Here is a 72,089-nt window from a genome sequence, read left to right on the forward strand (position 1 = left end):
CTTACCAGTACTCGTAGTAGCTCCTGGGTATTTGATACCGGTGCGGTTGCTCATATTTGTAACTCAAAACAGGAACTGTGGAATAAACGGAGACTGGCGAAGGACGAGGTGACGATGCGCGTCGGGAATGGTTCCAAGGTCGATGTGATCGCCGTCGGCACACTACCTCTACATTTACCTACGGGATTAGTTTTAAACCTCAATAATTGTTATTTAGTGCCAGCTTTGAGCATGAACATTGTATCTGGATCTCGTTTAATGCGAGATGGCTACTCATTTAAATCCGAGAATAATGGTTGTTCTATTTATATGAGAGATATGTTTTATGGTCATGCCCCGCTGGTCAATGGTTTATTCTTGATGAATCTCGAACGTGATGTTACACATATTCATAGTGTGAATACCAAAAGATGTAAAGTTGATAACGATAGTCCCACATACTTGTGGCATTGCCGCCTTGGTCACATTGGTGTCAAGCGCATGAAGAAGCTCCATGCTGATGGACTTTTGGAGTCTCTTGATTACGAATCATTTGACACGTGCGAACCATGCCTCATGGGTAAGATGACCAAGACTCTGTTCTCCGGAACAATGGAGCGAGCAACCAACTTATTGGAAATCATACATACCGATGTGTGCGGTCCAATGAGTGTTGAGGCTCCCGGAGGATGTCGTTATGTTCTCACTCTCACTGATGACTTAAGTAGATATGGGTATGTCTACCTAATGAAACACAAGTCTGAAACCTTTGAAAAGTTCAAGGAATTTCAGAGTGAGGTTGAGAATCAACATGACAGAAAAATAAAATTCTTACGATCAGATCGTGGTGGAGAATATTTAAGTCACGAATTTGGTACGCACTTAAGGAAATGTGGAATCGTTTCACAACTCACGCCGCCTGGAACACCTCAGCGAAACGGTGTGTCCGAACATCGTAATCGCACTCTATTGGATATGGTGCGATCTATGATGTCTCTTACCGATTTACCGCTCTCATTTTGGGGCTATGCTTTAGAGACTGCCGCATTCAATTTAAATAGGGCTCCGTCGAAATCCGTTGAAACGACACCGTATGAATTATGGTTTGGGAAGAAACCTAAGCTGTCGTTTCTAAAAGTTTGGGGATGCGATGCTTATGTCAAGAAACTTCAACCTGAAAAGCTCGAACCCAAGTCGGAGAAATGCATCTTCATAGGATACCCTAAGGAAACTATTGGGTATACCTTCTATCTCAGATCCGAAGGCAAGATCTTCGTTGCCAAGAACGGGTCCTTTCTGGAGAAAGAGTTTCTCTCGAAAGAAATAAGTGGGAGGAAAGTGGAACTTGATGAGGTGATAGTCACCCCTTCCGAACCGGAAAGTAGCGCAGCGCGGGAACATGTTCCTGTGGTGCCTACACCGACTGGTGAGGAAGTTAATGATGATGATCATGAAGCTTTGGATCAAGTTACTGCTGAACTTCGAAGGTCCACAAGGACACGTTCCGCACCAGAGTGGTACGGCAACCCTGTCCTGGAAATCATGTTGTTAGACAACGGTGAACCTTCGAACTATGAAGAAGCGATGGCGGGCTCGGATTCCGACAAATGGCTAGAAGCCATGAAATCCGAGATAGGATCCATGTATGAAAACGAAGTATGGACTTTGACTGACTTGCCCGATGATCGGCGAGCCATAGAAAATAAATGGATCTTTAAGAAGAAGACATACGCGGATGGTAATGTGACCATCTATAAGGCTCGACTTGTCGCTAAGGGTTATCGACAAGTTCAAGGGGTTGACTACGATGAGACTTTCTCACCCGTAGCGAAGCTGAAGTCCGTCCGAATCATGTTAGCAATTGCCGCATTCTATGATTATGAGATATGGCAAATGGACGTCAAAACGGCATTCCTTAACGGCTTCCTTAAGGAAGAATTGTATATGATGCAGCCGGAAGGTTTTGTCGATCCTAAGAATGCTAACAAAGTGTGCAAGCTCCAGCGCTCAATCTATGGGCTGGTGCAAGCATCTCGGAGTTGGAACATTTGCTTTGATGAGATGATCAAAGCGTTTGGGTTTACACAGACTTATGGAGAAGCCTGTGTTTACAAGAAAGTGAGTGGGAGCTCTGTAGCATTTCTCATATTATATGTGGATGACATACTATTGATGGGAAATGATATAGAATTCTTGGAAAGTATAAAGGCCTACTTGAATAAGTGTTTTTCAATGAAGGACCTTGGAGAAGCTGCTTATATATTAGGCATCAAGATCTATAGAGATAGATCAAGACGCCTCATTGGTCTTTCACAGAGTACGTACCTTGACAAGATATTGAAGAAGTTCAATATGGATCAGTCCAAGAAGGGGTTCTTGTCTGTATTGCAAGGTGTGCAATTGAGCACGGCTCAATGCCCGACCACGGCAGAAGATAGAGAAAAGATGAGTGTCATCCCCTATGCTTCGGCCATAGGGTCTATTATGTATGCCATGCTGTGTACCAGACCTGATGTAAACCTTGCCGTAAGTTTGGTAGGAAGGTACCAAAGTAATCCCGGCATGAAACACTGGACAGCGGTCAAGAATATCCTGAAGTACCTGAAAAGGACTAAGGACATGTTTCTCGTATATGGAGGTGACGAAGAGCTCGTCGTAAAGGGTTACGTCGACGCTAGCTTCGACACAGATCTGGATGACTCGAAGTCACAAACCGGATACGTGTATATTTTGAATGGAGGAGCAGTAAGCTGGTGCAGTTGCAAGCAAAGCGTCGTGGCGGGATCTACATATGAAGCGGAGTACATGGCGGCCTCAGAGGCAGCACAGGAAGCAGTCTGGATAAAGGAGTTCATTACCGACCTAGGGGTGATTCCCAATGCGTTGGGCCCGATGACTCTCTTCTGTGACAACACTGGAGCTATTGCCCTTGCGAAGGAGCCCAGGTTTCACAGGAAGACCAGGCATATCAAGCGTCGCTTCAACTCCATTCGTGAAAGTGTTCAAAATGGAGACATAGAAATTTGTAAAGTACATACGGACCTGAATGTAGCAGATCCGTTGACTAAACCTCTCCCTAGAGCAAAACATGATCAACACCAGGACGCAATGGTGTTCGATTCATCACAATGTAACTAGATTATTGACTCTAATGCAAGTGGGAGACTGTTGGAAATATGCCCTAGAGGCAATAATAAATGGTTATTATTATATTTCTTTGTTCATGGTAATTGTCTATTGTTCATGCTATAATTGTGTTATCCGGAAATCTAATACATGTGTGAATACATAGACCACAACGTGTCCCTAGTAAGCCTCTAGTTGACTAGATCGTTGATCAACAGATAATCATGGTTTCCTGACTATGGACATTGGATGTCATTGATAACGGGATCACATCATTAGGAGAATGATGTGATGGACAAGACCCAATCCTAAGCATAGCTCAAAGATCGTGTAGTTCGTTTGCTAGAGCTTTTCCAATGTCAAGTATCTTTTCCTTAGACCATGAGATCGTGTAACTCCCGGATACCGTAGGAGTGCTTTGGGTGTGCCAAACGTCACAACGTAACTGGGTGACTATAAAGGTACACTACGGGTATCTCTGAAAGTATCTGTTGGGTTGGCACGGATCGAGACTGGGATTTGTCACTCCGTGTGACGGAGAGGTATCTCTGGGCCCACTCGGTAATGCATCATCATAATGAGCTCAATGTGACTAAGGAGTTAGTCACGGGATCATGCATTACGGTACGAGTAAAGAGACTTGCCGGTAACGAGATTGAACAAGGTATTGGGATACCGACGATCGAATCTCGGGCAAGTAACATACCGATTGACAAAGGGAATTGTATACGGGATTGATTGAATCCTCGACATCGTGGTTCATCCGATGAGATCATCGTGGAACATGTGGGAGCCAACATGGGTATCCAGATCCCGCTATTGGTTATTGACCGAAGAGGCGTCTCGATCATGTCTACATGTCTCCCGAACCCGTAGGGTCTACACACTTAAGGTTCGGTGACGCTAGGGTTGTAGAGATATGAGTATGCGGAAACCCGAAAGTTGTTCAGAGTCCCGGATGAGATCCCGGACGTCACGAGGAGTTCCGGAATGGTCCGGAGGTGAAGAATTATATATAGGAAGTCCAGTTTCGGCTACCGGGAAAGTTTCGGGGGTTATCGGTATTGTACCGGGACCACCGGAAGGGTCCCGGGGGTCCACCGGGTGGGGCCACCTATCCCGAAGGGCCCCATGGGCTGAAGTGGGAAGGGAACCAGCCCTTAGTGGGCTGGGGCGCCCCCCTTGGGCCTCCCCCTGCGCCTAGGGTTGGAAACCCTAGGGGTGGGGGGCGCCCCACTTGGCTTGGGGGGGGGGAAGCCACCCCCCTTTCCCCTTGGACGCCGGCCCCCCCATGTAGATGGGTTCCAGGCCGGCGCCCCCCTCCCAGGGGGCCTATATATAGTGGGGGGGAGGGAGGGCAGCAACACAACAGCCCCTGGCGCCTCCCTCTCCCCCTGCAACACCTCTCCCTCTCGCAGAAGCTTGGTGAAGCCCTGCCGAGATCCCGCTACATCCACCACCACGCCGTCGTGCTGCTGGATCTCCATCAACCTCTCCTTCCCCCTTGCTGGATCAAGAAGGAGGAGACGTCGCTGCTCCGTACGTGTGTTGAACGCGGAGGTGCCGTCCGTTCGGCACCTCAGTCATCGGTGATTTGGATCACGGCGAGTACGACTCCATCAACCCCGTTCATTGGAACGCTTCCACTCGCGATCTACAAGGGTATGTAGATGCACTCCTTTCCCCTCGTTGCTAGTATACTCCATAGATGGATCTTGGTGATGCGTAGGAAATTTTAAAATTCTGCTACGATCCCCAACAGTCCCTCCCTGTTATTCTAGGTTTGTTTCGTTAGAAAATTCATTTGTCTACAAAAAGTGAGCATCACACATAGTTGTCCTATGGAAGTTCCCATGTTTTGCTTAGCAAAGATAGGATTTATAATATGTCGGAATCTATTTACGGTACATTGCTTTTCCCCATGAAATATTTACAGTACCGAGGTAGGGCTTTACAGTTTTGTTAGATCGATCACATGACAAACCTTTTGTTTACTCTTTGAGACTTCCAATAGCCAGTGTATGAATTGTGTTATGCTCTAAAGAGATTCTCAACAAAAGACTGGAAATTTCCGCAGCAACACGTGGGGTATCTACTAGTCATAAAAAATCTCTACTCTTATGAAAGACCTGGTGGTGTGTCTGTCATCCGTCATTTCTGACCATCCTGTCTGCATCTAACGCATGTGACGCAAGCTGTCATATTATTTGTGAAATGACCCCTACCACTCTGCTCTACATTTGCAGAAAACCACTTAGTCTCTCCAGACATCCCCGTCCCTCCCCCATCTCATCCAAACATATATGAGGAATACATTTTGGGCGAAACCTAACATACTTTTAGAGATATATATACCAAAAAATAGAGTGATTTTCTTTCAAGTTCGTGACACATGCATTAGTTTATTTTGGATGCGTTGCAACGCAATGGGTACTTTGCTAGTGAATTTTAGAAGGCACATTGGTGTGTACGAACTTACTCTTTCACTTTTTTGCTTTGTGCGTTCACGCATGTGGTTATTCGTCTAGCCTCTCGTATATATGAGTCTCGTACATATCCACACCCGTGACATGTTCCGCTGGAAGAACCTCGTCACCGGTGTTGAATGTGGTTGTCGACGCCATCTTGAGACGGCGGATCACCTCGTCTTTGGGTACTCTATCACCCGTTTGAGTGGGGAGGACCTTACTGCAATGGTTAGGGACATCCCTGCTTTTCATTATGTCATCGTCGGTTCATGTCCATGATGTTGCCGCCCTTAGAAACCTATGAACGATGTTGTCAACTCGGCAGTGGCATTGTTGATCTACATGGAGAAGCTTTGCCTAGATGACATGACTCTGTGGTAATCATGCCTGCATCATGTCATTTGCCCAACGCAAATGCTTGGCCCGCATGCTTGTCCTCCCGCCAGCAACGACCTCCCGTTCAATTGTCTTTTTTTCTGAGAGAAAGCCATCCGGCTAGCTTTATTGATTGGTAAAAACAGATACATCTTTCAACAAAGAAGGGCAAAAGAAAGCTAAGGTGTTCATTGACTCAGCAAACATAATCTACAGGATTTTAAGGATACCTAGCTATCTTAGAGCATGGCTAATAGAGTCGTCCGCTGCTGGCTCTATACGTGTGCCTTGTCAGCAATAGCTGCTGTAAAAGACGTCTTGTGTAATAAGGCTGGCTCTACATGAGCTGCTGGCTGACTAGAGTAATTAATGTGTACATGCAAGAAGAGAAAGGGAAAAGCAGTTGATTGGATGGTGAGGTACAGGGAATCGGGAGCAGCGGCCCTAGCGCTGGCTTCAGGCTGCATGCGGGCGGAACTCCCTCGCGTCTTGTGCTACAGCCGGGCGCTTTGTCAAGCGCTCGCTCCCTTCTCTCTCCTGCCTTTACTTCCCTCCAGCTCAGATATTTGCTGACGTGGAATCGCTTATAGCCGGCTGAGTAGGACTATTATACTTGCTCTTATGCGCCACCGTATTGGCTTCCCTTGGACAGAAAAACAAAACTAACCTCATCAAAACCGCAAGCAATCAATGCACATTCATGAAATATTGAGGAGCTAGTTGTTGACGAGAAACCACCAGCTAGTAGAGCTTCAGTAACTTTGGATACAGTCAGATTGTAATACAGTTTTATGGTGTCCCATCTGTTGAGCCAGCAAAAAACAATCTCTATCAGCATCATTTGATGTACTAAGATTGGTGGCCGCCTTTTATCACTGTCCGCAAACACATCCGAATGTATAAACATTGGACATCGATAAGTACCGTACGTTCGGTCTGGGGGTCTCCCAGACCGAACGAGTCGTTCGTACTGGATGGTCCATCGATCGAACAAATTTGTTCGGCCCAAAAATCCTCCATCCCGAACGTTCCACCCTCACGTTACCTAGACCTTCTGTTAGGCCTGCTAGCCCAAATAATTCCCTTTGCAAAAAGAAATTAAACAAAAGTGACAAAAAACCAGTCAGAACCTATTATGTACATAAAAATATAAATCAACAAATGATATTGCAGTAAAAACACAAAAAACTAAAGAAAAACCAGCTGAAAATTTGAGAAAAAAGTACAATAAAAATGCCAAAAAATCTAGAAATTGCCATCAATTGCTATAATTGTTAAAACTACCACACACTACCTATAGAAAAAAGTAAAATTAGATGACAACTAGCAAAAATTTCATGCTTTACAAAAAATAAAAAATTGACGTGGTGCAACGAAAATATAAAATTGCCGTGCTACATAAATTAAAAATTAAATGCCATGGTTTGTACACTAAAAATGCCGTGATGCATAAAGACAAATTTGCCATGACCATAAAACTAAATTTTCCATGGGCGCATAAAAAGTAAATTTGACAAGTTGCACAAAGAAGCAAAAAAAATGCCATGCTCATAAAAAAGCACGCATTATGGCAAAACAAAGATGACAAAGGTTGGCAATGGTGGCCAAAAGTGATGTAAAGTTGTTGTTGTTTTAATTTTACTGTGATGCACATTACCCCATGCATTAACATGTTTTTTTAAAAAGCAGATATTATTATGAGTGAATAATTCCGGCATTAGTCATGATACATGGAACGAAAATTTGCCATGATGTATAAACTCAAAATTGCCATGGTCAATTACGAAATTTAGCATCAATTTTATTTTTTTGCCATGGTTAAGTAATGAAATTTTCCATGAAATCATAAACTTAATTTGCCATGGTCATTTACTAAAATTTGCCATGATCTATGAACAAAATTTGCCATGGCCAGTTATTAATTTTGCCATGATCAATGGAATAAATTTGCCATGGTGAGTTAATGAAAATATAAAATTTGCGTCGTCTATGAACTAAATTTGCCATCGTCAATTACTAAAAACTACCATGATCTATGAAAATAAAATTGCCATGATTCGTTAACCAAACTTGCCATGATTCTTCAACTAAACTTGCCATGGTTATTTGCTAAGAATTGCCATCGTCTTAGGAAAAAAGGTAAATTTGCCATGAAAAACTAGAAGAGTAAAAAATTGCCATGAATCGTAAACTTAATATGCCATGGCCATTTACTAAAAAAATTCCATCGGCATTTACTAAAAACTTGCATGGTCATTTACTAAATAATGCCATTCTCATTTACTAAAAAAATGTTGTAATGCAAATACATGAAACTAAAATTTGGCATGATCTGCAAAGTAAATTTGCCATGGTTAATTTTTAAACTTACCAAGATCAAATGAAAAATAAATTTGTCATGGTCAATTACTAAATTTTCCATGGTTAATTTCTAAACTTGCCAAGATCAAATGAAAAATAATTTTTCCATGGTCAATTTGTGAGAAACTCAAACTAATTTGTAATGGCCATGACAAACATTCTTTGGATGGACATGACAAAAAGACACAACGAATCATGGAAAAGAATGCATTTAGTTGCCATGAAAAAAAACAGCTGTAAACAAAAATATTGATTTTAGTTGCCATGGTAAGTTTGCCATGTTTTTGAGCATATTAGGTTGCCATGTTTTTTAGCACCTTTAGTTGCCATGGCAAGTTTGCCGTTGACCATCTTAGTTAAAGAAGTTTGCCATGTTTTTGTACAAACTTAATTAAAAAAAGATTGTCACGTTTTCGCACATCTTTAGTTTGTCGTGGCAGGTTTCAAATGGTTTTGAGCATTTTAAAAATGACATGGCAAGTTTGCCATGTTTTAGAACACCTGAAACTTTGCCATATTTTTGAACATCTTAAGTTGCCATGGCAAGTTAGCCATGTTTTTGAACATCTATAACTTTGCCATGGAAAATTTGCATGTTTTTGAACATGTTAATTAAAAAAGTTTGCCATGTTTTTGCACATCGTAAAGTTTGACATGTTTTTGAACGTCTTAAATTGCTATGGCAAGTTTGCCATGTTTTTAAACATCTATAAGTTTGCCATGTTTTTTAGCATCTTAAGTTGCCATGGCAACTTTTTTGATAACTAATTAGAATTATTTTCTCTGTACAATTTGCCACGACAACTTTTTGATAAAAACTTAGAATTTTTTTCACTCTAAAAATTTCCCATGGCAACTTTTCTGGTAACAAATTGTCATTTACTAAAAATTGTCATCATCCTGGAAATTTAAAAAAATGTTGCCATGCATACCTGCCATCTTTATTTACTAAATGTGAATCTAAAACTGCAACCTATGCCAGCCGAAGCTATGTAGTAGTAACTGAGCTAAAGAAATGACACTAATTGAAGTGGCACTATTCTGAGTCCACAAGGGCATATTGATCGGAAAAAGGTAGTGTTGTTTTAACCGATTACTGAAATGCAAAAAGAATACGAGTAACATTCAGTACCATGAAGATCTACCAACCAGTCGATCTGAACCAGTACCATCAACGAAAGCAATGCAGTGTAGATGTCATCGTCACCTGCATGTTTTGACAGATTGTGCGTCCCGAGTGCCTCCCATTTACCGAACTGCTCAGTGCACCGCGGGAGCCCTTGCCGCCGGTCTTGGCGGAGTCCACCTCGCAGGACCCCGGCGTCCCGTGGACATGCTGGCCGTGGCGGCGCCATCCCTCGCCCCCATCACTAGCCACTCCCTCCCTCATGTCCCGCGTCAGCCTCCATAGCTACAGGCTACGTAGCCGCCGGATGCAGCCCTCTCGCATCCTCGCCGCCGTACTCGCGCGACCCGGCAAGCGATGCCGCGAACGGGTCCTCGCCGACGGCGCTGTCGGCGACTGGCAAGCGCCAGGATGTGGGTGGCCGGCGCGACCGGGAGCGCCACGCTACCTCGCCGCCTCCTCCCGCGGGCCGCATCCTCGCAGCCGCACTCGCCGTTGCCCCCTCCCCGCGGGTCGCAACCTCGCCGCCTCCTCCCGCGGGCCGCATCCTCGCAGCCGCACTCGCCGTTGCCCCCTCCCCGCGGGTCGCAACCTCGCCGCCTCCTCCCGCGGGCCATCCTCGCCGCCGCCTCCTCCCGCAGGTTCACAACGTGGTGCCCGCATACGGCGCCCTCCCGCAGCACTCGTGCCCCGCACGCCGCTGCTCCAACCGCCGAAAGGCCTCGCCGCTGTAATCGCCGGAATGATAAGGTGAGGGGATACTCGGGGGAGTGGGTGAGCCGGTGATTGTCGGGGAAAGGATAAGGTACGCTAGTAAAAAAACGTTCGGGGGAATTTGCCTTCAACCCGAACGCGTCCCTGGGATGACGTGGCAATGGGATACCATCAAAATTCGTGCAACGGCTACACGCACGTTCGGCTGCAGGTTCAAAAAATCCGAATGTTCGGCAGTTATCGTTCCCGTAAACATTTGATGCCGTTCGTTTGATGAACTGCATTGGAGTCCATGTCAAAGAAAAAAAAACGGACTGCAAGGAAAACTAAATCGAGTCCGGCAAGGTACCAACCGATGAACCGAGTGGAACCGTGTAACCGATTACTACCCGTAAACGGCAAACTGGCAAGCAACAAACACAAAACAGAAGTGCACGTCTGCGCCGCAAAGGAACGCCAGTCCGAACTCACCCACAGCCCGCCCCGCGAGGCAGATCCCAGACGGAGATCACGCCCCGTCCGATCCACCCGCGACCTTTCCCCCCATTCCCTCCGCCCTGCCCGTCGGCGGCTGTCTGTGCCGCCGCCCGCCGCCCGCCGCGGCGTCGCTTCCCGAGTCCAGCAACCTCCCGATTCGGCCGCGCGGTTGCAATTCCCCACTGACGTCTCCCGAATACCCAAATCATCGCGCCCCCGGCGGCCGCGGGGATGAACCGGATCCCGTCCGTCTCGCTGCGGGGCGACGCGGCCGAGGCGGGCGCGGCGGCGGCGCCCGACCCCGCGGCGCTGGCGCGGTGGGCGCGGGCCTTCTGCATCATCCGCTTCGACCTGGAGCGCGGGCAGCTGGTGGAGGCCTGCTTCCCGCCCGACGCGCTCGCCCACGGCGGCCTCGACCGCCTCGTCGCCTTCTCCTCCTTCCCGGACTCCATGTCCCACCACCTCCCGCGCCACCGCTCCTCCGTCCACGACTCGCTCTTCTCCTTCCGTCTCCCGGACCCCTCCCCGTCCGCGGCGGGCTCCCGCCGCGGCTTCCTCTACGGCTTCGTCTTCAACCGCCAGCGCCAGGACGAGCGCCTCCCCCGCGGCGGCGAGCAGAAGTCCGTTGTCATACTTTCACACGCGCCCTACTCTTCGCTGTTCCGCCTGCTGCTGCAGATCCTTGGCCCCCTCTGCTTCGACATAGGCCACACTGCGCTGACAATGGTGGCGTCGCACGTTGCCGCCTGGCCGGCGCCGTCACCAGGGTGCCCCATGGAGCTCCCCATTGGCAGCGCCGCTCTGCGGGTGCACCTTCCGCCCGCGGCCAACGACCCTGGGCCGCCGCCTGCGCTGTTGCCGGCGAACCCCTCGGTGCCGTATGGGCTCTTCCACGATGCTGATCTATTTGCTGCGTTTCGTGGCTTGCTCCTCCACCTGTGGACTCTTTGGGAACTCATGGTTGTTGGTGAACCCATACTGGTTGTGGCGCCATCACCACCTCAGTGCTCCGAGGCTGTGGCTGGGCTTGTTAGCCTTGTTGCTCCAATCTTGTATAGTGTGGACTTCAGGCCGTACTTCACTATTCATGATCCGGACTTCGCTCGCCTTAATGCGCTTGCAGAAGGCGAGGTGTTCCCACCGATGGTGCTCGGGGTGACGAACTTGTTTTTCCTGAGGAGTCTTAAGAGTGTTCCAAATGTGGTGTCCGTGGGAAGCCCGAATCCAAATTCTACTAGGGTGCTCCCAGCAGGTGGGCAATCACCAGCATCAGCAAATGGATCCAATGGGACACCTGTGAGGCTCAAACTCGACAAACTTGCAATCAGTAAGTTTTCGCCCACTGGTCTATTGAATTCAATCAAGTTGAGGAGAGAAGGCCCTCTTTCCCTCATGACAGAGCATAAAGAGGCGCTATGGAGCACATATGTGCCAACTACAAAGCCCGACACCTCTGTTCTAAATAGACTCATTGATGCCGGTGTGTCGCCTAGAATTGAGGAGTCCATGTCAGTCGTCAACAATGAGATATTGAGGCGGCATTTCTTGGAGCTAACGACCAACTTCCTTGCGCCTTTCGGGCCATATCTGAGAACTACAACACCACTGGAAGGGAGTTCTCCATTCGTTGATCCACCATTACTTCCACCATTTCACGCAGATGAGTTTGTCAATGGTTTGGCTTCTAGAGGTCCAGGGAAATTTTTGTCGAAAAGGATGAAGTCCAATTGGTTGGATTTATATAGGTAAGCCAGAACCACATTTTTTTTGGCAAAATATTTTATGAATTTTTAGTTTGAATTACTTCGCAAAACAGGGATTCACAAGCTAACATTTTCATTTTTGTTTCACCACTGATCTTTATCAGAAAATTCTTGGAAGGCCCTAACTTCATGCCTTGGTTCCGACAAAGACGTTCTGCTGCAGAGCAAGATCAGCTAAGGTTATGGAGGCAAGCTCGCATGAATGTTGATATCGAGAAGTTAATGTCAAAGATGTCCGAGTTGGAGAGGATTGATTCTTTTAATGTTATTGAGCGGTATCTTCTCAAAGAGATGGAGGTAATATTTGTTCTGATGCTTTCTTAAGTTATAACTGTCACTTGCAAAAATAAATAGATCATTAATAGTTATGGAGATTTAAGTAAGAAATCCTTAATAGTAGTCGTTTTCTGTTAGGACAAACTACGAAGATAAGCTCACAAACAACTCACATTATCGATAATTCAGTATATGTGCATAACTAAGACTGATGGATCTAAATCATAACCTTTTTCTTTTGACAAGGACTGCCTACACCTGCTATAGGCTTTAGGCCAGCACGAACCAAGCAGGATGAATGCCTCAGTTCGACGGGCACATAAAGGAAGTTAAGGGAAATAGGATAGCCATTTTGGAGATGACACTTTAGGAAGTTATGATAATATCTTTAAAGTAGTTCTAAGTTCCAAGAAGAGGTCTTTCCGTATAGGACACTAGCAGCCTGCCAGGTCACCACGATAGAGATCGAAAAGAGAGTTTGAGTTTGTTTGGTTAAGGAAGATTTTGAGTTTGTTAGTCAATGCATAGGTCTCCAATTAAGCTAATTCCAGTTTGGTTAGTCATGGTCTCATGGAGTCTAGTACTGGTCAAGGCTGTGCTATACAAGCAAACTGATGTATCTTTTGATCGATCAAAACAAAGAATCAATAGTGTAAGTCTAAATAGCCTCAGAACCTCACTGCCACGGTAGGGATTAGGCCCTGCAGTGATTAAATTAGGGTGAGTGCCCTACCCTCGATCTTTGTCCTTCGGACCCTTATCCTACCAAAATCCATATCAAAATAAGAATTAACTCGAGGTCCTATTGGTGGATAGGATGCAACCTAACATGTATGTTATGCCTTTTACTTATGTCTACTTCCTTGGTTTGACTGAATTATCCTTTCTTCTTATGATACATTGAACTTTAGGAACTAAACTTTGGAAGTTTGGTAATGATATGTTATAATGATTATTTGAGTGATTCCATAGTTTACTTCTCTGTAGGGCTAAATGTCGTAATACTCAGCAGCTCTCCTAAAAAATGATTCACATCACTGAGACTTGCCACATATATACTAAAAGGAACATGACTGGTTTTCTTGCATTTAATCAGATGTACCCTTAATACTTCATGCAATACATGTAATTTCCTGCAATAAAATCCAACGAGGCTCCTACTTTGTAGCGCACACCAATCTGTACTCTATTACGAGTTTGCCATTTAATTAGCTTACAGGAATGTTGCACCAGAAAACATTAATCAGTCTATGGTGAACTACAGATTAACTAGGATTTGATCATTTTGAGTATGAACTATTCTGGCATATGAATATGGTTTTAGTTGAACGAACCACATGTTTTGTGTGACTGGTTTTGTTGATATTTTCTTGCAAGAAATCAAACCAAGTGGCAATGGAATAGAGTTAAATGTTAAAGTCATGAAGTTTAGAGTAACATGACTGCACTGGGATTTCGTTCTGTCTTTACCTGCGAATAACCGCCTTCGGTAGTCGGTGGTAACGCCATTGGATTTTGATGTAATGAACAATAAAGCATTAGGCCAACTCCAACCGGCGATCCCAAATCGGACGTCCGTTTTGTCCGGATTTTTTCCGTTTGGGTTGGCAAAACGGACACGCACGTCCGCTAGCGGTCGTCCGGTCGGTGGTGCACCCAACCGGCCGCCGCATCCCAAATATTGTCCGCTTTTGGACTTGCAAATTTGACCCAAATCTAACGCAAATAATTTAAAAACATTACTATAATACATAAACGTCCACAAAGTCCAGTCCAGCACATTTTAACTAAACTTAAATTAAAAGGACATTTAAAAAAATTAGATAAGGGTCGTCGCCGCCGCGACCGTCGTCGTTGTCGTCATCCTTGTCGCCCGTGAGGTCGATGTAGGGCGGTGGCGTCCATAGGTGGCTGGCGGTCCCTGCCAGGTGCAGTTGGCTGCGAGAGGCGCCCGCACAACCTCTAGCCGTGGCGGCGACGGTGACCACGTGTTGGCGACCACCCACACGGGTGGCACGGACACGTACTCCGGCGTGCACGACACCGTCTCCGTCCACAAGCAGGACTGGCCGACCAAGGCCGGGTTCCATGCCGCGGGCTCCTCCAGCACCTCCTCCTGCACGTCCTCCATGGCCTCCTCCTTTACCACGGCGTCGAGCTCCGGGATGGCGACGTCGCTGGCCGCGGAGAGGGCCATCATCTCTTCGAGTCCCTCCCATTGGGCTTCGTCGTGGGTGCGGACGGAGTCCTCCATCACCCACCTCATGAGCTTCACCTCCTCCTTGGCGGTCATCGGAGGGGGTGGTGGCGGGGACGCGAGGGGGAAGGCGTGGGCGTCAGGCCGTGAACCAGCGCACGCCCGCGCGTCTGGGACGGGCTGAGAGCGCGCGCACGGCTGGCAGAGCGCGCCTGTGACAGGCTTTGAGCACGACCGGCAAAGTAGGACTGCCGCCATAGGTCGTTCTCATCCGGGAACCACGTGCCCCAGAGCGGCGAATCGACGGTGTACCTGCGGTCGTTGATGAGGTCGGCCGGCAGGCGGGCGCAGCGGTGATAGATCCCCTCTCGGCGAGCGTGGTCGCTCAACGGGATCGGAGGCACGGGCACGCGGTCGGCCGAGAGGTGCGAGTTGTTTGGGAGGTATACGTCGCTCCACAGCAGCGGCATGCCCGTCTCCCAATACCTCTGGTAGATCTCGGCCTTCACGTACGGACGCTGCCGAGGCGGGGCGGCCGGCGGGGAGATGCGAATGCCGGAGGAGGTGGAGGAAGTGTGGAGTGGCTGCGGTTGCAGCGGCCGGAGGAGGACCCGGCCTCGTGGCCGTGCTTCCCCCTGCCGGGGATCCACTTCCAGACCATTACCGTCGGCGAGGAGGTGGTGGAGAGGAGGTGGAAGAGCGGCGGCCGAGGGGCTAGGGTTTGCTCGTGTCAGGGCTCAAGGAGGCACGCAGCTCTGGAAGTGGAAGTCTGTGGACTGGCCGGTCCACGGCTTCCACATTAAAAAAGACGACCGGGTGGATGCGTGACTGGCAAGTGGGTCCGCCCACTCGTGCGTCGTAAATGTGGGCGGTGGGAGGTAGGTGGGCGGTCGACAGGCGGGCCCGAGGCAGACGAGGAGTGGGCGCGTGGGCGTCCGTTCATTTTGTCCGTCTGGACGCAAACCCTGCGCAAGTTTGCGCTGAAAATGGGTCGAGCCGCACGCCAAACGGACAAATTTTGCGGATGGGGTCGCGCGTTGGGCCGTCGCTTCTGTCCGTTTGGGCCAGAACGGACATGGCCGGACAGAATGTGGTCTAGCATTGGAGTTGGCCTTACAAGCGTATAACTTTTTGCTGAATAGTGATGTGACACTTCAATAATATCCTTCGGTAATTAGGGCTGTTTGATACTAGTCTACCATTCTCCTGTATTTGATAGACTGGAGGAATGCATGCACATGAACAGTTGAAGATTTCCACCTTATATTATTAGTTTTGACAGCCTAACCTCAAGAATTTCGATTTACTGTGACAGCCCCCATGATATAGTTCATTACAACAAGAGGGGCCTTGCCATTGTTTAGTGATATATATTTAAAAATTGCATGTTAAAATGTTTCAGCATATAATCCAAAGGAAATATCTTGGACAGTAGCTTAGCTTGTCAACATACCTATTCTGCCCTCAATAATTTGTTGAAAATATCCTGATGTTTATTTTCCAATTTCTGCCATCCAGAATTCTCGGACAGCTACTGCTGAATCAATAGCAGCATGCCAGAAACTGAAGGCAGACCTCCAAGCAGCATTCAGTGTCCTCCCAAAGGACATGCAGCAGCTGCTGCTTTCCAACCCTAAACGAGCCGTGCTTCTTCAAGCCAGCCAAGAAAAGGTCTCAGGACTTGGGGACGTTGTCTCCCAGACAAGTTTGTAGCAGTTCTTTTTCTTTGTAATATTAATATTGCGATTCTTTTATACACAGAGTAAAAAAATTCACACGATTTTTTTATACATGGGTGCTGGCCTGCTGGGTTTGACTCACTTTTATCCACAAAGTCTAAAATTTACACGCCTTTTTTATTTATACATGGCTGCCAGATTTGACTCAACATGTTCATATTTACCTTTGTGTGTCTCACTCTATGATTCCACTAAAACAAGTACCATTGAAGAAATAGTAACATAACTAAATGATTTATTGTCTTGGTTCCTTTTTCATCTGCAGAAACTATACAGCTTAAGAAATCATATTTTACATTATGTAACAGCCCTCAGCATCCTCCATTAAAAACAAGGTTATTCAGATTGAGGATCTAAAGGAGTGATGTTAATGGTTGGTCTTATAGCTGGATGCCCATCAAATTACTGGTAGCTTGCTATTTTGCCCTTCCAATATAGTGATGAATCCATACATCCTCAGTGGGATCAATTGCTGAGTGGCAAAAAAGATTTCCCTTTCATCCTTTAGCGAACTTTTTTTCTGGCTCATTCATGTTGATGTATGAAATGCTGACATGGTATTCTCAGCTAGAAAGCAATGATGCTAAGCTGCAGGTCCATCAGGATTAAGGGCATGTTTGTTCGCCGACCACACATTGCAATGCCAGACCTTATTTGCAGCATGTTTTCTTCAATGGAAATAGATAAATTTTGCGAGCTGGTGTTACCGATCCTTTTTTTTTCTTTTTGCATATTGTACAAGTTTGTTGGAGTATTAGAAATTCAGAACCAACTAAAAAAGACTGATGAAGATTTTCTACGAAGCCTGTATCTGAATGTAGGTTTACCTTTTATTCGTTGTTGACGATGCTACTTATGTTACAGTTGTGTGCATTAGCGTTTTACTATCAGTACCAGGTAAGTGGTAAACTGTCAGTTTGGACGGTTAGCTTCTCCGACCCTTTTAACATGAAAGTTGCATGGCCCGGTGTATTTGCGCCTGTTTCTACATCCTCCCAAGAACAGAAGACTTCGTGACACATGAGAAGTAAAAAAGAAACTCAGGAGTAATGTTCACATGCACCAGTGATCTGTAACTGTTGAAGAGTTGGAGATGCAGAGCCCAGAATCTAAGCACGGTTTTTGAGTTAAACTGGTAGATCAAGACTACATTCGGAAAAGAGAGAGGGAGAGAGAGACCTGGAGTTATTATGCAAAGGCTCGTAAGCTCCAACCTTGTGTTAAGAAGAAGAACTTCGTTGGAGGAACTAGAATCAGAAAATTGGGCAGCAAAAGAAGCTAGTGCCAAGATCAATACAGAAGCTAGTCCTAAGAAAACCATTATGATTTGATTAAAGGGACGGCACATCCATGCAGCAGCACAAAGCATACACCAAACAAATCGAAACAAAGATATAACGAACAGCAGCACATAGCGCAAGTGCTGTTCATTCCAGCCGGAACAGTCAAGCTGTCATCCATGGATGATGCTATAGATCCTGAACATACATCAAAGATCCCTCTATTTGTCCAGCCACAAGAGTAAACCTACCATATTAATTTGCATTCTTATATGGCTTAAAGATGTACAACTACACCGTTTTAAAGCTAGCACGAACTTGACTGATAACCACTACAAACCAAACATTGCACGCAGACACAAATCAATCAGGCTGTAACCCTACGCTGCAGAAATTCATTTGGAACAAGCAGAGAAAAAATAGCTAATGAGTAACTAACCAGGCTAGAACATCCAACATTCCTACTTCGTAAAAAAGATATCATTGCCCGATCAATGATCTGACATAACAAGCAGCACAAAGGGCACGAAAGACCAACATCAGCAGGTGATTCAAGACCGAAAACAACAAGAACAGCACATAGATAAACTAGATAAGCACTCCCTCCAGCCAAAAGAGCTAAGCTGTCATATTACAATCATGTCACGAGCATGCACCGGAACCATAAACCAAGTTTTCAACATCCAGCAAGAACATTACATCAAGATACTTAGAACTCTGACAGTTCTGGCAAGCTTAAACAGGTAGTCAACCGATTCAACTGATCATTCATGGCACTTCAGCAGTACCTACACTTCTTCTTTGACCGCAACTGAAAAAAAATGGTTGGAGAAGCAATGCATTAGATCAACGGTATGGTAAAAGACCAATGTGGGAACAAAACTTAACATATACTACAACATTCGAACATGTGAACAAAACTTAATAGTAGTATATTTCTTTCAGCTGTCGGTATATGAAATATCTCCCAAGTGAACATGTGAAGACATATAATGCATATCAGTACAACACACACTAACGATCTACCAAATCAGGCATAGCATAAAACCAGTACGTAGTAGATTTGAGAAGCCCATAAGATGATAATAACTAATACTAGCTCATATTGGACTATCTTGGCAAACATAAATCATGTTGGGTTATCGTCACTCCGGAGAACACATGGATGATGGCATGATGCTACCCCAGATATGGGGTAAAACAATTTGATTATTCAATCACAAGAGAAAGTCACACCTGGTTGCTGTGGCCACACTTCTTCTTGCGGCAGCTCTTGGCCCTGGGAGGCAGGCGTGAATAGCACCTACAAAACAAAATGGTGAAAAAGGTCAGCTACATCACAAGCACAAATATTTCCTGTTAACAACTTATCTTGTAAGCAAAGGTACAATACAGATCATGCATGATCAACTAAGCACTTCAGCTACCAGATAGCAGTAATCGTAAACAGTTACATGACACATCGTTCACAAAGAATCAGCACACCTATTGCAGGAAACAGTGACTCAAATCAGCAGTTTATACTGTAAGCGTGGGTTTTTCACGTATTGTGACTGGTCTAATTAACTTATCATTCCTGCAAGCGCAAGGCAATCAACCATCAAACCACTCAATCAGCTTGAGAAGATGAAGAGACAACAAGCTAATATAACACAAGTACATGGACGATTAACAGTGCAGAAATCACGTGCCACCAGTGGGAACTGATGAACAAAGAAACATGGCAGATGACATTAAAGATGCTTCTTTTAAAATTGCACATCATAATAGTCACATAAATAAGTATTGCATTCCAGTGATTCTATCAATAACATTCCTTGGCACTGACCCACAAACAATTCAGATATACTGCATACAGCAAGAGGCCCAAACAAATTAATTACAGACATGCAAACCATGCCCTTCTATGACTAGTGGCTACACCAGCAAAGCAGAAATTTTTATCAAACGGGAGACTGCCGCACATCCAGCATACATGCAAATCATAACCTTGTACGACTACTAAACACACAAAGCAGCAATATTTATGCGAAAATGTGTGACGGCACCCGGGTGTCCCGACCCCCTGCTATCTGTCCGTTCAGGCTTGCCAAGATTCGTGCAGTGGGCAGTCCAGCAGCAGACCATTTGCAGAAGATGTGTGCTTATCCAGTGAATTTGATGGTGACCGATGCATGCAACAGGTCCTAGCTGTAGGCTGCAGGTCTAGACGTAGTCTGTAGGCTGACATGCATGCACAATAGTATCTCTCACGCTTCCTCTCTCACATGCGGACTCTCACTAGCGCTCTCTCTCTCCTGACACTCTTTGTCCCACTTGCACAAACTTCTCTCATTTCATTAGAAAAAGCGCTCCCCTCTTTCACTTCCCTAGAACGGTGGTACATACTAGGCTCATCGTAGTAGTAGGGCTCTCTCTCTCTTCAATTTTAATTGAATCAAACGAAACGTTTTAGGTTGTGTATATGAAGCGGCTGTGTGTGTCAGAGAAATTGACTGGGATGCATGAAGGGCCCCAATATCTTTCTCTCAATAGAGGTAGCGCTGACAGATGCGGGGGATGTGCCTACGATGAACAGTACCCAACGAAAGGCCCATCTCGTTTTCAATTTTTCTACTCCCCGTCTTACTGTTCACTAGCCCTGCTAATGCAACTGGCAGTAGAAGACTTGGCACAGATCTTGATGAGTCAAAACTTGCATGGGCGATCAGGATAAGAGGGTGCCTGGACACCCGGGTTCTGAAAATCCATTCTCATATTTATGGAATGAGAGACTGTCGCACATCCAGGTATATATACCAACAAAAGCTAGCTAATTTGTTCGAGAAACATGGCAGGGGTTTATGCATTACTTGCGGCAGATGAGCTTGCCCTGGTTGTACTTCTGAGCGAGGGCCTTGAGGTTGGGCTCGATCATGCAGCCGCCGCCGCGGAGGCGAAGCACAAGGTGGAGCGTGGACTCCTTCTGGATGTTGTAGTCGGCGAGGGTGCGGCCGTCGTCCAGCTGCTTCCCCGTGAAGATGAGGCGCTGCTGGTCCGGAGGGATGCCTGCGATCGATTCAGACCACACAGCAAAGCAGATCAACCAAAGCCAAAATCCAAGAAACGGTGGATTCAACCTCGATGCTCGAGGAAATGGAGGGCGACGGGGCGGGAAGAACGGCACGTACCTTCCTTGTCCTGGATCTTTGCCTTGACGGCGTCGATGGTGTCGCTGCTCTCCACCTCGAGGGTGATGGTCTTCCCCGTCAGCGTCTTCACGAAGATCTGCATCTCGTCGGTCCTCCGCTCCCGCCGCTTCGCCTGCCCCTGCTTCCTCCTTCCCGAGCTCTCCGGACTGAAGTGGGGAGGGAGACGGTGGTGGGTGGTCTGCACTCTGAACTCTGGAGGCGGCGGTGGGGAGGGGAGGGTGGAGCCGTCCTTATATAGCCGGCGGCCGCGCCCACCCGCTGCGTTAGCGAAACCCTACCTGCCGGAGTTGCAGTCCGGCGCTCTAATGGTGGCGCGCCAATCGCAAATTTCGTGCTGCGTGTGAGACCTTTACTAGTGCTAACTGTCCCGTTTACCGAGACGGTAATCGCTCGCCGTCTAGTGTGACGGCGACGTCTGCTTCGGCCCATATGGATGGCCCAGCCCATACAACTGTTCTGCAGCCAACTGGCAGTACGTCATGTCTCTTTGACCAATGTTGAGGAGGAGCGGAGAGGCTTCTAGAGACAGACCAATCGAATGGGTAGGGTGGAGCTGCTGGTAGATCAACGGTGCTTGATGCGTGGAAAGTAGAACGCTCTAGAGGCTTCTAGAGCTTAATCAAATCAGATATCACTTTTCTATGGTTTTCAGGGCATTTGTAGCACATCCCAATTTGAGGGCAAATTTTCGCTTTGAGGGATTAGGCTTCTTCTAGCAAATCTTCTACATCGTATTTTTTCTAATAATTTGACTTTTTCCCGAAACATAGCCTCTCTTCCTCACTTTTTCTCCAACTAGAGAAAGTCTCACGACAACCGAGCAGCCGCTCGTCTCACGCAGTAATGGTCGAAAGGTCGGCGTCCAATCCGACCACTGCCAGCTATAAATGCCGGTGTCCTGCCTTTAAACCCTAGCCCACACCTCCCCCAACCTATTTTCGCCACCATCGCAACTGATTAAGGCGTCCACCGACATCGATTTGTGTCACCGGCGCTGCTGAGCTCGGATTCATCGCTGCCCTGGAGCCCAGTCGCATCCTGAGCTCCCACGACGCCTCCCTGAGCCACCTCAACCGGATTCATTCGCCATTTTATGTCGTCTTTCCTAGGCTCCAAATTAACAGAGAGATGCGGCGGGGAAAAAGGTTTGGAGGTGAGACGCTCGTCGCCGAGGAGCAGACATACCATGCGCATCGTCGGGCACACATTGGGTGAGCCTCCGAGCTCTGTGGACCTAAGCTCGGAGGAGGCGGAAGAGATGACGATAGACTCTGCTGCCGGATTCGTCGCCACCGGTGTCAACTTCAGCGTATTGGACACGGTGGCCGAAGGCGGGCATCCGCAAAGTATTTGAACTATATTTTGTTTAATTGTGCAATTTGTCAGCATCTCCTGCTCAGATTGGATAGAGTCAAGGATGGTCGCTTTCTCCTCCTCGAACTGCGTCGCCACCTCCGCGGCTTCACTGTATTCGCCCATCGCCTCTTCCATACCAAATGTGTCAGGCTCAAACTCCATGCTCGGCGCCACGTCTTCCTTCGCCCTGTCCTCGCTCGCGTCTTCCTCCTCCATGCTCAACTCCTCCTCCTCCGACACCTCTTCCTCTGCCACCTCCCTCTCCCTAGCCGCAATGTGAGTGGTGCGACGCGCCTCCTCAGCGCATATCTGGGTGTGGCGTTGTTCCTTTGCGACGCGCATCTCGGCGGCGGTCTCTGACCAACGCTTGGGCTTGAGCATCCTGTAGTAGGTTATTTGTCGTCGGGGGAGGAGAAAATGGTGAGTGGTGGCGGCGCGGACGCAAGGGAAAGGATGGAAATGGCGCTGGCTAGGGTCTCTTTTGCCAGCCGACTTAAATAGCCGGGTTTGATGACTCGGGCGGCAAACCTGAGCGATGGCATGAATTGTGTCCTCACCAAATCCAAGGAGGAAGCCAGTTGACCAATGGTTTTTTGTGTGGGCCACACCTGATAGTTCAATGTGGCTGCCACGTACGTGCTATCTGCACCATGTATGGGTTGGATATGAGGGGCGCCGGACAACCCGGCCGTTTGGGTTGGGTATGGAGGGCCCGAGCATTTATACCTGCCGCATCTAGGGTGCTCAACTTTCGACTCACAGGTTGCTCATGGTGTCCACTCGGCGTCTGTTGTAAAGTTTTGGTCCTACCAAGGATATCCTTATAATTTCGGCCGCAAATTTGAGGTGGTTTGCTACCTACGCGATTTCATCCTACTTTCCCCAATAGAATAGAAACTTTGGAGTGATTCTTTGCTGCACTTTGAGGGATTATTATGATGTTTAATAATGTTAATAATGTTGAGAGTTGGCACTAATGAAAGTACGAGCCCTAGGCATTGTTTCCAAGCATTGGGACACCATTTTACTCACTTTTGTTACTTACCTTGTTGTTTTTATCCGTTCAGATTATAAAAAGCCATTTCTACCATCCATATTACACATCTATCATAATTTCTTTGCCGGACTAGTGCACCTATACAACTGACATTTGTATTAGGTGTGTTGGGGACACAAGAGACTACTTGTATTTGATTGCAGGGTTATTTGAGAGAGAACCACCTTCATCCTACACCTCTCGCAGATTGATAAACCTTAGGTCACTCACTTGAGTGAAATTTGCTACTGTTCTACAAAACTCCGCGCTTGGAGGCCCAACAAAGTCTTCAAGAATAAAGTTGCGTACTAGATATCAGGGGTTAGGGTTTACATGGGGATCTAAACGACCTTGGGCCGCTGCCGTTCTTGGCTTGTCCAAGATGATCATAGAGCTGAAGAGCTCTGCCCGGGCCTCCCCTATAAGGCCCTTGGTAGGCCTGTTGTCGTGCTTCCTTTTGGTCAGCCGTCCCCGGTGAACGGCACCGTCATAGGTACCAAGTGCATGGTGAGCGTCCAATACCACATGATAACACCATTTCTTTCCTATGGTGATGAGATCTTAATCCAAGGTCGGATCTTCCCTAGGGGAGGGGGAGAGATGATTTTGAGCATCCCATGGACATCAACATGTCAAGTGCTCCATCATCAAGAGACATGTGCAACATATACTTCATACATATAAAGGTGAATCTTCTCCTTTATGCGTGTTCACTTGGCACTCTCTGTTGGGAAACGTAGCATGCAATTTCAGAAAAATTCCTACGCTCACGCAAGATCTATCTAGGAGATGCATAGCAACGAGAGGGGGAGAGTGTGTCCACGTACCCTCGTAGACCGAAAGCGGAAGCGTTTGACAACACGGTTGATGTAGTCGAACTTCTTCTCGCTCCGACCGATCAAGCACCGAACGTACGACACCTCCGAGATCTGCACACGTTCAGCTCGATGACATCCCTCAAACTCTTGATCCAGCAAAGTGTCGAGGGAGAGTTCCGTCAGCACGACGGCGTGGTGATGGTGATGGTGAAGTGATCTGCGCAGGGCTTCGCCTAAGCACTACGAAGATATGACCGGAGGCGTAAACTGTGGAAGGGGCGCGCCGCACACGGCTAACAATTGTTGGTGTGTGTTCTAGCGGTCCCCCCTCACATATATATAGGTTGGAGGGTAGGAGAGGCAGCCAAGGGTGCGTCCCAAGTAGGAGGATTCGGCCTCCCCCCTTTCCTATTCCTATTCGGAGTAGGAAGGGAAGAGGGGGAAGGGGGAATCCTATTCCCTTTTTCCTTTCCTCCTTCCCCTTTCCTTCTCCAATTTGGCCAGCCCATATGGGGGGCGCACCAGACCCTTTGTGGCTGGTGTGTTTCCCCTCTTGGCCCATAAGGCCCATATCTTTTGCCCGGGGTGCCCGGAACCCCTTCCGGTGACCCGATAAGTACCCGGTGCATCCCGAAACACTTCCAGTGTCCGAATACCATCGTCCTATATATCAATCTTTACCTCTCGACCATATCGAGACTCCTCGTCATGTTCGTGATCTCATCTGGGACTGCGAACAACATTCGGTCACCAAATCACATAACTCATATAATACAAATCGTCATCGAACGTTAAGCGTGCGGACCCTACGGGTTCGAGAACTATGTAGACATGACCGAGACTCCTCTCCGGTCAATAGCCAATAGCGGAACCTGGATGCTCATATTGGCTCCCACATATTCTACGAAGATCTTTGTCGGTCGAACCGTTATGACAACATACGTTATTCCCTTTGTCATCGGTATGTTACTTGCCCGAGATTAGATCGTCGGTATCTTCATACCTAGTTCAATCTCGTTACCGGCAAGTCTCTTTACTCATTCTGTAATACATCATCCCTCAACTAACTCATTAGTCACATTGCTTGCAAGGCTTATTATGATGTGCATTACCGAGAGGGCCCAGAGATACCTCTCCGATACTCGGAGTGACAAATCCTAATCTTGATCTATGCCAACCCAACAAACACCTTCGGAGATACCTGTAGAGCATCTTTATAATCACCCAGTTACGTTGTGACATTTAATAGTACACAAGGTATTCCTCCGGTATCCGGGAGTTGCATAATCTCATGGTCGAAGGAATATGTATTTGACATGAAGAAAGCAATAGCAATAAAACTGAACGATCAATATGCTATGCTAACGGATGGGTCTTGTCCATCACATCATTCTCCTAATGATGTGATCCCGTTCATCAAATGACAACACATGTCTATGGTTAGGAAACTTAACCATCTTTGATTAACGAGCTAGTCTAGTAGAGGCTTACTAGGTACACGATGTTTTGTCTATGTATCCACACATGTATCAAGTTTCCGGTTAATACAATTCTAGCATGAATAATAAACATTTATCATGATATAAGGAAATATAAAATAACAACTTTATTATTGCCTCTAGGGCATATTTCCTTCAGTCTCCCACTTGCACTAGAGTCAATAATCTAGTTCACATCGCCATGTGATTTAACACCAATAGTTCACATCTTTATGTGATTAACCCCATAGTTCACAACGCCATGTGACCAACACCCAAAGGGTTTACTAGAGTCAAAAATCTAGTTCACATCGCTATGTGATTAACACCCAAAGAGTACTAAGGTGTGATCATGTTTTGCTTGTGAGAGAAGTTTAGTCAACGGGTCTGCCACATTCAGATCCGTATGTATTTTGCAAATTTCTATGTCTACAATGCTCTGCATGGAGCTACTCTAGCTAATTGCTCCCACGTTCAATACGTATCTAGATTGAGACTTAGAGTCATCCAGATCAGTGTCAAAGCTTGCATCGACGTAACTCTTTACGACAAACTCTTTATCACCTCCATAACCGAGATATTTCCTTAGTCCTCTAAGGATAATTTTGACCGTTGTCTAGTGATTTACTCCTGGATCACTATTGTACCCCCTTGCCAAATTCATGGCAAGGTACACAACAGGTTTGTTACACAACATGGCATACTTTATAGAACCTATGGCTGAGGCATAGGGAATGACTTTCATTCTCTCTCTATCTTCTGCCGTGGTCGGGTTTTGAGTCTTACTCAACTTCATACCTTACAACTTAGGCAAGAACTCCTTCTTTGACTGATCCATTTTGAACTCCTTCAAAATCTTATCAAGGTATGTACTCATCGAAAGTCTTATCAAGCGTCTTGATCTATCTCTATAGATCTTGATGCCCAATATGTAAGCAGCTTCACCGAGGTCTTTCTTTGAAAAAATCCTTTCAAACACTCCTTTATGCTTTCCAGAAAATTCTACATCATTTCCGATCAACAATATGTCATTCACATATACTTATCAGAAAGGCTGTAGTACTCCCACTCACTTTCTTGTAAATACAGGCTTCATCGCAAGTCTGTATAAAACTACATGCTTTGATCAACTCATCAAAGCGTATATTCCAACTCCGAGATGCTTGCACCAGTCCATAGAAGGATCGCTGGAGTTTGCACATTTTGTTAGCACCTTTAGGATTGACAAAACCTTCTGGTTGCATCATATACAACTCTTCTTTAATAAATCCATTAAGGAATGTAGTTTTGATATCCATTAGCCAGATTTCATAAAATGAGGCAATTGCTAACATGATTTGGACAGACTTAAGCATCGATACGAGTGAGAAAAACTCATCGTAGTCAACACCTTGAACTTGTCGAAAACCTTTTGCGACAATTCGAGCTTTGTAGATAGTAACACTACCATCAGCGTCCGTCTTCCTCTTGAAGATCCATTTATTCTCTATGGCTTGCCGATCATCGGGCAAGTTAACCAAAGTCCATACTTTGTTCTCATACATGGATCCTATCTCAGATTTCATGGCCTCAAGCCATTTTGCGGAATCTGGGCTCATCATCGCTTCCTCATAGTTCGTAGGTTCGTCAAGGTCTAGTAACATGACTTCCAGAACAGGATTACCATACCACTCTCGTGCGGAACGTGCTCTGTTTAACCTACAAGGTTTGGTAGTAACTTGATCTGAAGTTTCATGATCATTATCATTAGCTTCCTCTCTAGTTGGTGTAGGCATCACGGGAACGGTTTTCTGTGATGAGCTACTTTCCAATTCGAGAGAAGGTACAATTACCTCATCAAGTTCTACTTTCCTCCCACTCACTTCTTTCGAGAGAAACTCCTTTTCTAGAAAGGATCCATTCTTAGCAACAAATATCTTGCCTTCGGATCTGTGATAGGAGGTGTACCCAACAATTTCTTTTGGGTATTCTATGAAGACGCACTTCTCCGATTTGGGTTCGAGCTTATCAGGCTGAAGCTTTTTCACATAAGCATCGCAACCCCAAGCTTTAAGAAACGACAGCTTAGGTTTCTTGCCAAACCACAGTTCATACGGTGTCATCTCAACGGATTTAGATGGTGCCCTATTTAACGTGAATGCCGCTGTCTCTAATGCATAACCCCAAAACGATGGTGGTAAATCGGTAAGAGACATCATAGATTGCATCATATATCTAATAAAGTATGGTTACGACGTTCGGACACACCCTTAAGTTGTGGTGTTTCAAGCGGCGTGAGTTGCGAAACTATTCCATGTTGTTTTAAATGAAGGCCAAACTCGTCCATCACATCATTCTCCTAATGATGTGATCCCGTTCATCAAATGACAAAACATTTCTATGGTTAGGAAACTTAACCATCTTTGATTAACGAGCTAGTCTAGTAGAGGCTTACTAGGGACACGGTGTTTTGTCTATGTATCCACACATGTATCAAGTTTCCGGTTAATACAATTCTAGCATGGATAATAAACATTTATCATGATATAAGGAAATATCATATAACAACTTTATTATTGCCTCTAGGGCATATTTCCTTCACTCGCATGGATGGTATACTACTTGACCCTCCCTCTCGTGCACACATAGGTTTGAGCGAAGCATCACATGTACCATGGAGGTGATCATGCATTAGAGCACGACCACCATCCAACAGGGAAGCTTGGAGGAGGTGACAGAAGAAGACAAAGCAATAGAGGGAGTGTAGATTTTGCACTACCGGACAGACCAGTCAGCATCTACATGAAGCCCCAAACCTTATGTTGCCACCAGATTGTCCGGTAAGGGGGAACAGACTGTCTGGTCCTCCCGACCATACTATCTGGTAGTGCTTCCACAAGCAGAGTTGGGGCAAGGCCCGTGTATCTTTCCCCTTTCCCGTTACTTACTGATGCGGCTTGAAGCTACGTCGGTATTTCCCCAAAGAGGAAGGGATGATGCAGCACAGCGACGGTAGGTATTTCCCTCAGTGAAGAAACCAAGGTTATCGAACCAATAGGAGAAGCAAGCAACACAACGTAAACAGCCCCTGCACACAGATAACAAATCCTCACAACCCGACGTGTAAAAGGGGTTGTCAATCCCTTTCGGGTAGCGGCGCTCCAAGATGGGCAAACGGACGTGAGGAAATTGTAGTAGATTGATAGATCGAACGCCAAATAAAATAAATAAGAATAAAACACAGCAAGGTATTTTTGTATTTTTAGTTTAATAAATCTAAAAATAAATGCAAAGGAAAAGTAGATCACAAAGGCAAATATATGAGAAAGAGACCCCGGGGCCGTAGGTTTCACTAGTGGCTTCTCCCTCGAGAAAAATAGCAAAGGGTGGGTGAACAAATTACTGCTGGGCAATTGATAGAACTTCAAATAATCATGACGATATCTAGGCAATGATCATTATATAGGCATCACGTCCAAGATTAGTAGACCGACTCCTGCTTGCATCTACTACTATTACTCCACACATAGACCGCTATCCAGCATGCATCTAGTGTATTAAGTTCATGGAAAAATGGAGTAATGCAATAAGAACGATGACATGATGTAGACAAGATCTATCTATGTAGAGATAGACCCCATCGTTTTATCCTTAGTAGCAATGATACATACGTGTCGGTTCCCCTTCTGTCACTGGGATCAAGCACCATAAGATCGAACCCACTACAAAGCACCTTTTCCCATTGCAAGATAAATAGATCAATTTGGCCAAACAAAACCCAATATCGGAGAAGAAATACGAGGCTATAAGCAATCATGCATAAAAGAGATCAAAGAAACTCAAATACTTTCATGGATATAAAAAGATATAACTGATCATAAACTCAAAGTTCATCAGATCCCAACAAACACACCGCAAAAAGAGTTACATCATATGGATCTCCAAGAGACCATTGTATTGAGAATTCAGCGAGAGAGAGGAAGCCATCTAGCTACTAACTACGGACCCGAAGGTCTACAAAGAACTACTCACGCATCATCGGAGAGGCACCAATGGAGGTGGTGAACCCCATCCGAGATGGTGTCTAGATTGGATCTGGTGGTTCTAGACTCTACAGTAGCTGGATCAATATTTCGCCGACTTCCCTAGGGTTTTTGGAATTTTGGGATATTTATAGAGAGCAAAGAGGCGGTCCGGGGGGCTCCCGAGGTGGGCACAACCCACCAGGGCGCGCCTGGGCCTCCTAGCGCGCCCTGGTGGGTTGTGCTCTCCTCGGAGCACCCCCAGGTGCAGCCAGGGCCCATTACGTGTCTTCTGGTCCATAAAAAATCTCCGTAAAGTTTTGTGGCATTTGGACTCCGTGTGATATTGATTTCCTGCGATGTAAAAAACATGCAGAAAACAGCAACTGGCACTTGGCACTATGTCAATAGGTTAGTACCATAAAATGATTATAAAACATCCAAGATTGATAATATAACAGCATGGAACAATCAAAAATTATAGATACGTTGGAGACGTATCAGCATCCCCAAGCTTAAGTCCTACTCGTCCTCGAGTAGGTAAGTGATAAAAACAGAATTTTTGGTGTGGAATGCTGCCTAACATGTTATATCATATTCTTTTCTTTATAGCATGGACATTTGGACTTTTATGTGATTCAAAGCAATAGTCTAGTTTTGACATGATAATTTAAATACTCAAGCATATCAACAAGCAACCATGTCTTTCAAAATATCAACGCTAAAATAAGTTATCCCTAGCCCATCATGCTCAACCATTGATCCATTCATGAAACACACTCGCATATTAGCCACACCCAATACTTAAGTATGATCATATTTCCTCCTAGTTGGTGCTTTTATAACAGAAGATGGAGACTCAAATTCAAAATAAAAATTGCATAAAGTAAATGAAAGGCCCTTCGCAGAGGGAAGTAGGGATTTGTAGAGGTGCCAGAGCTCAAAGCGAAAAACTTAGAGATAAAAATATTTTGGGAGGTGTATCCATCCCACCAACGAAAGCGACTTAGTTCCCAAAACTTTTCATGCTAGATATATCATAGGCGGTTCCCAAACAGAAAATAAAGTTTATTCCTTTTTCCACCATACTTTCACTTTCCATGGCTAGCCGTATCCACGGTTTCCCTCCATACCAACACTTTCCAAGGAATTTATTATTTGACAACATAAATTAAATTCATTTTTTCATTTCGGGACTGGGCATCCCTAAAACCTTTGCCTTACTCTCGCGCAATGACAAGTGAATAAACACTCATCATGAGAATAACACATCCAGCATGGAAAATATTAGCCACCCCTCACCGCTCCGCGAGCGAAACGAACACACAAAAGAGAAGTTTATTTTGAAAATTAGAGATGACACATGCAAATTTGCTTAGAATGGCAAAATAATACCGCATATAGGTAGATATAGTGGACTCATATGGCAAAACTGGTTTAAGGGATTTTGGATGCACAAGTAGAGATCATACTTAGTGCAAAATGAAGGCCAACAAAAGATTGAGAAGCGACCAACCAAGAAATGAATAATCTCATAAGCAAGCATTAAGCATAATTAATACCGAATAATGCACTACAAGTAGGATATAATTTCATTGCATGACTATTGACTTTCGTGCTTGCTCACAAACCTTAACACCAATATTCTTACCAAAGCATAATTACTCATCAACATAACTCACATATCACATCATCATATCTCAAAACTATTACTAAGAATCAAGTTTATTTTGTCCAATGATCTTCATGAAAGTTTTTATTATATCCTTCTTGGATATCTATCACTTTGGGACTAATTTTCATATGTTGCTTTTCATAAGCTCAAACAAATATAAGTGAAGATCATGAGCATAATTTTTTCTTCCTCTCAAAATAATTTAAGTGAAGCAAGAGAGAATTTCAAAAATTTCACTACTCTCAAATAAATCTAAGTGAAGCAAGAGAGCATTTCTTCAAAAATACTAAAGCACACCGTGCTCAAAAAGATATAAGTGAAGCACTAGAGCAAGTCCATAGCTCATAAAAATTTAAGTGAAGCATAGAGAGCAATTCTAACAAGTCATGACATAATTTTGGATCTCTCAAATAGGTGTGTCCAGCAAGGGATCAACTCTTAAAACACAAAATAAAACAAGCAAAGACTCGTATCATACAAGACGCTCCAAGCAAAACACATAGTATGTGACGAATAAAAATATAGCTTCGAGTAAAATATCGATGGTCGTTAGAAGAAAGAGGGGATGTCACTCGGGGGCATCCCCAAGCTTAGTTGGTTGCTCATTTTGGATAATAGCTTGGGATGCCGGGGCATCCCCAAGCTTAGGCTCCTCTATCCTTCCTTCATCCATCGTAAGGTAACCCAAAACTTGAAGACTTAAATCACACAAAACTCAACAAAACCTTCGTGAGATCCGTTAGTATAAGAAAGCAAACCACTACTATAAGTACTGTATCAAACCAATTCATATTTTATTTTTGCATTATATCTACTGTATTCCAACTTTTCTATGGCAAAAACTCATCAAATAAAACCATAGAGCCATCAAAACAAGCACACAACGCAAAGAAAACAGAATCTGTCAAAACAGAACAGTCTGTAGCAATCCGACTATTTCGAATACTTATGTCACTCCAAAAATTCTGAAAAATTAGGACGACCAGGGTAATTTTTGTATTAATATTCTGCAAAAAGAATTAGGGCAAAAGCACTTTTCTGTGATTTATGAAAATTATTTTCGTGAGTGCATAAGTTTCTGTTTTTCAGCAAGATCAAACAACTATCACCCAAGAAGATCCTAAAGGCTTTACTTGGAACAAACACTAATTAAAACACAAAAAACACAATTATAACAGTAGAATAATTGTGCAGACACTCAAGAACAGAAAGCAAAAAGCAAAAATAAATTTTATTCATTGGGTTGCCTCCCAACAAGCGCTATTGTTTTACGCCCTTAGCTAGGCATAAAGCAAGGATCTAAGTTTTGTCATCCGAAGTTTTGGCAACATTTGTAAGGGTTTTCTCAAACCCAGGAGGCTCTTTACACTTCCCTAAATTCTCCGGGAAAGAAACCATCTTAAGATCCAAAATATCCAATCGCTTGTTGCAAAGAGTAATCAGGGTATTCATGCGATTGATACTACCATTGAGGTGTTTGAGGGGTTCATTATATTTCTGTATTTCAACCATATGTTTATGTAAATCACAAAGTTTGTCCAACATTTGAGCTCCCTCAGGGGTAAAAGAAAACCCCTTATTTTGAGGTGGAATTCCCAAAATTCCTTCTAAAATTTCATAGGCAGCATTGACATCAAGCTCAATAAAATTTCCTTTAGCGGCAAAATCTAGAAGTTGTCTGTGATGCAAAGCCAATCCTATGTAAAAATTACAAAGCAAAACCTTAACATCCCCCTTTAAATTGGAAATACGATACGATGCCATAAGCCTATACCAGGCATATTTCAAATTTTCTCCTTGTCTTTGCTTGAAGTAAAGAACTTCAAAATCTGGTGACAAAGGAGGAGTAGGAACGCAAGCCATCAGGGCTGAAAGCAAGAGAACGGCGAACGGAAAAAGAGAGGCGAACAAAACGGCAAATTTTTGTGAAGTGGGGACAGGAAAACAAGAGGCAAATGGCAAACAATGTAAATTGCGAGGAGATGAGATTTGTGATTAGGAACCTGGTATATGTTGAAGATCCTCCCCGACAACGGCGCCAGAAATTCCTTTTGATGCGGCTTGAAGCTACGTAGGTATTTCCCCAAAGAGGAAGCGACGGTAGATATTTCCCTCAGTGAAGAAACCAAGGTTATCGAACCAGTAGGAGAACCAAGCAACACAACGTAAACAGCCCCTGCACACAGATAACAAATCCTCGCAACCCGACGTGTAAAAGGGGTTGTCAATCCCTTTCAGGTAGCGGCACCCCAAGATGGGCAAACAGACATGAGGAAATTGTAGTAGATTGATAGATCGAACGCCAAATAAAATAAATAAGAATAGAACACAACAAGGTATTTTTGTATTTTTAGTTTAATAGATCTGAAAATAAATGCAAAGGAAAAGTAGATCGCAAAGGCAAATATATGAGAAAGAGACCCCGGGCCGTAGGTTTCACTAGTGGCTTCTCTCGAGAAAAATAGCAAACGGTGGGTGAACAAATTACTGCTGGGCAATTGATAGAACTTCAAATAATCATGACGATATCTAGGCAATGATCATTATATAGGTATCACATCCAAGATTAGTAGACCGACTCCTGCCTGCATCTACTACTATTACTCCACACATCGACCGCTATCCAGCATGCATCTAGTGTAATACAATAAGAACGATGACATGATGTAGACAAGATCTATATATGTAGAGATAGACCCCATCGTTTTATCCTTAGTAGCAACGATACATACGTGTCGGTTCCCCTTCTATCACTGAGATCAAGCACCATAAGATCGAAACCACTACAAAGCACCTCTTCCCATTGCAAGATAAATAGATCAAGTTGGCCAAACAAAACCCAAATATCGGAGAAGAAATACGAGGCTATAAGCAATCATGCATAAAAGAGATCAAAGAAACTCGAATACTTTCGTGGATATAAAAAGATATAACTGATCATAAACTCAAAGTTCATCAGATCCCAACAAACACATCGCAAAAAGAGTTACATCATATGGATCTCCAAGAGACCATTGTATTGAGAATTCAGCGAGAGAGAGGAAGCCATCTAGCTACTAAGTACGGACCCGAAGGTCTACAAAGAACTACTCACGCATCATCGGGGAGGCACCAATGGAGGTGGTGAACCCCATCCGAGATGGTGTCTAGATTGGATCTGGTGGTTCTGGACTCTGCGGCGGCTGGATCAATATTTCGTCGACTCCCCTAGTGTTATTGGGGTATTTATAGAGCAAAGAGGCGGTCTGGGGGGCTCCCGAGGTGGGCACAACCCACCAGGGCACGCCTGGGCCTCCTGGCGCGCCCTGGTGGGTTGTGCTCTCCTCGGAGCACCCCCCAGGCGCAGCCAGGGCCCATTACGTGTCTTCTGGTCCATAAAAAAATCTCTATAAAGTTTCGTGGCATTTGGATTCCGTCTGATATTGATTTCATGCGATGTAAAAAACATGGAGAAAACAACAACTAGCACTTGGCACTATGTCAATAGGTTAGTACCAAAAAATGATATAAAATGATTATAAAACATCCAAGATTGATAATATAACAACATGGAACAATAAAAAATTATAGATACGTTGGAGACGTATCACTTACCCCTTCGTGCCTTGGACCTATATATACCTCTTCCCCTCCTCCATTCTAGGGTAAGCTAAGATAGAACTCAAACAATAGAGCTTAGCTCATGTATTTCCCCTTGTGGGATTACTCCATGGAGTTGGCTCCTCTAGTGGAGACGAGGCATCCTCTTGAGGGAATGACTCCATAGGAGTACCAAGGCGTCCACTTGTGGGGAAGATTCCTCCATGGAATTCAAGTCCTTCTTGAGTTAGGACTTGGGGAAGAACCTTATCTTGTTTCATATTTTTCTTTGGATGATCGAACTAATGATCTATCTATGTGTATCTTGTATTGTATCTTGTGTGTTGATTTGTGTTCATTTCCCTTGTGATTCTCTTGTTTTCCCTTGTGTTCTTCCTTAGACCCACCTCCAATTCGTGAAGATCGGGCCACCCTAGGGGTTTCCCTACATCACACACCTCCATAACAGCCACCAAGAACACATCAAGATCCAATCCGTGAAGAGGGAAGAAGACAACGAAGGTGGAGGAAGGAACACCGCCATCTGCGCTGGCTTGGACCTCTAAGTTGACGCCATCTCCATCAATGCATCAACAATGACGCCCCCACCATGTCCTCCTCCCCCAACGTGTCTCGCACGTTAGTTATAATATCCCCTAGCTCTATGTATTTGTCTATTATGTTTGAATAATCTTTCATCTCTCGGTAGATGGTTATTAACCTGTGTTTGACTGCTTGTGAGTTATTATGCATAGATCGTTTCTATGTACCGGTGTAGGTCGCAAAAGTTTACCAGGTAACACATATATGATTTCTACTAAGTAAACGTCATGGGATTGAATGGTGTGAAATAAGCCACCTCTTTCCTTTATCGTATAACCGAGGAGCAATGAATAATCGTTATCTTTATGTCGCATCCGATGGGAAACCCTTAGTTATCACCTTATACCAGTGGAAGTACAAGTTGAGTGGTAGTGGTGTGAGAGGTATGTGTCTGTGGCAGCATGACATGCCTAGCCTGAGACTTCACCCTGTTACCTCACTAGTTTGTTTCCATGCACCCATAGGCCTTTATTAATCGAGCATCACTTTGACTTGTTAGTTACCTTCAATTGCAGTTTTTACCTTATTGTTCATGTTACATAAATCCTTTATTTACTGTATCCCTAGAAACCGGTAGAATATACTTGTTAGCTACGTAGTGTGACAACACAGTTATGGGGCTCATAGTGACTATCTTTTGGATCTTCTGGATCTGACATATAAACCGAGCGAGTCGAGGCTCTGGCCTTGCCTTGCCATAGCCGCTCCTCGTCTCCAACGGCGCCTCCTCCGAGCTATGATGTTGATTCGTCCGATTTGTGTGGTCATGGTGGTCTTCCTTGGCGGCCGATTGAGGCCTCGCGGTGGACCCTTTGTCGGCACCGCTCCAGTCCTAGAGGCTATGGACCTGCGTTCTCCAGCACCCATGGCCTACCGACGTCCTTTATTGGCGCGGTTTCGTCCCCTGCACTCCATTGTTGAATCCTCTACAGCCTCCGGCTCATCGGCATCCCAGCAGCTGATACGTCTCCAACATATCTATAATTTTTGATTGTTCCATGCTATTATATTATCCATCTAGGATGTTTTATTGCATTTATATGCTATTTTATATGATTTTTGGCACTAACCTATTAACCTAGAGCCCAGTGCCAGTTTCTATTTTTTTTCTTGTTTTTGAGTATTGCAGAAAAGGAAAACCAAACGGAGTCCAATTGACCTAAAAATTGACGGAGATTATTTTTGGACCAGAAGAAGCCCACAGAGCATCGGAGATGGGCCAGAAGAGTCCCGAGGCACCCACGAGGGTGGGGGGCGCACCCTACCCCCTGGGCACGCCCCCTACCTCGTGGCCGCCTCGGAGACCCCCTGACTTGTTCCCGACGCCAAAACCTCTTATATATACAGAAACCCCCAGAACATAACCTAGATCGGGAGTTCCGCCGCCGCAAGCCTCTGTAGCCACCAAAAACCAATCGGGACCCTGTTCCGGCACCCTGCCGGAGGGGGGAATCCCTCTCTGGTGGTCATCTTCATCATCCCGGGGCTCTCCATGACGAGGAGGGATTAGTTCACCCTCGGGGCTGAGGGTATGTACCAGTAGCTTTGTGTTTGATCTCTCTCTCTCTCGTGTTCTTGATTTGGCACGATCTTGATGTATCGCGAGCTTTGTTATTATAGTTGGATCTTATGATGTTTCTCCCCCTCTACTCTCTTGTAATGGATTGAGTTTTCCCTTTGAAGTTATCTTATTGGATTGACTCTTTAAGGATTTGAGAACACTTGATGTATGTCTTGCATGTGCTTATCTGTGGTGAGAATGGGATATTCACGTGATCCACTTGATGTATGTTTTGGTGATCAACTTGCGAGTTCCATAACCTCGTGAACTTATGCATAGGGGTTGGCACACGTTTTCGTCTTGACTCTCCGGTAGAAACTTTGGGGCACTCTTTGAAGTACTTTGTGTTGGTTTGAATAGATGAATCTGAGATTGTGTGATGCATATCGTATAATCATACCCACGGATACTTGAGGTGACATTGGAGTATCTAGGTGACATTAGGGTTTTGGTTGATTTGTGTCTTAAGGTGTTATTCTAGTACGAACTCTAGGATAGATCGAACGGAAAGAATAGCTTCATGTTATTCTACTACGGACTCTTGAATAGATCGATCAGAAAGGATAACTTTGAGGTGGTTTCGTACCCTACCATAATCTCTTCATTTGTTCTCCTCTATTAGTGACTTTGGAGTGACTCTTTGTTGCATGTTGAGGGATAGTTATATGATCCAATTATGTTATTATTGTTGAGAGAACTTGCACTAGTGAAAGTATGAACCCTAGGCCTTGTTTCCTAGCATTGCAATACCGTTTACGCTCACTTTTATCATTAGTTACCTTGATGTTTTTATATTTTCAGATTACAAAAACCTATATCTACCATCCATATTGCACTTGTATCACCATCTCTTCGCCGAACTAGTGCACCTATACAATTTACCATTGTATTGGGTGTGTTGGGGACACAAGAGACTCTTTGTTATTTGGTTGCAGGGTTGCTTGAGGGAGACCATCTTCATTCTACGCCTCCCACGGATTGATAAACCTTAGGTCATCCACTTGAAGGAAATTTGCTACTGTCCTACAAACCTCTGCACTTGGAGGCCCAACAACGTCTACAAGAAGAAGGTTGTGTAGTAGACATCAAGCTAATTTCTGGCGCCGTTGCCGGGGAGGTGAGTGCTTGAAGGTATATCTTTAGATCTTGCAATCGAATCTTTTTGTTTCTTGTTTTATCACTAGTTTACTCTATAAAATAAAACTACAAAAAATTGGAATTAAGGGTACCTCATATGCTTATCTTTTTAATGTCTTTCGTGAAAATGATGGGAAGGAAAATTGTGCCAAAGTGTTAGAAGAAGAATGCATTAGAATATTTGGCACTAAATCTTTGAATGATAAGCATGATTGCAATGTTATTAGTATGAACTCTTTGAATATCCATAGTACTAATGATGATTGCACTAGTCATGATGAAAATGTCTCTTATAAGCATGTTAATTTTTGTGGAGTGCATAGAGTTTGCAAGTACACACCAAATAGGGAAGATAGATTTTGCAAGAGGCATAAGTATTTAGAAACTAAATGGTTGCAAGAGAGGCTAGATGCTTGTGCTGAAAATTTAAAATTTCTTTGCCATCCTTGTGAACTTTGCAATGAACGTGATCATTTAAATCCCAAATGCAAATTGTTTCATGATCGTATCGTGTCCAAAAATTGTGCTGACTTGATTTCCCTTGCACATCATAATGAACTTAGTTTGCTTTTGGGTTATGAAGAAATGAAACGTATAACTAAGGATATGCCAGAATTTGTCCTTGATAAAAATTTTGATTTTGATCTAGAAGAAATTTTTATGTATTGTGCGGTGAATTGCATTGAAAATCCTTATATTGCCAATTACATAAAGAAAAGAAAACAAATAGAAGATGAAGAGAATACTAATGAAAGGGAAGAGATTTCCCAATATCCTCCTATTCTTTCTTATGATGAATCAAGTGACGAGGAGGAGCTTTCTATTCAACCAATCTCATTAATAAGGAGCTCAAAAAGAGGGTTAAACCCACACATGATGTGAAGAAGAAAAAGAAAAGACGGAGAAGCAAAGGTAGAAAGGTATCCCTCCCAAATGATGTTGCTCCTATTACTCATTGTGATGATGATAATTGCTATACTATTGGTGCTATCCATACTATTAATGATGAGAGTGATTATGCTTATGATATGAAAAGACCCAAGCTTGGGGATGCTATGTTTGATGAGAATGACATGTTTGAGAATATATTTGCTACAATTAATGTTTGTCCCAAGCTTGGGGATGCTATATTTAATGAAGATGATATTTTTAGCCTCCCAAGTTTTGATGAGCAAATCTATTATGATGATAGCATGCCTCCTATTTATGATGATTATTGTGATGACACTTATGCTATAAAAAGTAGTGATGATTATATTTATAAAACTTGTCATGATTATGATTACCCTTTTTCTTAACATGACTCTTTTAATGTGGAAACAATTTATAGTATTCGAGTCTCTTATGATACTCCTACTATTCCGAATGAGAAGAATTTTGCTTTTGTGGAGAGTAATAAAATTTCTATGCTTGTAGATCATGAAAAGAATGCTTTATGTGGTAGTTATATTGTTGAATTCATTCATGATGCTACTGAATATTATTATGAGGGAGGAATATATGCTTGTAGCAATTGCAATAATATCAAGTTACCGAAAAAGGCTTTCGCCCCGCTTTATAAATAAAGCAAACCGCCAAGAGCACATACAAGGACTAGTTCAGGACACACACACACACCCAAGTCTCACAACAATAAATCTAGAGGTACTGTTGAGGACACAGCTCAACAAGCCCAAAACACACACGAAATAAGAGACATGCTCAGCCGGGGCCAAGGCCGGAGAGCAAACAGACAACTAATCAGGCTCAGGCGGAGGCGGCGGTGGTGGCGGCAACAGGCGGACGGCCATCGAGCGAAGGTCGGCGATGAAGGCGGAGATGGCATCCCGGTCCCGAGGACGGCTAAGCGGCCGCCAGAGCTGCAAGTAACCAGACAGTTTGAAGAGAGCGTCAGTAGATCGTCGAAGAGGGGAGCGCTGAATCACAAGCTTATTGCGAATAGTCCAGAGCGTCCACGTGAGGGCCCCAATCTCAAGCCACCTAATGTGGCGAGAGAACAGCGGGGAGGCCTGTAGTTCGGCGAAGAGGTCGGGGAAGTTGGAGTGGCACCAATCCCCACCAACCGCCTCTCTAAAGCAGCTCCACACGAACTGAGCAGACACGTAGGAGAAGAATATGTGGTTCGAGTCTTCGGGAGAATCTCAAAGGGGACAGAGGCCAGAGCCCGGGCCATTGCGCGTGCGAACCTCAACTCCAGACAGCAGCCGACCGCGGATCCATTGCCACATGAAGATCCAGATTTTAAGGGGCAGGCGAATGGACCAAACCGCCTGGAGGGGCGGCGGGGCGGAGGATGGGGCGATAGCCGCGTAAAGGGACTTGGTGGAGAATTGACCCGAAGGCTCAAGGCGCCACCGAACCTCATCCGGGCCAGCATCGACAATCGGCTCATGGAGAGCAATACAATCAAGAAGCTCATGCCAGGCGGCCACTTCCGGAGGCCCAAATGGCCTCCGGTACACGAGGCGCCCTAAGTCAATAAGGGCCTGTTGAACTGAGATTGTAGGGACGACAACGATGTAGAAGAGGTCGGGGAAGCGGGCATCGAAGGGAGCGTCACCCGCCCATCGGTCAAACCAGAACAGGGTCGCTGCTCCCGATCCGACCGAGATGGAAGTCCCAATGCGGAGGACGGGGAGCAGTTGGATGACCGACTGCCAGAACTGGGATCCACCCCAACGTTGGCAGAAGGCCAGAGGTTGGCCACACAAGTATTTATTCCGGATGATGTCTAACCACAGACCGCCATGCCCTTGTGAGATGCGCCAGAGCCAGCGGGAGAGGAGGGCAATGTTCATGTGCTTCGAGTACATGATGCCAAGGCCTCCTTGCTCCCGGGGCTTGCAGATGTCGGGCCAACTAACCATATGATACTTCTGCTTGTTATTGTCCCCAGCCCAATAGAAGCAAGATTGGATTTTAGCGATCTCGTGATGGAGGGTCTCATGGAGGCTGTAGAAGCTCATAAGGAATAAGAGCAGACTAGAGAGCGAGGAGTTGATGAGAATCGTCCGGGCCGCCTTCGAGAGCCACCGACCCTGCCAAGGCTCAATGCGTGTTTGCAACTTGGTCACCGCAGGACGAAGATATGCCACAGTGAGCCGAGAGTCACTAATGGGCGTTCCCAGGTAGGTCGTTGGGAAGAAACCCAGGCAGCAATTGAGGCGGTTGGCAATGTCAAGGGCCTCAGCCGGAGAATAGCCCATCACCATCACATCGCTCTTGTCGAAGTTGATCTTAAGACCAGACATTTGTTGGAAGTAGAGGAGGAGGAATTTAAGGCTAGCGATGTCCGTATCCGAGCCTTCAACCATGATGATGGTGTCGTCAGCATACTGGAGCAGGGAGATGCCAACGCCACCGGTCAAGTGGGGGGTGATCCCACGAATATGACCCACGGCCTTAGCCTTGTCCAGAATGGCCGCAAGAGCATTGACCACCATATTAAACATGAATGGGGAGAATGGGTCACCCTGCCTCACCCCGCAGTAAGTGGGGAAGTAGGGGCCGATCTCCCCATTGATGTTGATGGAAGTGCGACCACACAAGACCATCTGCATAACCCGCGTCACCCAATGGTCATCGAAGCCTTTCCGCAGGAGAACTTCCCAAAGGAAGGGCCAGCTAACAGTGTCATAGGCCTTATGGAAATCGATCTTCAGGAAGACCGCCTTGAGGTGTTTGGAGCGGACCTCATGGAGGACTTCGTGAAGGACCAGCACCCCATCCAAAATATAACGGCCTTGGATGAAAGCCGATTGGTTGGGGTGAGTAATCTGGTCCGCGAGCAAGGTCACCCTATTGGCGTACCCTTTAGCCAGAATCCGGAAGATCACGTTAATCACCGTGATTGGGCGGAACTGACGGATGTCAGAAGCACCAGGAACCTTGGGGATGAGCGAGATCGTCCCGTAGTTAAGGTGCCCGAGATCGATGGACCCAACGTAGAACTCGTCGAAGATGGCCATGACCTCCGGCTTGATCACATTCCAGAAGCTTTGGAAGAACTTAACTGGAAGGCCATCCGGGCCAGGGGCCGAGATACGGTTCATGCCCTTGATGGCGGCCCAGACCTCGCCCTCTAAGAAGGGGGCCATAAGAGCCGCGTTCTCAGGCTCGGAAACAAGCTGGCGACCGGACCAGTAGTCAGGGGCCAAAGATAAGCCGCTCCGAGGAGCGGCTGAGAACAGGGACCTATAGAAGCCGTCGACGTGGGACCTAATGTCCCGCGGGGACTGCAGGAGGGTCGAGCCATCCCAAAGGAGAGGAATGGTGTTGCGCCTACTTCGGCCATTAGCAATGGCTTGAAAATATGCCGTATCCGCGTCGACCTTCAAGACCCATTTCTGAGCACCACGCAGACGCCAGTAGGCCTCTTCATCAGTGTAAATGATAGAGAGCTGATCTTCCAAGTCGTAGCGGGAGAGCCACTCCTCGGGAGAGAGGACGGTAGCATCGGCGCGGAGGTCCAAGGCTTGGATCGCAGACAGCAGAGCTTTCTTACGCTCGCGGAGGTCACGCCCCAGGTTGGCGCCCCACCCCTTCATGAACTGTCGGCCTCGCTTGGCGTAGACGTGCCAAGAGTCGACAGCGGAGGGAGGGCGAGAAAGAGACTGCGAGAGGGCGCGAGTCTCCAACCAACGGGCACCGACCGCGTCGACGAAGCCAGCTTGGGACAGCCAAAATGTCTCAAACCGGAATCGGGGGGGGGGGGGCTCGGGGGGCGTTCATCAGCGGAAGACAGAAGGAGGGGGACGTGGTCGGAGCCAATCCGAGTGATGGCCCAGAGGGAAGCAAGGGAGCAGCGGAGGTCCCATTTCGGAGAAACTAGGACCCGGTCCAGGACGGACTGGGTCGGGGCAGCCTGACGGTTGGTCCAGGTGAACCTAGCACCAACCCGGTCAATCTCACGGAGGCCAAGATCAGCAATGCAATGTTGAACATTTGCATAAGAGCAAAGTTGACGTTGGCATTGCTCTTGTCCTCCGCGAACCTAAGGAGATTAAAGTCACCCCCCACAACAACCGGTAGTGACGCAGCCGACACCTTCCGGTGGAGCTCCTCGAGGAAGGAGGCGGATCGGCTGTGGTCGGTGGGGCCGTAGACAATAATGACCTCCCACTTGAAGTTAAGGGAGCGTTCAAAAATCTCCATGCTGACAAAGAACTGACCCCGGTCCATACTGCCCACCTCGAAGGTGGCATCCTTCACACCTAACAGGATGCCACCGGAATGGCCCGCGGTCCCACTAGAAGGGAGCCAATGCCAGGCGAAAAGGTGGGAGCTTAGGCGGTCAAGCTCCGGGAGGGAGAAATCCGTGCGCATGGTACTCGATGAGTTGGCGGCGGCGGCCATCAGGGCCGAAACCGCAGATGTTCCAGAAGAAGGCACGCATCACGCAACCAATGAGGGGCTGCTTGACCCCAGGACACGAGATGCGCTTTGGGTGCGGAGAGCGGCAGTCCGAGAACGGGTACGACCCCGAAGCTCGGTGGCGGTCAGGGGGGGGATTCCACAAATCCTCCGAGGAGGGGGTGGCACAATTTCCGCTGACTCGGACAACGAGCCGGGGGGCAAGAGCAGGGTTGCTCTAGCCGCAGCCAGTCTCAGGTCGAGGATCTCGCGGGCCCTAATGGCCGCGATCTAGGCTAAGGGGGGCTGACCTCCCCTCCTAAAGATGATTGCGGAATCGGCCGCGATCTTCACAAGGTTTCCAAGCGGCACCGACTCGAGAGCAGAGAAGGAACAAGTAGCTGCCGAGGGGGGACTGAAGGGGTACCTGGCTCCAGGTTCCGTGCAGCGGCACGAAGCTCCGCCCGCTCGCGGATGGGCAGCGCCGGGCTACCCTCCGGGCGCGCCGCGTCCAACCGAGCACTCCGGCGCGAAGCAGTCGCCGGAGAGGAGGCCGAACGGGCGCGCCGAGAGAAAGACACGATGCATGGAGGCAGACGCGGGGCAACCAGGGGGTGGTCACCTGGGACTCCCCGTCCAGGCCCGAGACCGCAGCGGGGAGGAGCTGGAGAGCTGTGGTCGGAGTAGAAGACGACGATGGCATCAGTGTCGGGGATGACGGTGGTGGAGCAGAGTCGGAGACGAGAGCTGTCCGGGCCACAGGCGGGGCTGGGGACAGCAGGGGGGTCGCGGCCGGAGATGGTAGGACGGCCGACGTGGTGACGACGGGAGCGGCGCCGGGGGAGGGAGCAGGGATGGCCCCCACGCCCCCAGCGAGCGGCGAGGGCGGGTCCTGGATCACCGACCCTGTAGGGAGGAGAACCAAGTCCAGAACCGGCCCGTCTGGAGCGGTGGAGACAGGGGGGCGTGGAGAGGAGGCGGGGCAGACGACCAAGCCCACGCTGGAGGCGTCGCTAGCGGCAGGGGACTTGGCCACCGGACCGAGGAGGGTCTCGAGGGGGGGGGGCGCGGCCTGGCGCCCATGCCCGCCATTGGCCGGAGGCGAAGGCGAGCGGACGGCGACCGTGAGGGCGAGTCATCTGAAACCTCCCTGTCCTCCGACCGGCGGGAACGGGGGTGGTGGCGACCGTGGTAGTCTCCACCGGTCCCCGAGTTGCCGCCGGGAGGCCCATCGACGGTGAAGCGGGGGCGGCCGACGTGGTTGGGGGGCTCGGGGGCGATGCGGAGGTCGTAGCCCTGGTCATTGAAGAAAACACGGACGGTGACGTGAAGCTTGGAGGAGTCTAAGTACTTGACCTTGACCCGGACCTCCTCCTCCTTGCGGAGGGAGAGCTCGTCCACCACCACCACCTTGCCCAGGATCCTGGACATCTGGCGGATGACGAGCTCAGACCAGGCGATGTCCGGGAGACCACCCACGAGGAGCCAGGCGGTATCTAGCACAGCCACCGCAGGGGCGTCGAGGACCGGCTCGATGATGTCGACGACAAGCTGGTTGAGGGCGAGGGTGATCCGGCCACTATGAGTGGCGTAGCCATAACTGACGGAGTCGGGGAAGACCACGGTGAAGATGTGACCGGCAGTAGGAGTGACCAACCAGTCCCACTGGCGACGGTAGAGGTGGTTGAGCTCGGCCTTAATCATCTCCGGAGAGGCCACCCCGTCGACCACAGTGACGATCGCCTGAAGGGAGGGGGTGGGTGGGGGAAGATCGGGGACCTCGAGGTGGAAGAAGCCCAGCCCCTTAATCCCGTGGCCGTACATCATGAGCTCCGACGTCACAGGGCGAGCAGGACATAGCAGGGCGGGATGGCCAGGGTCCTGGCATATGTAGCAACACTGGGGGTTGACGCAGCTAACTTGCGAGTGCCCCGCCACCCCGCAATTGAAGCACGGGGGGCGAGGCAGGTTGGAGACCGGGCCCGGGGCCGGGGATGAACCCGGAACCACCGGGGGAAGTGTAGCGGGGGCGCCCCGCCCTTGACCGCGGCGCTTCTTCTTCTTGGACGGACCCTGACGGCCGCGGGATGGGCCGGTGCCCGGGGTGGCCGAGGGGGCCGGCACCGAAGGCGAGGCGGCGTGGGGCGGAACATACTTCCGCGGGGCCGGGGCAGAAGGCTGAGCAGGGGGGGCACGACGAGGCGGGCAGCGACGAGCGAGGCGGGGAAGGAGTTCGGCCGCGCCGAGGCGGAGGGGATGCCGAGCGGCGGCGGGGGCGCCAGTCGCCCGAAACAGCCGGACAGGGAGAGCGCAACCGGCCTCTGGGGTCATGACGAGCCGGCGAACGCCGGTCATCGCGCCGGCCATCGCGGAGCTCCCGTACCTCCCGGCGCAGCTCCTCCTCACGACGCAGCGCATCAAGAGAGGGACGGTGGGACTCGCGGCGGTCCTCCGACCGCCGTCTGCCGCGGCTCGCCGTCGTTCCACTCACGCATGGCAGGCTGCTGCGGAGGGAAGGGAGGCGAGGTCGAGCACGCAGCGGGGGACGGCGGGGAGGAGGGCGGGTGGGGAGAGACGCGCGGTCGGAGGAGGGAAACAGTCGTGGCGGCGGGGTGGGGGGGAGAGATGGGGCGACCGGGCACCCCCGGGGGAGCCAAAGCGAGCCGGCCGACTGCGTGGGCCTAGGGCACCGGGGCGGCCCAGCCGGGGCGAGGGGAGCCCAGCAGGCGCGGAAGGCAGATGGGCTGGGCCGCGGCCCAGGATGCCCCGGCCGGCCGGATCGAGGCCCAGCGGGCGATGGGGAGGGGCGAGCCGTAGGGCTTCCCCGCTATCGGCAGGCGGCGCCGCGGCCGTCGGCACCAGCGACCCGCCGCCGGCGAGGGCCGGCGCGGGGCGGCGTAGGGGGAGGAAAACACGGACGCAAAGCGCGGGTGACCTGAACGAAGCAATAAAAGGGAGGAAGGGGGAGACGCGGGCCACCGGAGCCGAGGGGTCCGGGACTGGGCGCGACGGCGGCGACGCCGGAGCAATCGCCAGCCGCGCAGCCGGCGGGCGGCGCCAGGACGCGCGGGCGGAGCCGCGATCAGAGCGGCCGGCCACGCCCCACGAACGGACGCGTCGGCGGCGGCCATCCCCACCCGTCAAGCTCCGGCCTTGTGCTCCTGCGGCCCGAGACGAGCTCGAAGGCAGCGGCGGCGACCGCACCTACCGCGAGCCGGCGGCAGAACCCCTCTCGTGGGGGGCTGAGCCACCGGCCCGGCCGGGCTGGGCGGTGCGACAGGGAGCGACGGGAGGAGAGGGGAACGGCTCCTCGTCCGCAAGGTCAGCCCACCTGACGCGAAGAACGGGCGCGGGGGCGGGCGAGGACACTACTAGGAAAAGGGCTATAGCTGATATGGACAATAATGGCGCACCATGTATGTGGTGCGCCACTGCTATATAGGAGTGGCGCACCAGATACAGGTGCGCCATTAGTGTCCTCATTACTAATGGCGCACCAGACAGACGGTGCGCCATTACTAGCAAATTTTATTTTTTTTATTTTTCCAAAACTATTAATGGCGCACCAGGGCACAATGCGCCATTTCTAGTTTTAACTAGTAATGGCGCACCACAAGCTCTGTGCGCCACTACTAACAATTTTTTTTACTTTTTTTTAAAAACTAGCAATGGCGCACCTGTGTGAAGTGCGCCATTACTAGCTCAAACTAGTAATGGCGCACCACAACCACGGTGCGTCACTACTAACAATTTTTTTGCAAAACTAGTTATGGCGCACCCCTAACTGGTGCGCCATTAGTAACCAGGGTTACTAATGGTGCATTTTTAGGTGGTGCGCCATTAGTAACATGAGACCAGCTAGATATTTTGGACAGCCACCTACCACACTCACTTTCCCCACTTCATTCTCTCCACCTCCTCCTCCAAGCTTGTCTCGGCTGCCTCCTCCTCCTCACCTCATTTGCACCATAGATTCACCCAAATTAAGTGGTTAAATTATCTTTTTTTTGAAGGTAAGTAAGGGGAAAGCTTTCTTTATGTTGTAGATCTACTTTTTTCTCCCTCCAACAACGTGCACATGCACTTTTTATGGCCTAGCTAGATCTACGTATGTTTGTGGTGTTGCATATGTTTGTGGTGTTGCATATATGTTTGTGTTTGCAGATACCGGTATTTGAAATGCGATAGTTGCCAATATTTTGCCGGAATGTTGATTCATTTCCGTTTCGGTGAGAATTTGGCACTATACATTCTTTTTTGTCCTATTTTTAGGCAAAGTCATGCCAAATTTTTTCTTGGTTCTAAAATATCGTTTTGCTCTACCCCGCAGGCGACCATGGTCCGCACGATGACCGAAGGCATCGTGAATAGGTTTTTGAGCTCCGCGAAGGCCGAGATGCTTCAAAAGAACAAGAGGGAGATAAGATGTCCGTGCCGAAGATGCAAGCTGAAGAGCCTTATAGCGGACCCGGATTCCGGGCAGGTGCGGGACCACCTGCTCTTGCGTGGTTTCATGGATGGCTATCAGTGGCAAGGTGATGAAGATGACTATGAAGTCGTCCATGGGGGCCGGGCAAGAAATGAGGAAGGGCAGCAAGACAACCACCGCGGCGAGGGCGGGCGAGAAGACGAAGAATCTCCAGGACATGATCACGACGGTGATGCTGTACACAGTCATCATGTAGAAGATGCCGGACATGATGATGAGGAAGATCAAGACGAAGGGCATGATCATGAAGATGAAGATGCCGGAGCAGACGACGATGGACCATCGATGGGCTGGGTGCAGGACCCTCATATTCAAGAGCTGCTTCTCAAGCAGACGGATAACGCAAGAGCTGCCGCCCGAGAGAAAGCCAAGCTGGATCAACTGGAGATAGACGCGGTTACTCCATTGTATGAAGGATGCAGGCCCGAGGATACCCGCCTGAAAGTAACGCTCATGGCTCTGGAGATGAAGGTAAAACACAAAATGACCGACGCATGCTTCGACGAGAACATGTCATTCTGGCACGAACGTCTTCCCAAGGGGAACAAGTGCCCGACCAGTTTCGAGGAGGCGAAGAAAATCGTGTGTCCTCTGGATTTACCGCACGTGAAATACCATGTGTGCATGAACAATTGCATCATTTATCGGGACGAGCACGCGGAGTCTACCATATGTCCGGTGTGCGGCGTCACTCGATACAAGAAGAGGAAGAAAGCTCCTCGAAAAGTGGTGTGGTACTTTCCGATCACTCCTCGTCTGCAGCGGTATTTCGCGGACCCTAAGCTAGCAAAGCTCCTGCGTTGGCACGCGGATAGGGAGGAGAAGAAGCGAGAAGATGACGGAAATGATCCGGAGATAAATAAAAAAGACAAGATGCTGAGTCACCCTAAGGATGCGAGCCAGTGGCAAGCGTTGAACTTCGAACACCCAGAATTTGGGGACGATCCAAGGAACATCATGCTGGGCGCGAGCACTGATGGAGTCAATCCGTTTGGCAGCCAGAGAAGCACACATAGCACCTGGCCTGTGTTTGTGTGGATGTACAACCTTCCCCCTGGTTGTGCATGAAGAGGAAGTACATTCACATGACTATGCTAATTGAAGGGCCGAAACAACCAGGGAACGACATCAATCTGTATCTGGGGCTGCTGAAAGAGGAGCTAGACACGCTGTGGAAAACGCCAGCCAATACGTGGGACGCCGCAGAGAAAGAATATTTCCCTATGAGAGCCGCACTGCTCACGACGGTGCACGACTATCTCGGTTACGAATATCTCGCGGGGCAGGTGGTCCAAGAATTTTCTAGATGCGTCAGGTGCATGGATGACACAACGTATCGCCAGCTAGATAGAGATCCCGGGTCTTTGAAAACCGTGTTCATGGGACATCGAAGGTGGCTTCGCGACGATGACCCATGGAGAAAACGCAAGGACCTGTTCGATGGTGAAACCGAACCCTGAAGACGCCCGCGTACGAGGAGCGGCGAGGAAATAGACGAGTTGTTGAAAAATTGGAAAGATTGCCCACTGCTGGGAAAGAAGCAAAAGGCGCCAGAGCCGGGAAAGAAGCGAAAGGCGCCAGAGCCGCTGCTGAAGGTATGGAAAACGAGGTCTGTTTTCTGGGACTTGCCATACTGGAAGATCCTCCGTGTGCCTCACAGCCTTGATGTCATGCATATCACGAAGAACGTGTGCGAGAGTCTGCTTGGTACCCTGCTCAACATGCCAGAGAGGACCAAAGATGGGCCGAAAGCAAGGGCAGACTTGAAATCAATGGGCATTAGGGAGGAGCTTCACGCTAATGATGATGATGATGATGATGAGGCGAAGCAGGACACGGAAAGTCGTCGCAAAGGCAAAAAGGCCAAGAAGACCGGAAATGACTACCCTCCCGCGTGCTTCACTCTAAGTCAGGAGGAGATCGAGCAGTTTTTCACCTGCCTCGTAGGAGTAAAACTTCCTTATGGTTACGCGGGGAAGATAAGCAGATACCTAGACTCAGCGAAGCAGAAGTTCAGCGGGATGAAGTCTCACGACTGTCACGTGCTGATGACGCAGATACTTCCAGTTGCAATCCGTGGGATCATGGACGCGCACGTCCATGAAACGCTATTTGGCCTATGCAACTTTTTTGACGTCAACTCAGAAGGCTACAGGAAGAGATCGTGGTGATACTATGCGAGCTTGAGATGTACTTTCCGCCCGCATTCTTCGATGTTATGGTGCATCTGCTTGTCCATATCGTGGAGGATATCATCCAACTCGGGCCGACGTTCCTGCACAGCATGATGCCGTTCGAAAGAATGAATGGTGTCATCAAAGGATACGTTCGCAACATGTCACGTCCAGAGGGAAGCTTAGCCAGGGGCTTTCTGACCGAAGAGTGCATCTCCTACTGCACGAATTATCTAGGCATCAAGAACCCCGTTGGTCTGCCCGTCAACAGGCACCTCAGCAGGCTCGCTGGATGGGGTCACCGCGATGGTCGCCGCGAAATGCATGTCGACTTCGAGGGTCGACTCGCCGACTTTGAAAGAGCAAACCTAGTTGCGCTACAACACATAGACGTGGTCGATCCTTGGGTGGTAGAGCACAAAACCTTTATTGAGAAGACGTACAATGACCGAGGCCAACAGAGGACGGACGGAGATATAATCAAAGAGCACAACTCATGTTTCACGCGTTGGTTCAAGGAGAAGCTTCTGTCGTACCCTTTACATGAGGATTCTTCCGTGGAAGAAAAACTCATATTCGCCTTGTCACAGGGCGCCGAGCACAACCTGATGACCTATGAGGCGTACGATATCAACGGCTACACATTCTACACCGAGGACAAGGACATGAAGAGCGATGGTTATCAGAACTCCGGGGTAACGATGGAATCCTACACCGGTAACGACAAGGACATATACTACGGAAGGATCGAGGAGATCTGGGAGCTGAGCTACGCTGGAGAGAAGGTCCCGATGTTCCGTGTCAGATGGGCCAAGAGCGTCCTAAAAGAAGACCGGTATTTCACCACCATGGTTATACCCGAAGCCAAATCCAAGACCGCGGGCGCGTCACCGCGAAAAATGAGCCATGGGTACTGGCTTCCCAAGTGGACCAATGCTTCTTCATTACCGACCCGTCAAAGCCCAGTCATGTTGTCGTGAGGAGAGGGAAAAGGAAGATCATCGGAATGGATGGAGTCGCCAATGAGCAAGACTTCGACAAGTACGGCGACCCGAAGATGGAACATGACGACGACGATGAAGTGCCATACACCACAAGAAGAAGCAGGACCACCCTACCTAAAGGACGTCCGTTCCACAGAAGAACTCCATTTGCGAAAAAGAAGGGCAAGAAGATTGTGAAAAGATAGCTAGCTAAGATCGATTGTATTTAAATCGTAGTCTTCATTTCTTGATTGTAATTCGACATATTGAAATGATATTTCTTCTATTCTAGTCCTCATGAATATTTATTTATGTTTATTATGGTATTGAATTTCTAACTCACAAAAAGTATTGAATTTGTTAATATTTTTTGAACTCATGAATATTTTTAAATTTCATGGGCACGTTTTGAATTCATGAATATTTTTTCAAATTTGATGATATTTTTTCATATTCATAAATGTTTTACCAATTCACAAATGAATGCAACTAAAAATCCAAAAAAACAAATTTGATGATATTTTCAAATAACAATTTTGATGATATTTTCAAATAACAAATTTGATGATATTTTTTCATATTCATAAATATTTTCAAATAACAAATTTGATGATATTTTTTAAAAAAATATTACTATTTTTATAAAAAATTATTACTGTTTCATATTCATATTCATTTTCTAAAAAATTATTAGATGCAACAAATAATAATAATAATAATAAAATTACTAATGGCGCACCATAGTGGTGCGCCATTGATATACAAAAAAAGTTACTTATGGCGCACCGCTGGGTGGTGCGCCATTACTATCCAAAAAAAAGTTACTTATGCCGCACCGCTAGGTGGTGCGCCATTGTTATCCCTCCCCTGACTAAAATCCCCAATCCCCATCACGGTAGCCCCTCCACCATCCTCTGCCGCCCCAACAACCACTCCACTACCCCCGGCCACCACCGTCGTCGCCCCACTCGAGAGCAGCGCCGTCGAGCACCCGTTTGACAGGGAATACCACCGTCGTCACCGAGCCACTCCACCGGCAGCCACCATCCTCGCGCGCTTCCTCCTCGAGCAGGCCTCCTCGCAATTTAGGGTTTGCTGGCGCCGCCGGCCACCGGTGCGGCCCCTCCTCAACCAGCGCCGCGGGACCTCCACCCACGCCCGCCTCCTCTTCCGTCTTCTCTGGCCGCCGCCCAGCTGCTCTCCACCGGCGCTGCCCCTCGTTGACCACCGCCAACGGCCAACGCAGGAGCCTCACCTCCCCCGGGTCCGCCTCGAGCAGCAGGAGCTCCACCTCTGCCCGCATCCGCCATCCCCATCCACCTCGAGCAGCAGGAGCACGCCTTGAGTCTCTGCTCTTCCCCTCCTCCCTGTAACCAGAGGTAAAGAAGCAAACTTACTTGCATATGCCGCTTCTATGTTTCTAATTCTTATGGATAAATCCCAGCATGAAAACCTATGTGTAGATTCGTATGTTGTGTGTGTCCTCAACATGCATTATTTCCTGGTTATGTTGATACACAGCAGCTTGTGTGTGAAACATGTACTACTATCACTTCCTGGTTATGTTGATGTGAAGTGTGTGGCAGTTTACCTTTTATACATGCTTGATTGAAATTTGTGATGTGAAATGGATGAAAAAGGAAAAAGGCAAATTGGGATATGCACACCACATAGCCATTTTATGCCAGTATATGCAAAGAAGAGGTTGAAAATCATAACAGGCCAGGGGGATGTTTGAACCGTAGAGGTTATGATAAAAATCTTGGAGCGAAGTTCTTGGCTAGGTTCTTTGGTTACTAGCAACTAGCATTGCTAGATGAGTTCTTCTGCTATCTTGTGATAATTGTAGTATATTATAGCTTGCTTCAGTTTGTCATCATAAGTTGGTTAATTAGATTTTAGATTTATAAGAAACAGGGTCACTAGGTGCACCCTATAGCTAGCAGCTCTTGATTGAGGAGATTATGTAGCCACCAACATCTGTGACTGAAGTTAGTCCACAGTTCACCTGGTCCTTAGTTGCGCATGAAAATGAAATTTTTTGCTTGCTGTAACAAGGTGATTGGTGAATGTGGATTTTTTTTTATCCTATGGTACTGCTACAAGAATTTGGTATCATCATGGTGTAATTGACTGCTTGAGAAAACTGGGTAATTTGGCAGTAGAAACAATTGTTTTTTACAGTCATTTTTAGATGATGATTGTTAGATGTCCTTGATGTAGCTGGTGTGGTGTGAGAGAACTGGGTGTGGTGGTGGGTCCCTTGGTGTCAGTGAAGGTATTGGGTGGTGCAAAACTCCAGTTGCTTTGGTGCAGTTCTTGATGTGATGTGTGTAGCTCAAACTAGAGTTGGTGCCTGTGCCAAACTCCAAACTGAGCAATTGGCCACTGTGATCCTGCTGCTTTGGATGCTCCTAGTTCTGATATGCTTGTTTTTTCTTCTGGCCACTGGCAGTTTTTATGCTGCATGACACTCCTAGTTCATGGGGTGGATGGTCCATGGCTCATAGCTCAGAAGATGGATATATGGCTATTTAATTTGTTATAAGTTTGTGTTGTTATAAGTTTGTTGCTGTCATGGGGTGGATGATCCTGCTGCTTTTTATATGGATATACTGCAATTTCATTTATGTTGTTATAAGTTTGTTGCTGTCAGCATGAGTTAACTTGCTGTCATTTATCGAAATTCAGAATGTGCTGGACTATATATTCATTGGTACTACTTGTGATGCTGCTGCTGTACTACTTGGGAATTTTGTCAACTTGTGATGATGCTGCTGTACCCCGAGAGGCCCTTGAGTTTGCCAGAATGTCGATTAACTTCCGTTCCGGCAAATTCGGGTACTCCATATGTTCTATTTTCAGCAAAGGTCATGCTGAAATTTTCCGTGAATTTTAGCATGACTTTGCTAAAAATAAGACATATGGGGTACTTGCGACTAATGCATGGGCCGGGTTATCTTAGTACTTAATTAAGTAGGATGAACCGCCCCTTTATTCTTGCTGCATTAAACCATAGGTGGCAATAGAGCCAAGTGATTAGGCCCAATTTAGAATTCTCCTTCCCTTTTCTTGATAGGGTATATTATTAGAAGATACCCATATATATCAGTCAACCTAGGGTGCCTCGGCATCGATAAACCCTAAATGATGAAAACTTAACTTAGCATTTAGGGCGCCTCAGCGTCGACAAACCCTAAATGATAAAACCTTGGCTTTTAGGGTGCCTCAGTGTCGATAAAAACCTAAATGATGAAAGCTTAGGCTTTTAGCGTGCCTCGGCGTCGCCAAACCCTAAATGATAAAAGCTTAGCTTTTAGGATGCCTCGGTGTCGACAAACCCTAAATGATGAGACCATGATCTTGTTCCTTGACAATAACCAACTTTTTGACCAAACTTTTTTCCTATTTAGAGCGAAACATGGCCCACAACGATGAGGCCGGAGGTTCGGGCAAGGCATTCTGGGAGCTGTCCCAGGAGATGGAGGAAGAACCTCACCGCTATGAGGACGTTGCGGAAGACACCGATCCCGACTACACAACGCCTAGTGGCGTCGGGGATGACACCACTGATGGTGCCGCCGAGGATGCCACCACTGATGATGGCGGTGCACGCACAGATGGCAGCCAACCAAAGAGGCAACGGAAGGACCGGCGCCCGAACGTGCTCGGCACCGTCAAGGAGGAATTTACTGAAGTGTCCTCTAAGGGGCATCCAACGGCGCCCAAAGAAATAGTCAAGGGGTACGCGGGACAGCTCGGGTGCATTCTCCGGAGCACCGTCTCGATCAACACTGAGAACCTAAGGCATCGTGACCGAGGGAATTTGCGCAACCTCTTCACGAAGCCGCACGAACGATACAAGTTCCCCGGTGACTTCGCAAACACACGCCTCTCAGGGAAAAGTGAACAGTGCCGCCCTCACGAAGATGAGCAAGGCCCTGGCTACTTCGAGAAGCGCGGTGAAGAGCATGATTGAAAAAGGTGATAGTTATGAGAAGATCAAGGAGAAAAATCCTTTGACCAGCGAAGATGACTACCGGGAGTTCAAGATCAAGTTCGAGAGCAACGCATCCGAGGAATCAAGTCAGTGGGGGAAAGATATGCGGGACTTGAACTTAGGGGTCCACAAACTCGGTCCCGACGGTTACAGAGTGGCAGAACCTATATGGGACAAGGAGGACGCAGAGCGTGCCGAGCAAGGCCTATCGCCCCGCTTCAAGAAATACCGTGATAAGCAGACCAGGAACTATGTCAGGGCCCGGTACAAGATTGACCCGGTAACCAAGGAGCTTACCACGGATCCGAAGACCAAGGCGCTTGAGCGTGTTCTGGTAAGGAATACACCCCCGCGTAATTAGCTCCATATATGGTTGCATTATAGTTAATGAAGCCAAATTTCTAAATGGTTCACGTTCCTTCCGCAGGACACTGAAAGTAGTAGCGCGGGGTCGTCTCAGAGCTCCCCTTTCGACACCCCTTTAAATAGGGCGTTGAACATAATGAAAAACAAGGATAAGCTCAGTAAGCCGTCGTCAGCTGGTCGTGTGGCCGGCAAAGGGTTGTCCACGAAATGGTCGGAATACTATACCGCTGGGCGAAAGGAGAGAAAGACCAGATCGGAAAGCCAGCAGCGCGAGGTTCAACAACTCAAGGCACAAGTGGCACGGATTCCGGAGATGGCCGAAGAGCAAGTGCGAGACCAACTGGGAGCGACGATCACCGCCATTATACCTACCTTGGTTTCTGGGCTGCATGCATGGGTGGCGGGCGGCCAACAGGGGCCGCCCCCGATTCCCAGCTTCATGGCAGCAACTCGCGCAACGCGCCAGCGGCGCCATTGGTGTATCCGGCGGAGGCGGCATTGGTGTCTCCCGTGGCGGCGCCATTGGTGTCTCCGGCGGAGGCGGCATTGGTGTCTCCCGCGGCGGCGCCGGCATTGCAGCTTAATGCACCCGGGTGTGGGAAGAATACGCCGCCCGGCACCTCGGCAGCAAGCGGCCCCTCTGTCAATTGCACGCCCGCCGTTGGCGGTGCCTCGACATTAGCCGAGCTCAACGCCATCACGGTAACTAATTAAGCCTCTCGGCCGATGACTTCATCTCCTTGCCTTTGACTGGGCATCCCTGACGCCCTACATGTTTTCGCAGGGCGCCGCCGACGTTCCGTGCACTCTCCTGCACTTCGTGAACGACGAGTTGGTCGATGTCGCCAAGGGCATAATCGTTCAACCGGCCAGCCGCGTGTTCCATGGTAATCCGATGCCACCCACCGTTTATAGGGTTCAACTGGTTCGGGTGCTGCCGGGCTTCGACGACATGTTACCTCCGTATCGACCCCATGGGGCCGACGAAGATGATGTGATGACCCTCAGCGCCTGCATAAACTGGCCCATGCTTTGGCCGAAGAGCCAGATTCGTTTGGGGGCGGGGGACACCACCCCACAGACAACACCGCCAGTCGTGCCAGCGCCAAGCCATGGCAAGACCCCCGCAACGCTACCGGACATGCCGGACATGCATATGGCACAGGATCCGGACGACGACGACGACGACGGTACATTTACCAACGTCGATAAGTACTTCAACGAACATGGGTACAATGACGAATTCTTGGGGCCACCTTCTCAAGAACCCAACCCTGCAAAAGACGATCTAGCTGGTACCGCGGAGAAACCCAATTGCAACAGGCGTCGTCTCGCGTTCAGTTCTCAGGAGACGCCTCCAGCTACCGCCTTCACCGAGCCTCAGATAGCTGAGGTGCGAAATATTATTAGCCCCAACACACTCAAGAAGGCGGTCTCTGAGCAGAACTCGATCCCATTACAGCAGAAGAAGAAGGGACGGAAAAGAAAGAGTAACAAGGGTGCGAGCCAGCCGGCACCGAGTACGATCCGTGCTCAGGACGGCCCACCTTCACCTAAGGATATCTCGAGGAGGGTGCATGTGGCGGGTAGGCCGATGCTACCGACTAATCTGCTCAATGCTGCAACCGGTGCTATGCGGAGTCTGCATGACAGTGTTCTTTCTTTGGAGAAGCGGCATCTCTCCAAGAATGATGTGGCATACCCGGTTTTCGTGGCCAAGGTGCCAGAGGGCAAGGGATTTGTGGATAGCGCCATCGGGGGTACGATCGTCCTGCGGTTTGATGACATCTTCGCTATGTTTAACCTTCATCCGCTGCACTACACCTTCGTTCGGCTATTTTTGCTGAGTATGGAGATGCGGATGATTAGAGACAAGACCCCAGACATCGTGATAGTCGACCCCTTCTACATGCGTGCCAAGATCTTGGGCAGCGCTGGGGACCGGCAAGTCGCGAGTTCATACCTCGAAGGCGTCATTCTGGCAAACCCAGATAAGGATAACTTCCTCGTGCCTTACTATCCCGAGTAAGTGATCCCCTCACCGCCCCGTAACATATGATTTCTTAGATTTCGATCGTTCTTTTTTTTCTAACATTCCGTGTTTTGTGCAGTGACACACATTGCACACTCATTCTCTTAAGCCCGAAGTATTCCATGGCCACGTATTTTGACTCGGACCGTCAGTCGAAGAAAGACTACACAAATATCAAGAAAGTTCTTGATGATGTTCTCACCGGCTACGCCAGATCTGGAGGCACCTTCAGCAGGCCAGTTCGTAGGTACGGCAAGCACGTGTTCACCCACAATACAACATTCCCCTGCGTCAAGCAGCCGCCTGGCGGTCAGAAGGATGCCTACTATGCCCTCCATCACATGCGGGCGATCGTACGGGACCATAATCACCTTCTGCTACCAAATAATCTCAAAGATTGGGCCGCACGCTTGTCGGCAATCCAGGACGCGGACATCAGACAAGAATTCTTTCGCATCCAGTCAGAGTTTGCGGAAATCATCCATCAAGATGTCCTTCGTACCTCGGGGCAGTTCTACCTCAGATATCAACCGTCCAACAGTGAGATAGAAACAACGCTATAAATGCAGGCTGACAATGCCCGCGATTTCATGACCATCACGACAGACGGCGGCTTCATCCACACTCCGGTCCCTAAGTCGAGTCGAAAGTAGTGATGCTATGTAGTTCTGAAATATCGATTAGCTCATGTTGTAATTAAAATTTAATGAACTTGTATGTCTCTTTGGTTTGGACAGTCGCTCAACTTATATGTAATCGATGCTATTTATTAGTAGGACCATGAATCGTGCTATTAATGTCTTGCTTTTCTCTTCCGATCCTTTTGTTGCATACTTATATATTGCTTATGTATTGTCTGTGAATTGCTACTAACATTTTGTTTGGCTAGTGCATAGAGATGCCGTCGTATGTCGTGTACAAGGGTAAGGTTCCCGGAGTCTACGGCGACTGGGAGGAGTGTCGGAGACAGGTTCACCATTTCAGCGGTAACAGTTACAAAGGGTACACCACTAGGGCGGAGGCGGAAGCTAGATACGCGCGCTATCTAGCGGGAGAGAGGAGGGAGCGGAGGAGGAACCGGATGAAGACCAGTTTCATCGCGATGATGCTCATCATGATGACCGTAGCTCTCTTCTATGTGATGGTAGTTTAGATGATCGATATCGACTTGTAATGTGAACACAAACTCGCTACTCGCGGTCTCGAGACTTGTAATGTTCTAACTTTGTTTGGTATTTTGAATTCGGAGACTAGCTAATATGATGAATTGTATTCGGAGACTATTCTTCTATTGTACTCTATATTCTGTGCAGTAATATATTTTGTACCCTGTGCAAATATCAGAAAAGAAAAAAAATCCTAATATTCATACTAGTGGCGCACCATACAGCACATTAGTGGCGCACTGTCTGTTAGTGCGCCATTAGTAACCCAGAGCACAAGGTAAATATGGCCCCCCTGGGAGGCATACTAATGGCGCACCATGGGACATACTAATGGCGCACTGCCTGGTGCGCCACTACTGTCTGATATACTAATGGCGTGATGATAGTGGCGCACCTGTAGTGCACCATTAATGGCCAAAACAGGTGCGCCGCTAACAGGCCTTTTCCTAGTAGTGGGAGGGTGGCGGGGCGGCAGAGGCCGCTGGCGCCGGCGGCGGGGAGGGGAGCGCGGCGGATGGGGAGGCGATAGGGCCGACGAGGGGAGCGACGGGAGCCAGCACCGCGGCCGGGGCCGCGTCCGCGTCGCCGTTGGCGTCGCAGGAGCGCTCCATCCTCTCGCCCTGCACGAAGAGATTTCTTTTTTCCTATCATAATATCAAGTTTCCTCTCTATGTGTTGAAAATCTTCAAGATTTGCTTGTTTTACCTTCCTATGCTAGTTATTTCATGTTCCCATAAGTTGTTTGCTCACAAAATCCCTATGCATAGGAAGTGGGTTAGACTTAAATGTGCTAGTCATATTCTTCATGATGCTCTCTTTATGTTTCAATTCTTATCTTTTATGTGAGCATCATTGAAATCATCATGCCTAGCTAGTGGCGTTAAACGTTAGCGCTTGTTGGGAGGCAACCCAATTTTATTTTTGTTCTTTACCTTTTGCTCCTTTTTAGTAATAAATAATTCATCTAGAAAATGTTTAGATGTGGTTTTATGTTTTAATTAGTGTTTGTGCCAAGTAGAACCTTTGGAAAGACTTGGGTGAAGTCTTTGCGATCTTGCTGTAAAAAACAAAAACTTTTGCGCTCACGAGATTAGCTGCTATTTTTTACTGGAGAGTGATTTTAGGTTGATTCTTTTTGCATATGATTAATAGACAAATTCCTCAGGTCCACTAATTTATTTCAGAATTTTTTGAGTTCTAGAAGTATACGTTTGATACAGATTACTACAGACTATTCTGTTTTTGACAGATTCTGTTTTCTATGTGTTGTTTGCTTATTTTGATGAATCTATGAGTAGTATCGGAGGGTATGAACCATAGAGAAGTTGGAATACAGTAGATATTACACCAATATTAATTTATAATGAGTTCACAACAGTACCAAAAGTGGTGATTTATTTTCTTATACTAACGGAGCTTACGAGTTTTCTGTTAAGTTTTGTGTTGTGAAGTTTTCAAGTTTTGGGTAAAGATTCGATGGACTATGGAATAAGGAGTGGCAAGAGCCTAAGCTTGGGGATGCCCAATCGCACCCCAAGGTAATATTCAAGGACAACCAAAAGCCTAAGCTTGGGGATGCCCCGGATGGCATCCCCTCTTTCGTCTTTGGTCATCGGTAACTTTACTTGAGGCTATACTTTTATTCACCACATGATATGTGTTTTGCTTGGAGCGTCAATTTATTTTATTTAGTTTTGCTTGATGTTTGAATAATATCCCAAGATCTGAAATTCTTAAATGTTAGAGAGTCTTCACATAGTTACATAATTATTCAACTACTCATTGATCTTCACTTATATCTTTCGGAGTAGTTTGTTGATTGCTCTAGTGCTTCACTTTTATCTTTTTAGAGCACGGTGGTGGTTTTATTTTTTTAGAAATTGTTGATCTCTCATGCTTCACTTATATTATTTTGAGAGTCTTTATAACATCATGGTAATTAGCTTAGGTTATAAATTTAGTCCTAATATGATAGGCATCCAAGAGGGATATAATAAAAACTTTCATATAAAGTGCATTGAATACTATGAGAAGTTTGATTCCTTATGATTGTTTTGAGATATGAAGATGGTGATATTAGAGTCATGCTAGTTGAGTAGTTGTGAATTTGAGAGATACTTGTGTTAAAGTTTGTGATTCCCGTAGCATGCACGTATGGTGAACCGTTATGTGATGAAGCCGGAGCATGATTTATTTATTGGTTGTCTTCCTTATGAGTGGCAGTCGGGGACGAGCGATGGTATTTTCCTACCAATCTATCCCCCTAGGAGCATGTGCGTAGTACTTCGTTTCGATAACTAATAGATTTTTGCAATAAGTATGTGAGTTCTTTATGACTAATGTTGAGTCCATGGATTATACGCACCCTCACCCTTCCACCATTGCTAGCCTCTCTAATACCGCGCACCTTTCGCCGGTATCATACAACCACCATATACCTTCCTCAAAACAGCCACCATACCTACCTATTATGGCATTTCCATAGCCATTCCGAGATATATTGCCATGCAACTTTCCACCGTTCCGTTTATTATGATGCGCTTCATCATTGTCATATAGCTTTGCATGATCATGTAGTTGACATCGTATTTGTGGCAAAGCCACCTTCATAATTCTTTCATACATGTCACTCTTGATTCATTGCACATCCCGGTACACCGCCGGAGGCATTCATATAGAGTTATATTTTGTTCTAAGTATCGAGTGGTAATTCATGAGTTGTAAGTAAATAAAAGTGTGATGATCATCATTATTAGAGCATTGTCCCAAGTGAGGAAAGGATGATGGAGACTATGATTCCCCCACAAGTCGGGATGAGACTCCGGACGAAAAGAAAAAAATAAGAAAAAAAGAGGCCATAAAAAAGAGAAAAATGCTCAAAATAAAAAAATTGAGAGAAAAAGAGAGAAGGGACAATGTTACTATCCTTTTACCACACTTGTGCTTCAAAGTAGCACCATGATCTTCATGATAGAAAGTCTCCTATGTTGTCACTTCATATACTAGTGGGAATTTTACATTATAGAACTTGGCTTCTATATTCCAATGATGGGCTTCCTCAAAATGCCATAGGTCTTCGTGAGCAAGCGAGTTGTATGCACACCCACTTAGTTTCTTTTCGAGCTTTCATACACTTATAGCTCTAGTGCATCCGTTGCATGGCAATCCCTACTCACTCCCATTGATATCTATTGATGGGCAACTTCATATCCCGTTGATACGTCTGTCGGCGTTCTGGGAACGGGGGTCCCCACACTTGCCTGCCTGCGGCCCACGTCGTGGCTCTACCAGCGGACCCGTATGGCCCGTCTTCACCAACAAACACTCAAGACCCTCGCGAGGGGCCAAGCCTTGCGAGGCGGACGACACAAGACCTCCTCAGGAGCGGCCTCACCAGGCTGGCTCGCGAGGGGCGGAGAGATCGAGGCAAGGTGAACCTCACGAGGATCCAGTGACGCAAGCCATGACGACCACACCAGGCGGGCGCCAGACGGGCGCCCCCGCGCGCAGTGTCCTTGTTTCCTCTTTGGTGCTAAAGAGGCAAGCGCAGGCGTGGAGTCCCGAGGCATCAGGCAAAGGTTTCCATATCGGTGCAACGAGACCAAGACCAGCAGGACGGCAGGACGGAGGTCACTGCGGAGCCCAAGACGGCGTCACCACCAGAGCCTTTGGCAAGCGAATACCGTTTTTGTCAGGATAAGATGTACTAGTTGTTCCCCTTCAAACTTGGCCGTTGTGGGATCCCTTCCCGCTCAATATTTGGGAAGAGGACCCGGGCCTCTATAAATAGGACTAGCCAGCATAGAGGGAGGGGGACAGATCGAACCCTTCTCCAGCTCACCGAGCACAAGAACACCTCACCTCAGGAGGCTGTTCTTCCCCTTGTATTGTTCATCCCCAGCCCAAGAGGAAATCCACCACACCACACTGGAGTAGGGTATTACACGACATCGGTGGCCCGGACCAGTATAAATCTTGTGTCTCTGTGTTCTTTGGGTTCGGCGAGTTAGTCTGCTAGATCGCGGAGTGCGAGAGCTTGGGAGAGGAGAGATCTTCGTGCGCACCCCGGTGTTCGAACCTTGAGGGTTTTGCCGGAACCCGTGATCAGACATTTGGCGCGCCTGGTAGGGGTGCGCCGAAGCTTTCCTCTCGTCGATCCGTGTTTCGCCGCTCCACCACAACCATGTCGGACGCTCGTCGCGCCCGCGCTGAGCGCCGGGCCGCCCTCTCCGCCCACATCGCTCAGACGGCTCCTATCGGCGGGCCACCCCGTCATTCTCCGTCACCCGCCGCCAACACTGCCATTGGCCCGGCCGGAAGGGAAAAGTAGGCGTCCTCGCTGCACCCCTCGGTGCGGCGGGACGGCCGCACCGCCACTCCGTCGCTGACTCCAGCCGGCTCGTCTTCTCACGCTCGTCGCGCTCCCACGGACGCGCAGGCCGCGCTGCTCATGGCGCGCGAGCTCCTACGTTACCGCCCGGTCGACGACCTCTACGAGGACTGGCTCGACCGCATCGCCGAGCTCATCAGCGCCGCTGGGGGCTCCCCTGCACCGTCCCTCTCGCTGCCTCGTCCCCCACCGGCTACGGGCGACGTAGCTCATGGAGCGCCTCCACCACCCCCTCACCAAGACAGCGTCCTGGCGCCAAGACCGGCGGCCCCGCGGCGCGACCCACCACGCCAGGCGCCCGCGCGTGAAGAAAGAAGCTACCAAGAAGTTCCTCGACCGCAAGAGAACGCTCCACCGCTCCCAGCACCGCCATGTCAGGATCGCTTGCCGTGGCAGGGCCATGTGCCACTTGCCGTGGCGGCGCGAGGTCACCAAGATCTAGCTCCGCTCCCACGGCAGGCCCCGGTGGTGATAGCAGGTTGCCGCGCCTTCACTCCGGAGCTGCGCAGCGTCATATGGCCGGGCAAGTTCAAGCCAGACCTGCCTCCTCGCTACGACGGCACCTCCGACCCTGCAGAGTTCTTGCAGCTCTACAAGCTGAGCATCGAGGCGGCCAACGGCAACGAGAAAGTCATGGCGAACTGGTTTCCCATGGCTCTCAAGGACGGCGCACACTCTTGGCTCCTGAACCTGCCCGCGGGGTCCATCTCCTCCTGGGGTGAGATGCGCGATCGCTTCGTCGCCAACTTCCAGGGCACTCGCGACCGCCCGCCGGCCGCGGGTGACCTGCGCCGCATCAAGCAGCAGCCTGGAGAGACCCTGCAGAAGTACATTCAGCGCTTCAACTGCACCCGCCTCAAGATCCCCAAGGTGACGGATGAGGCCATCATCTCCGCATTCTCTGATGGCGTTTGCGATGTCAAGATGAAGGAGGAGCTCGCTATCCATGAAGACTTGTGCATGGCCTTGGAGCTGTTCAACCTAGCAACCAAGTGCGCAAGAGCCGAGGAGGGGCGTCTCTCCCTTGTCGAGCTCCCGACGGCAGATCCAGAAGACAAGAAAGCCAAGGCCAAGGACGTGAAGCACAAGGGAGTAGCCATACTCGCAGCGGAGCCAGATACGAAGCGCGGCCGAGACCTTCCTGAGTAGTCCAAGAGCAGCCGACCATTCTGCGCCTTCCACAATGTGCACAGCCACAACATCAACGACTGTCAAGAGCTCAGGGCCATTCGAGATGGACGCTTCGGTCGGTGCCCCAAGCGCAACGACCGGGGCTACGGTTGAGGAGGAGGACGAGGCAGAGGACGCTGGGACGACCGCGGCCCTCGCCAGGAGTGGCGCGACCGACCTCGTGAAGGCTGCTGGTGGACCAGCCTCGTGAAGGCAACTGGAGGGATCAACCTCGCGAGGATCGCCCTCGGGGAAACGCTGGCCTTCCTCTGCTGCCGCCACCACCAAGGAGGAACGACGACCACCACCAGGACGAGGGGGCTTCCAGGAACCTCACGCCATCGCCTGCATCTTGGGCGGTGCGCAGGCCCCAGCCTCCCAGCGCCTCTTCAAGCAGTTTGCTCGTAAGGTGAACGCGGCTCTTCCCAGGCTCGAGGCCACACGCCCGCTTAGGTGGTCCAAGTGTGCCATCACCTTCAGCCTAGCTGACTAGCTCAAGTGCGGGGCAACTGCCGGTGCCCTCCTGATGCTCTGTTCGCCCGTCATCAGCAACGTTCAAGTCACCAAGACCCTCATCAACGGCGGAGCAGGACTCAATGTCCTGTCCGTCGAGACATTCGATAGCCTCCAAGTGCCGTATGAACAGCTGCAGCCTACCAAGCCCTTATCAGGAGTAGCTGACGGCTCCTCCACCCCGATAGGGCAGGTCCGCCTTCCTGTCACCTTTGGAGAACGCAAGAGCTACCGCACCGAGCTCATCGACTTCGACGTCGCCCATATCCGCCTACCGTACAATGCCATCCTTGGGTAACCAGCATTGGCCAAGTTCATGGCGGTCACTCATCACGGCTACAACATCCTCAAGATGCCCGGGAGCGGCGGGATCATCACGGTCCCCTTCGAAGAAAGAGATGCGGTGTGTTCCCTTGAGCGCGCCCTCCAAGCCGCAGCAATTGAGGACCCCGACAACGAAGGAATCCTATACCCTCCTGAGGCCATCCCCAAGAAGAAGAACCAGCTGCTCCATGCAGGTCTCAGGAGGAAGACACCACCAGTGGCACCACCTCAAGACCAGCACCCTCAGGTGGGGCGCCTCTCTCCCGTGCATAGGAAAGCGCGCCCGGCGCCATCCTTGGGCAAGGCTCGGGGGCTCTCTTCTGGAGGGCCTCTAACCTTGCCAACGTCACGAGGGAGGCGCTCGGGCACCACGTGGAGGCGTGCTTTGCAGCATGTTTCCCTCAGGAAGGCATCAATCAAGGAACACTCGGCGCTCAGGAGTTCGTCCACCAGGCCATTTAGGAGCTGTAAAATGCAAGGGCCATGCGTGGCGATCGCCGCCCACCTGGTGCGGCCCCCCATCCAGGCGAGGATGGCGGGCTGCGCGTCTGCGTCGACATCCCAGGGCTCAACCGGGCCGCATCTCAGGAGTGCTTCTGGCCTTCACGCGTGGGACGCTGCGAGGGCCCACCTCACAGCTATGTTCGCATGCCTTTTGGCCTGCTGCTACCTCTTGAGCACTGCGTTTGTTTTTTCCTTGAAGAGGAAAGGGTGATGCAGCAAAGTAGCATAAGTATTTCCCTCAGTTTTTGAGAACCAAGGTATCTCTCCAGTAGGAGGCCACACGCAAGTCCCTCGTACCTACACAAACAAATAAGAACCTTGCAACCAACGCGATAAAGGGGTTGTCAATCCCTTCACGGCCACTTGCAAAAGTGAGATCTGATAGAGATGATAAGATAATATTTTTGGTATTTTTATGATAAAGATTAAAAGTAAAGAACATAAAATAAAATAGATGTAAACTTATATGATGGAGAATAGACCCGGGGGCCATAGGTTTCACTAGTGGCTTCTCTCAAGAGCATACGTATTACGGTGGGTGAACAAATTACTGTCGAGCAATTGATAGAATTGAGCATAGTTATGAGAATATCTAGGCATGATCATGTATATAGGCATCACGTCTGTGACAAGTAGACCGACTCCTGCCTGCATCTACTACTATTACTCCACACATCGACTGCTATCCAGCATGCTCTAGAGTATTAAGTTCATAAGAACAGAGTAACGCATTAGGCAAGATGACATGATGTAGAGGGATAAACTCAAGCAATATGATATAAACCCCATCTTTTTATCCTTGATGGCAACAATACAGTACGTGTCGTTTCCCCTTCTGTCACTGGGATCGAGCACCGCATGATTGAACCCAAAGCTAATCACTTCTCCTATTGCAAGAAAGATCAATCTAGTAGGCCAAACCAAACTGATAATTCGAAGAGACTTGCAAAGATAACCAATCATACATAAAAGAATTCAGAGGATATTCAAATATTGTTCATAGATAATCTTGATCATAAACCCACAATTCATCGGATCTCGACAAACACACCGCAAAAAGAGTTCCATCAAATAGATCTCCAAGAAGATCGAGGAGAACTTTGTATTGAGATCCAAAGAGACAGAAGAAGCCATCTAGCTAATAACTATGGACCCGAAGGTCTGTGGTAAACTACTCACACATCATCGGAGAGGCTATGGTGTTGATGTAGAAGCCCTCCGTGATCGATGCCCCCTCCGGCAGAGCGCCGGAAAAGGCCCCAAGATGGGATCTCACGGGTACAGAAGGTTGCGGCGGTGGAAATAGGTTTTCGTGGTGCTCCTGGATGGTTTCGGGGTACGTATGTATATATAGGAGGAAGAAGTAGGTCGGCGGAGCCACAAGGGGCCCACGAGGCTGGACGGTGCGCCCAGGGGGTTAGGCGCGCCCCCCTGCCTCGTGGCCTCCTTGTTGATTGCTTGACGTCCACTCCAAGTCCTCTGGATCACGTTTGTTCCAAAAATCACGCTCCCGAAGGTTTCATTCCGTTTGGACTCCGTTTGATATTCTTTTTCTGCGAAACACTGAAATAGGCAAAAAACAGCAATTTGCACTGGGCCTTGGGTTAATAGGTTAGTCCCAAAAATAATATAAAAGTGTATAATAAATCCCATTAAACATCCAAAACAGAATATATAATAGCATGGAGCAATAAAATTATAGATACGTTGGAGACGTATCAAGCATCCCCAAGCTTAATTCCTGCTCGTCCTCGAGTAGGTAAATGATAAAAACAGAATTTTTGATGTGGAATGCTACCTAGCATATTCTTCAATGTAATTTTCTTTATTGTGGCATGAATGTTCAGATCCGAAAGATTCAAGATAAAAGTTTAATATTGACATAAAAATAATAATACTTCAAGCATACTAACTAAGCAATTATGTCTTCTCAAAATAACATGGCCAAAGAAAGTTCATCCCTACAAAATCATATAGTTTGGTCATGCTTCATTTTCGTCACACAAGAATGCTCTCATCTTGCACAACCCCGATGACAAGCCAAGCAATTGTTTCATACTTTAGTAATCTCAATAAAAATTTCAACTTTCATGCAATAGATGAGCGTGAGCCATGGATATAGCACTACGGGTGGAATAGAATATAATGATGGGGGTTGTGTGGAGAAGACAAAAAAGGAGAAAGTCTCACATTGACACGGCTAATCAACGGGCTAGGGAGATGCCCATCAATTGATGTCAATGCAAGGAGTAGGGATTGCCATGCAACGGATGCACTAGAGCTATAAATGTATGAAAGCTCAACAAAAGAAACTAAGTGGGTGTTGAGGGAGTCCTGGATTAGGGAGTCCTCGGACAACTGGACTATATGCTTTGGCCGGACTGTTGGACTATGAAGATACAAGATTGAAGACTTCGTCCCGTGTCCGGATGGGACTCTCCTTGGCGTGGAAGGCAAGCTTGGCAATTCGGATATGTAGATCTCCTCCCCTGTAACCGACTCTGTGTAACCCTACCCCCTCCGGTGTCTATATAAACCGGAGGGTTTAGTCCGCAGGACAACAACAATCATAATCATAGGCTAGCTTCTAGGGTTTAGCCTCTACGATCTCGTGGTAGATCAACTCTTGTAATACTCATATCATCAAGATCAATCAAGCAGGAAGTAGGGTATTACCTCCATCGAGAGGGCCCGAACCTGGGTAAACATTGTGTCCCCCGCCTCCTGTTACCATCTGCCTTAGACGCACAGTTCGGGACCCCCTACCCGAGATCCGCTGGTTTTGACACTGACATTGGTGCTTTCATTGAGAGTTCCACTGTGCCGTCATCATAAGGCTTGATGGCTCGTCTTGTTGTCAGGGACAACATCACCTCTGGGGGAGCCCTGGCTATAGGCCAAACTCTCCGACTAGGCGGCTTTGTCATGACCGCCCGTTCGGCCGTTGTGCCGACGATGACTTCTCGGGTCATCAAAAACATCCTCCACGTTGGCTCGGGATTCGCCGAGCAGATGGATCCAATGGAGCTCTCTTCCTTGAACGAGCTCTTGGATCGCATCGCCGCCTTGGGAGTCGCTACGGACTATGATCGGATCGGGCTTAAACCCGACCAAAGGGAGATTAACTCTCCGCCGGTCACCCATCAGATAGCGGTGGTGGAGGAGCAATGCAGCGATTCTTCCTCTATCTTGAGGACAAACTATGTCCGGATTCCCGAGCTCTCCAAGCCGGATACCCGTCTACGGGAGGACATGGCCCAAGCTTTGAACCTAGAATCAGACAGCAGGCTAGACCTATTGGGCAACATCCCGGAGCCCGAACTGCCAAGCTCGGAAACTCCTCCGCCCCTGGGTCTCAGATCGGGTCAGGGTTCGGACCTAAATCTACCCACCCACCCAGATATAAGTGATCTTTCCCACATTAGACAAGAGCCCCAAGAGACAGTACATCACTATTGGGCCAAATTCCTCCTTGTAATGAGCAAGGTCAAGGACTGTCGCGAGGAAGACGCAATTTCATTCTTTTGCAAAAATTATACGGACAAGGGAATCCTTAACGCCATAAGTCGCCGTGACATAGCACACTTCGCTGACTTGGCGGCCATAGTACAGAAGTACTGTGCGATGGAAAGCGCCTCGAAAACCCAAACAAAGTTCTGGGATCCTCCGGCTCTCACTAAACCCCCCGTCCGAACTAAACGGGTGTACTCTTGTAAGTCACCCGATCCAATTACAAAGAAACAAAAGCCCACTATAGGGCGTCGAACCGTATTGGAGGGATGGCTCAATGGGCCATGTAAAATTCACAGTACAGCGGATACCATGCCAACACATAGCCTTAGAGCATGTTGAATACTCCGGCAGGTGGCCAAGAGCGGCGAGGATATTCTCATCAACAATACAACAGAGCACCATCCCGTGGAAAATAACAATACAATATTGACAGTCTTCGAGACCTTCGCCTCAAATAATAGGCGCAAGCGAGCACTCCACAGCCTTGCAGAAGTCTGCCACGTGGCAACAATAAATCCATGGAGCGATATGGCTATAACCTTCAATGCCAGTGACGAACCTAAATTCCGAACAGCCCGAGCACCAGCCGCCTTGGTCCTTAGTCCAATTGTGGATGGCTTCCGGCTTACTAAAGTGCTCATGGACGGTGGCACCGGATTAAACCTCATCTATGAGGAAACCCTTCGAAAATGGAAATAGACAAGAGCCGCATTGAGCAAAGCAGCACGACCTTCAGAGGAATCATCCCTAGTCGGGAGGCACGATGTGCAGGAAAAATCACACTAGATGTGGTATTCGGCACGCCGGAGAATTATAGGTCCGAAGAAATCACATTCCAACTGGCCCCGTTCAGTAGTGGATACCACGTCCTTTTAGGGCGGGAGGCGTTCATGATCTTCCAAGCTATACCCCATTACGGGTACATAAGCTCAAAATGCCTGGGCCCAATGGAATCATCACTCTAGCTAGTGATCCGGACATAGCACTCCGCGCCAAAAATAAAACCGCCGCACTAGCCCTCGAGGCGTTATCCGAAGCCCTTGCGGCCGAAGAACTAACTGCGCTGCACTCCACAGTGGACAGGGACGATGTGATGCTCGACAAAATACCCAAGTCCACCTCTTTTAAACCAGCGGACGAAATAGTCAAATTCCAAGTCCACCCAACGGACCCTACAAAAACAGCATCCATCGGGGCACAGTTAAACCCCAGAGTAGACGCCGCGCTGCGGGAGTTCTTGCGCGAGAATTGGGACATCTTCGCCTGGCATCCTTCAGACATGCCAGGAATCCCACGCAGGCTGGCCGAGCATAGCCTTAACATTCTAAAGGGGTTCAAGCCGGTCAAGCAGACTCTTCGGCGTTTCTTTGAGCCTAAGCGACAAGCCATGGGAGAAGAGCTAGCCAAGTTACTTGAGGTCGGATTCATTATAGAAATAAAACATCCGGACTGGCTAGCAAACCTAGTGATGGTACCAAAGAAGGACAAATCCTGGCGCCTATGTGTCGATTTCAAGGACCTTAACAAGGCTTGCCCCAAGGATCCCTTCCCCCTCCCCCGCATCGATCAAATTATCGACGCTACCGCAGGACACGACTCATTGTGTTTCCTCGACGCATACTCCGGATACCATCAAATTAAGATGGCGGAGTCCGATCAAGCCGCAACGGCATTTATCACTCCATACGGCCCCTTCTGTTTTAACACCATGCCTTTCGGGCTCAAAAACGCCGGTGCAACCTATCAACGCATGATTCAGACATGCCTGGAAACACAAATTGGCAAAACAGTGGAGGCATACGTAGACGACGTGGTCATTAAAACCAGACACGTCGAATCCTTAATAGACGACTTGAGGCTCACGTTCGACAATCTCCGAACATATGACATCAAGCTCAATCCGGAAAAATGCGTTTTCGGCGTGCCCGCCGGAAAGCTCTTGGGCTTCATCGTCTCCAGTAGAGGAATTGAAGCAAATCCGGCTAAAATCCGAGCTCTGTCACAGTTGGCTATCCCAACAGACCTCAAGCAAATCCAAAAACTAACTGGATGCGTGGCTGCCTTAAGCCGCTTTATCTCCCGGTTAGGCGAAAAGGCACTACCCCTTTATCGCCTTCTTCGACGCACCGAACACTTCGAGTGGACGGATGCGGCCACGGCCGGATTGGAAGAAATAAAAGCCGTTTTGGCCACCAACCCAATCTTGGCCGCGCCAAATGTCGGCGAACCAATGCTGTTATATATAGCGGCAACACACCAAGTTGTAAGCGCAGTGCTCGTCGTCGAACGAGAGACGGACGGACATAAGTTCCCGCTTCAAAAGCCGGTATACTATGTATCCACTGTCCTCACTCCATGCAAATCACGGTACCCACATTATCAAAAGATAGCATACGCGATCTTCATGGCATCCCGGAAATTACGACACTACTTTCAAGAGTGTTCAATTACGGTGGCCTCTGAAGTACCACTCAACGACATAATAAATAACCGCGATGCCACGGGCCGGATTGCTAAATGGGCTATTGAGCTCCTCCCGTTCAACATAACATACAAACCACGGCGAGCCATTAAGTCACAAGTACTGGCTGATTTCGTCGCCGAATGGACAGAAGCCGAACTCCCTAAAGAGTACGACGCGTACACCAATTGGATCATGCATTTTGACGGCTCTAAGATGCTGGCTGGTCTGGGGCAGGCGTCGTCCTGACATCCCCCACCGGAGATACAGTCCAATACATACTCCAAATATTATACACAGACTCCAACAATGCAACAGAATATGAGGCCCTGTTGC

At 48.2% G+C, this 72,089-nt stretch overlaps 2 protein-coding genes and 1 long non-coding RNA gene across 3 annotated transcripts; 1 reads left to right on the forward strand and 2 right to left on the reverse strand.

Moving 5' to 3' along the window:
- Window positions 1-6,122: 6,122 nt before the first annotated feature.
- Window positions 6,123-10,373, reverse strand: LOC123098000 (uncharacterized). Its single transcript, XR_006447613.1, has 2 exons — window positions 9,517-10,373; window positions 6,123-7,031 (listed from the first exon to the last, which is right to left on the reverse strand). It is a non-coding gene; the product is annotated as an uncharacterized lncRNA (long non-coding RNA).
- A 193-nt stretch (window positions 10,374-10,566) lies between these two features.
- LOC123097999 (protein DENND6B) lies at window positions 10,567-16,654 on the forward strand. Its single transcript, XM_044519866.1, has 3 exons — window positions 10,567-12,371; window positions 12,494-12,686; window positions 16,381-16,654. Exons 1-3 carry the CDS (start codon window positions 10,858-10,860, stop codon window positions 16,573-16,575), a joined length of 1,902 nt encoding a protein of 633 aa, XP_044375801.1. The 5' UTR covers window positions 10,567-10,857; the 3' UTR covers window positions 16,576-16,654.
- A 1,874-nt stretch (window positions 16,655-18,528) lies between these two features.
- On the reverse strand, window positions 18,529-22,536 carry LOC123098002 (ubiquitin-like). The gene is made up of 5 exons (XM_044519870.1): window positions 22,525-22,536; window positions 21,052-21,154; window positions 20,734-20,929; window positions 19,118-19,184; window positions 18,529-18,692 (listed from the first exon to the last, which is right to left on the reverse strand). Exons 2-5 carry the CDS (start codon window positions 21,152-21,154, stop codon window positions 18,660-18,662), a joined length of 399 nt encoding a protein of 132 aa, XP_044375805.1. The 5' UTR covers window positions 22,525-22,536; the 3' UTR covers window positions 18,529-18,659.
- Between the last annotated feature and the right edge of the window lie 49,553 nt (window positions 22,537-72,089).

Source organism: Triticum aestivum, chromosome 4D (assembly GCF_018294505.1).
Source record: "Triticum aestivum cultivar Chinese Spring chromosome 4D, IWGSC CS RefSeq v2.1, whole genome shotgun sequence".
In the NCBI taxonomy this organism is placed as follows: Eukaryota; Viridiplantae; Streptophyta; class Magnoliopsida; order Poales; family Poaceae; genus Triticum; species Triticum aestivum.

What these genes read in the sequence shown, in the direction of transcription:
- LOC123097999 (XM_044519866.1), top strand. Translation starts at nt 10,858, where the DNA reads ATGAACCGGATCCCGTCCGTCTCGCTGCGGGGCGACGCGGCCGAGGCG. An exon ending in AATTGGTTGGATTTATATAG is followed by an intron (nt 12,372 to 12,493) that starts GTAAGCCAGAAC and finishes GATCTTTATCAG; the next exon opens with AAAATTCTTGGAAGGCCCTA. An exon ending in ATCTTCTCAAAGAGATGGAG is followed by an intron (nt 12,687 to 16,380) that starts GTAATATTTGTT and finishes TCTGCCATCCAG; the next exon opens with AATTCTCGGACAGCTACTGC.
- LOC123098002 (XM_044519870.1), bottom strand. Translation starts at nt 21,154, where the DNA reads ATGCAGATCTTCGTGAAGACGCTGACGGGGAAGACCATCACCCTCGAG. An exon ending in AAAGATCCAGGACAAGGAAG is followed by an intron (nt 20,930 to 21,051) that starts GTACGTGCCGTT and finishes AATCGATCGCAG; the next exon opens with GCATCCCTCCGGACCAGCAG. An exon ending in GGCAAGCTCATCTGCCGCAA is followed by an intron (nt 19,185 to 20,733) that starts GTAATGCATAAA and finishes TTTGTTTTGTAG; the next exon opens with GTGCTATTCACGCCTGCCTC.